Raw genomic sequence first — 60,948 nt, forward strand, 5'->3', positions numbered from 1 at the left:
AATATTACTATACCGCGTACTTATTATACTAGTAGCTTATGGCTCGTGGTTATTATCGCCGATACAAAAACACGATTTTATTTCCTTTCTCCTTTTGAATTATGGACACGGTTGTGAATATGAAATTAACATGCCATACTTTGTTTTGCGATTTATGGAACCCTACACTGTTTGGACTGAAGAATATTTAGTATTTTAACAAAAACATTTAATTAAATTAATGACCCGCACACCGAAGTGGGATGTTTACTTACTTGCTAATTAAGTATTTGTCTTGTTTTCTAACTTTAATTTAGCTATTTTTTTATACCAAAAAATTTCAATTTTGAGCCCAGTTTATGATAGAAAAAACAGATTAATAGTCGATTAGTAGTAGGTACCTATATGAAATCAAAATTTTTGATTTACGATATGTAAGTACAATCATTTTTCATCCATTACTACTAGGTAGGTATTATGTGATCGATCTACTTCCACGTTAAAAATCAACCAACGTACCCAAGTAAAATGTAACACTCTACAATCCATTACTCCGTTGGATTGCATAAGTTATTTTACAAAATGAGCCCACTCTCTATTGTATAATAAATAAGAATAGGGAACACACAGAGAGATTAGCACCTACTTTGAACCTAAAACTCACTTTAGGTATGTAGAAACTTGAGATCTTATTTTACAGAAGATTTAATTTGTTAAAACTATTTAACTAGTTAGGTACCTACACTAATGTGATATTAAAGGCTTATTCCTAAAGGTCAACAGCTCTATTGTTTAAAAAAATAATAGTTCATAGTTACTTTGATTCCCAAGGGGTCCGAGTTCCACGACATTAAAAATAAAAAAGCATTTTCTTAGAGTCGTGGACCTTTGGGAATAAGCCAATTTAAAAATTCTTACCAGTATTAGGTAACTTAAATTGAATACATTTAATTTTATAAAAATATGTATGGTAAATAGATTTTTTTGCGCTAAAACGCTTTTATAGTGGTTAAAATCAGAGGCACAGAAGAATCTGAATTCTGAACACAGTTTTAAATCATAACATGCATAACTGTGAAAGTAGACTTCGAGTTTCCTTGGTAGCCAAAACACTGTTCACAACACAACATAATCATTACACAGCTCGACAGATATTGATTGATGCTGAAAGCCGACATTGCACTAAAAGACAAAAGACAGACAATTCTACGTGAAATATGCGGTTGCCAATATTATGAATGTACCCGCATTTTTTGTTCTATTAATTAATAGATATTTTCTAACGGAATGCATTGCATAACGCAACAGTTTTGCTAGGGTAAAACAATAACAAAGCCTTAAAATCTCGACTAAATAAATACCTAAGTAAATTAACAAACCTATGCAGGTAATATAGTCGCTGAACTTTTTTCATAAATACAATGTAGTTTATAAGCTTTAAATAATAAATTGTAATCGTTTAACTAAAATCAGCGCACTTATTCATAAATTTATTGTTTCTTTATTCATTTTCAAAATAACTGTCTCGTTATAATTTATAACCATGACACATTCGTGGAACAAGCCATAGAAACACCCTTGTTTTTTGGCTAGGGGAAACGGAATTACGTGGGTAACTTCCTTTCACACGTTCCATGCCGCGTGCGCTGGGGGCTCACATCTGGGGGTAGCACCTGCCTTTTGAAAAAAGTATTAGGCCTCAGCCTCGAACTTAGCGGGCAGCGGGGCGGCGGCGGCGGCGGCGCGGGAGCGGCAGGATCTTATGCGTAAAATCAAATAGACCGGTTCTCGAAAACAGCGGCGCGGCAGCGGCGCCGGAGCGGGCAACGAGCGGGCAGCGGCGAGGGAGCGGGCAACGAGCGGGCAGCGCACTCCTTCTTTTGCCCACAAGAAATCGAGCGTTAGGAATAAATTTTAATCGAAATAAAATTGTCGCCGTTGTTCAGACATTTCGTTTGCGAATAAAAACAAATATCTCGACAACACAACCCCGAACACAACACTTCGCCGCTAAAGCGCCGCGCGAGCTGCCCGCTTGTTTCGAGAACGGGTCTGCGTTGCCCGCCCCGCTCCCGCGCCGCCGCCGCCGCCGCCCCGCTGCCCGCTAAGTTCGAGGCTGAGGCCTTAGAATAGCATTTGAACTTGATAGTTTTAGTTTTTCTGAAACTAAGCAAATGTATTGATTGAGTTTGTAACTGACGTTCGGCAAGCAAGCAAATACCAGTTGCAAATGTTTCAATGTTGCTAACAATTTTTTTTTTATGCTAGACAAGGCAGGTATTTGACCGCAATCGCAACTGGTTAGCAAATTGCTTTGTTAGACAATTAGAAACATAGCACACCTTTGTAGTTTTGTAGGTATGTACTAAGATGAGGGATCAACGTAAATGCCTTATTTGTTAAACTTCATATTTTTTATCCCTACTAAGATAGAAGATTCCCACGAGAGGCAAGCAATCAACTGAACATAATTATGTTCTTACATTGAACAACTTACTGGAAAAGATTCTTCGCCAGTCGCATTATTGATAACTGCAATTAGATAATAGGTAGGTAGGTAAGCTTATTAGTTACATATTGCATGTGCCTTGGTGTTGTATGTTTTGAAAACATACAACAGTAAAAAAAAAGGGAAAACATTGTTTTCCCTCTTCAAGCATCTTATCACTTTTTTACTTAACTAATTAATTTCTACTTATTACCAACAGTTAGAAGGAACAAAAAACTACCAAAGGGAAAAGAGGCCGCCATGTGTCACCATAGTCATCCTTTTTTTCGGAAATTTCCGTAATACTTTTTTCAGAGCTGTTTCACGTAAAAGCACTGTTAGCTTTCTTCTTGGGGCTGTCTATCGAGCTACGTTTTAGTCAATTTCCTAATATTTTTTTATTAAAAATCATAAAAAAATTGTTTTAGAATATAATTTCCAGGTATTTATTTAAGTTAGCAAGGTGAACAAAAATCGCTCTACAGAACCGTTCACCCGTTGTAGGTCTCGTCTCTACATGCTGTGTTTTGCACGGTCGTGTCCGATGTTATCGCAGTAAACGCGAGTTTAACCAACACTAGCGGTTATCTGCCATAATTACAAGGCTATAGCTGATATGGATCTCAAGATCACTTCCTCTATCACGGTTTCCATCAGTTTATACGTGGAAAATTTAACGCCTCCTTCGAGACGAACGAAACTGGTTGTGAAGCCTGTGGTAAAGCTTAGAAGCCATCGGCAAATCGTTATCAACCGTTAATCTTTCATCTTTGCGCTTCGTTTGTTAACGGAAGGACTGTCCCTATTTAAAAGATAAGGTGATGCTTTTTGTTCTTCTCGAAACTAGGACATTCTCAAATGTATTTGAAAAGCATTTTTCAAGGATTTATAAAAATCTTTTACGTGCTATATTCAATCACGTTTGCATTAACATAAACGGGCTCTTCGTGGATTGCTCATTCTCGAGACGTTCCAATCACACCCTGTAGAATCCAATTTATAGGTATTATTGTTTGCGTTAACTGCACCACGTGAGGTGACATGTTTGTACCCTTCTCTCTCTCTGCGGGAGACTTCCTTACCGTCCGTCTGCAAAAAGACAAGCTTTCAAAACAGATACCGGTAACTGGTTTATGTATTGCTGTACAAATTCCCAGTATAGCAGCGCCAAATGACGATGTAGCTTTTTGATTAAAAGTATCTGATGCCACATGGAATATAAGTACAATTAAGACTACACCTGCATACAAAACCATTGATTTCAATAAAAAGTATGCAGGTAAACGACCAATTTAGTATTAATTCAGCGCACAGGCGAATGATTACCGCATCTCACGTAGACGAGTCTAAAAATATTGCCACTGTTTTGTCGAACGTGCGTCATTCGCTGCGCCTGCGTCGACCGTCAGCCGACGCGCTGGCTGTCAGATTAGTGTCTAAGTATTGTGTTTATTTACTAAGACTAAAGTCATAATGAAGACCTTTTTCATTCACACATTTCACTAAAAAAGACCTCTTTTTCTCACGAATAATTTAGAAGATACTAAATACTGAATTTCTATCTTATAGAGCGGATTTACATTTCTTTGAAACTTCAACTTGTAACTTCGAATTCATTTTGTTTTAATTAATAATCTAGCTAGAAGTTGTGTTACTAAATGTACCTAGGTATCTTGTTGAAATTAAACAAAATATTACCATTGTAAAATGTTTATTGTAAATGACAGACTAAAACAACACTTCTTAGCGAATAAACTCATTCTTACGTTGCTTTCGGCTAAATATCCTGGCATTATTTATAAAGCTATTAATATAGTTACTATAAACAACAATATCCCTATAACATTGCTAAGCTTTAAAATTATTGTTACTTACATTTCAATAGTTCCCTATGGCGCCACAAAACGAATACTTAAAATCGTAATAGAGAAATCGCATTCCCTTAGAAGACTGTGGCATAAGAATGGTTTTCTAGACTTGTGGTATCTTATATTTATATCATCTGCGACATTTATCATAAAAGACGGAACAGATAGATATTATAAATGAAAACTCCAATAAATATGTTTAAAGTATAGTATTTAATATCTTAATTAGGTAATTTAGAGATCATACAGGACTCAAATAAAAAGAAATACAAGGAAATTATAGTCCACTCGTGTATCACAAACAACATAAAATATGACAGACTAATGCTTTTATTCATACAATATTTGCAACGATATTAATTCGTTAGAGGCAGTACAGTCTTGCCGTTTATAGAATAATGCAGCATGATATGAAGCATGCCGAGCGAGACGCCTCGTCATTTGTGTTGGAAGATGTATTGAAGGTTTAATGACTACAATACCACCATAATACCTCTAAAACTCTACAACAGATAATAATGGCACTAATACTGCACTTATATCTGTTTTACCATCACTTATCTGGCTCCTACTCCGTAAAAGGATAAAAACACACTCTCTTAGCCTGGCATTCTAAAAGCTTTCATAAGATGGAGAGGTCTTTTATCAAATAGTGGTATAAATATTTTACTAAATATTTAGTCATTTTAGCTGGTTATCTCTTAAATCAACACAAACTGTTCGTTACAAAACATCAAAGCTGTATTGAAGATATAATGCGCACAGACACTTCAATAACATGTGGATATGTATTCGATAGCATAAACATTTTTATTGTCAATAAAATCAATTTTAGAATAAGAGAGCCTAAGACTACAATTTAAATTATGATTAATTAAAAGATAGTTTCATAAGAATAGCTACAGGTACAGTGATGATTATAACTTAGAAGATTATAAATGAATGACACAATGACATACGTTCAAAATAATATGGCATCTAGCCAATACAATAAAGCCGAGATTCTACGTTTATTAAAATAAATATCAATAATATCTGATTTATAAGTTCTGAAAATAAACCTGTTTTCAAGGGCTTGAATTTCAATTAAATGTATTTTATTTTTGTGAAATTCAACCACTGTCGAGAAAAAAAGGGTTTATGTTATTAACAGAAATTATAAATCTTATAATAATTAGGTAATACTTTAATATGCATGTATTAAGATGAGTACATTCGAAACAGCATTATAGGTAACTACTACAGTTAAATTTACAAGGAATCTACCTGCTTTTGATATATACAATTTTAGTTTTTTTTTTTTCAGCATTGGAATGTATGTATGTATACAAATATGATTTAATTGAAAATAGTGGACCGCATACATTCGTCGTGACTGTAACTGATGATTTAAATATTTCTATCACGAGTCAACATCAGTAAAAGCATATTTTTCACATGGCAATACTTTACGTGGAGGTTAGATACAACGCCTAGCTCTTGTGAGCTAAAAAGCTAGCAATACTATGTTACACAAATCTAGTTAGGTGCATTTGTAGGTTGATTCCGTGTAGCATCTATCGCTACGTACCTACACATCAAAATAAGCTCTTGTGCCGCTTGTTTTGTGGAGGTAGACATACACTTACAAGCGAAGTGAGTGTGTGTGGACCTAGACAAGACAAGAGTTTAGATACATTCGATTGCGATAGACATTTAATTAAATATGACCGATTTCGGGATATTTTACAATAACTATTATCTCTTTTAGATGATACAAAGAGTATGATTGTACTTTGTATCATGAAAAAGGCGGGGCATCGCTTTCAAAATAAAGAACTGTCAAACGTCCATAGACAATTTGGAACAATTATTTTATCACCCAGCAATAAAACATTGTGAAAAAACTAGTTTATAATTTTTTCGGTTCGACAGTCATTTATTTTCAGCCATGTCCCTTAGCATTTTTTCGAAAACAGTTCGACATTAGCTACATAATTATAGTAAACATCTCAAAACCTGACCCAATGTTCCAATGGATAGCAGAAGTTATTTCCCTACGTTAGGCCTGTTCGAAATATATACAAAAATGTTTCTTGTTCGCTACATGTGAGAGGAAGTAAATAGATATAATGATTGAAGATTACACGTCATGTGACATAATAATGTGACTTAAAGTAATGTAGTATGTATACCCTAAAACTATTACTACATTTAAATATCATTCGAATTGTAATTAAACACAAATAATTTGAATTTAACATAACACAACACAAAAATGCACATATATTTTTTCATAGTACATTGAATAGTTTATAATTTTTTCATAATAGTTATTAATATTCATATGATATTATAAATTTAATATTTTAAGAATTATAAGGTCAATATTCTTGTTATTTTTAATGAGGAATTTTTTATTCATATATTTTTAGTAACTTTTCATTTCAATTATAAATACTGCATTTAAAATTTAAATTAGTAGCAACACCGAAGAACAGTTTTTATGACTGGTAATACAACTGTCCTATTTGTATCAACGCTTGGTTTTTTTATTCTACATTGGAGTTGCTTGTTGAGAATACGTTTGTTTATTAAAAATGTAATGCGTTGCGATTTTAATCATAAACCTCCTTAAGTGAAAATATACAGAATCATATAAACTCTTTAGATTAGGTCCCAGATTTTCACAATCATATTTTTAACGCCTTCACCTTCGAAAACAATTTTAACGTGGTTAAGGATTGCGCAGCCTTAAAATAAGAGAAATCTACTCGATTACTCATAATTGCGTTTGTTTCCGATCCATTAATTTTGAAAATTATATAAAATAATCAATAAAGGCCGTTACTAAATAGATACGAAGGTTGTCCATAAAATAAGGTAATGCTGTAATAATACGACTTCCCATGAACGGTCAACCCACGTACTTCTAGTTACTAAACGGATAAGAGAAAACTATATAAAATAATATTCATAAATGTGTAAATAAAATTTAAAAATACTGTGAAATAAATATATCTAAATTAATCAAGCATCACATCTCAGTCTGTTTCAACACAAAGGCACTCACTCTGTGGTACAGTCGACGACACATAGACATATTTTTGTTGAAAAATCGCACTTATTACAGTGCTACAGTTTACTTCGATGTGGCATCGCCTCTACATTCATACAATTCGCCACATTTCATCACACATCATAGTGAACAAACACACTTTATCATTCGTTTAGTAAGACGATTATCACACTGCACCGCGGTCCGCGTGGCTACATAAAAAAAATCCCGCGCGCAGACGAGTTTTCAGTGTGTTGTGCCGCGCGTGTTTTCTATACAAACTGAGGTACTTGCATGTACAATGATTAATTCTGTCGTCCCGCGTACCGCGGCGGAGCGCGGTGCAATGTGATAATCGTCTAATGTAATACTTCTACAAACTTGATAAATTATAAAATAATTTAATCAACTATTTTGCAACATGATCGTGATGATGAAACGGGTGATCAACATCCAGTGCACTTGCATGTTTGGTGACTTTCCTCACTACACACAGTTATAATAATTATGTAGGAATTATGTTGAAGACGTTTTATAATGATGTCATGTTTATAGAAGAATATCATGGAAATAGAGCAGTCGTTATATTAAAATTCCTCATATAGAATTTTAACAAAATGAAAAAAAGACAATTTAATAATTAAATCCCTAATTCTTTTATGTAGATTTCTTTGATAGAACAGCGTGGTCAATGTTCCAATAAATGTATATTTTTTTCACAATAAATATTAGTCATATGAACATCAGAATATACCTACCAATTGTAATTCAAATTAAAATCAGTTATATGATTGGGACAAGTATAGAAATATTTTTCTGAACAGTCTCTCACTGAGCAGGCTCATTATAGATCCCATGAACTAAAGTGAGATCAAAAGCCATTGCTCATTGAATATAATTTTTATATTTCCAATAATATGTGATAATATTTGAACTTTTTATCCAATAACATCTTTTTGCAAATATTTATCTGTTCGTTATAAAATATGATGACTAGTGTTGTTTTCACTTTTGGACATAAATATCATAAGATGTCAGCGGAAAATACTGTTCGACTATAAATGCAGATTACTTTTTATCATACCGACAAATTACAGACAAAGTAAAAATTCTCACAATACACACCAAAATAATATCAATAAAATTTAAAAATAATTTGCGAACACGAAAATAATTCTTAAGGTTTAGTCTGTCTCGTTCACATTCTACGTTACAGAAAGAGTGGGCATACGACTTGAAAATGGATATAGACTAACCGATTGAGTATCGTGGGGTCAACCCATCGAGAGGTTTTTGACGACGGTGGCGTCATGGCTCCGCCGGTTCAGTTCCTTCGCCTCTTTGGTGACGTTTGAGTCTACGAGCATTGAATGCCGTTTGGCGTTGAGGTCTTTCTTCCTGCGGACGACGTCTGGGCTGTATGGCTCGGACACACGTCTGTCTAGACTGGGCTGGCTGGTACTTTGAGAGCTATGAGAATTGGAGAAGGATCCTTGTCTGTGCAACGAGCTCGTTTCTTGATTCATATTTGGCAGGTACGTTTGGAATGATGGCCGATTTTGTGCCGCTTCCATGATAGAACCTTGAAAGAAAGTTTCATGTAAATATAAGAACTATTTTCTAACACATTTTCACATTCTGTCTCAGAAACCTTACACCAAGTGAAAAAAATGTCGTAATTGGTATTGAGTCCCTAAACCATTCAGTCTATGATTAATAAAAAAGAAATTAGTATTCTTGCAGAACTATCAAACTACAAAGTACTAGAAATATTACATTAATGTTACAATGATACGAAAGGAAAGGGTTAATCTACCAGGCATTAATAAACGAACAATGCGAAGTTAAAAGTAGCGTTTATCTAAATAACAAACAATAACGATGCGTTAACGGTTGACAAGCGGACTGTTAGTTAACATCGACATTAGCATTGCCACAGCAACATTAAAACAGCAAGTTAATTCAATCACCTCGACTGCTCTGGTATAGGACATCGCGTTAATGACCTACAATGGGGTAAAGAAACATTTATGAACTGATTATAATATTTGATTGTCAATTGTAAAATAAATGGCAGGCTTTTGGATGTTCAAAGGTTCAAAATGAAGTGGGAATCATTTTCTCATTGCTCTTTTAAAGGCTAGATTGATTTGGGGACTTAAAATAATTTTAAAAGACAAAATTTATCTCAATGATAATACAAAAAAATACAAAGAACTGATTTCGATTTCATGACCATGCTGTAGTGGTGATTATGTTAGACAAGATGAAAATTAAAACGTGAATGTTACAGGCATTAGAAAAAGTTATCGCTGAATTCTCTATTTAACAACCCTGAAGGTATAAAAACAAATTGACAGGGCAACCTTGAAACTAGTGGGTGTGAAACATCGACTTGCAGGGCAAGCGTTTGATTTTAATTATGTAAGCTTTCATCTGGGGGGATTTATAAGTTTAGTCAGGGGAGCTATATCTATAGTTAAAGAGTGAAACGTTTTAATCAAAATTTGTTTGTTCAACAATTAGGCGATTACCTATCACTTTATCACACTGCACCGCACTCCGCTGCGGTCCGCGTGGCGACATATTATAACGAATCCCGCGCGCAAACGCGTTGTCAGTGTGTTGTGCCGCACGTGTTTTCTATACAAACTGAAGTACTTGCATATAATGATTAAATCTGTCGTCCCGCGTACCGCGGCGGAGCGCGGTGCAGTGTGATAATCGCCTTAGTGTGAGTTTTGTGTTGTTCCAAGTGTTCTTACCTAGAGTGCGCACGAGCCATGGCGCTACGGACTGCTTTTGATTCATCAAAGCTTGCAGCTCGTTAAGGGCTGCGTTCAGCTGGTGGCTCAATTCCTGTGAAAAACAATAATGTAGATGAAATCCATGTATTTCATAACTATGCGAATGTGTAGAGGGCAAGTGATGTGACAAAATTATAAGTTTTATCAGCGAGTCGTTGAAAGACGAAAGTCAAAAAAATTTGGTCGCGAAACGGTGTAACAATCAAAATCGTAAAAAGTTTGAGTCTAAGAAATAGTCAGTGTGTCGAGAAGCGCGATACAATGATTAAGTTTTGTGATTATTCTGCCATTTGAATGACAAATCGATATCAATCTTCTATCGAGTAATGTATCGATTAGAACTAAAGTACGGCCAACGAGAAGCGATACCAAATGTAAACAAACCCAATGTCATGGTCATTTGGAATAGCAGGGGTTTGACTTTGACATATTTTGGCGGGAGAACGAGACATTATAGTTCCAAAATACTGGACTGTCCTGTCGATGACATTGACAGCGGGGCGCCACCGTCAATACCGGATCGCTGGTTCAGATTTTTGCCATGTTGGAAACCATATAGTTGAACGATGGTAGCGCCCCCCTGTCATTGAGTTTGGTGGGACAGTTCAGCGTGGGTCATCTATACGACATTTACGACAAATACAAAAGATGTGAAGAGACAGAATAGATTGTCAGTTCGACAGTCGAATCGACCTTTTGTATGGCAGTTGGCCGTACCGTAGCAATAATGTTACCCACTTGATTGCTACATTGCGCTTGCACATGCGCCAGCTTGACCTGCGCCAACTCCAGCTCGAGATCCCTCACGCGCTGCCTGAGTCTAGCCTCTGCGTCGCTTGAACCTTCCTTATCTTCAGCTTTCTCTTCAGATTCTGTGCAAAAATCAACTCTATTAATATCGTCGTTCGATATAAAATTGGCTGTCATTTTGAGCTGTGTAAGGGAAATTGGATTTTGAATATTATGAATAAGAATTAAAATCGTGTGAAGAGAGCACTCACCGTCTTTATTATCCTTATCCTTCTGTGCAAATTTGACGCTACAATTTACACAATCCTTTACGTAGTCCTGTAACAGTTTACACGGCAAAATATAGTCATAACAATGCTTATTAGAGTGAAGATTATTTCAGTGAAAAGTGACTCAAAAGCAAAGCATTGGTCTTATTACTTTATACACCAACTAGATATTATACTTGTACAAAGTACTAAGGCTTTTGAATAAGCACTGCTTAAGCCACTAATCGTAGCATAAGTATCACTATATTTTCGAAACAATAGTAGAATTGTACATTTTACGAAACATAGTGTAAAGCTTGCGTTATAATTTTGAACCATATGCCGATTGCAATAAGTATGCCAGTAGCTCACCTGGACCTGATGCAGCTGTTTGTCTAAACGGGCACATATCTCGCGGTAGTCGTGAGCAACGGCCGCGTAGTGTGCTGTGTCTTTTTTGGCTTCCACCAACGAGCCACGAGCCTGGGGAACAAATGATTTAATGTATTAGTATATATATTTTTTTATTTTTTTATTTAACAACTTAAAGAAAGTTACATTGAGACAATTACATTTAGATAGCTTTAAAAACCACTAGGGTTTGATGTAAAGCTAACGAGTTTGCAGTGGGTACATTCACAATTTCACATACAATTACATAAATACAGCATAAAAACATTTTAATATTGTTACAATAGCTTTAGGAAATAGTCCTTCAGCTTATATTTAATATTTTTGACAGTGATTTCTTTCACAAATTCGGGTGGCATGCTATTTATAATCCGGGGCAGTAGGTACTTATTCGACTGTGCGTGCGCCGTACGCGTTGTTGGCGCGCGGCTGCCACAGCCGGTTTTTAGATATCGCTCGAGTGCATACAGGGTGGTCGACCCGAGTTTTAAAAGACTCATTAAAAAAGTGCTCTTTTAATAAGGTGCATTGTATTTGTGTATGGATCGGTAATATCTTACAGTATTTAAAGAGGCCAGAGACGTTGTCTTGGAATTTAATTTTAATTTTGTTGGGCACTATGGTTTTAAGTATTTTAAGTTGTAAGTTAAAAATCTGGTCAAGATATGATTTGTAACTTCGCCCGTAACTACTAAGTCCGTATTGAATATATGACTCGGCAAGCGCGTTGTACAGCATTAACTTAACCTTGAATGGAATGCGATTATTCAGAATGGTGATGTTTGCTAAAAATTGCCTAAGCTTAGTACAGACACGTTCAATGTGGGTACTCCAGTAGAATTTATGGTTGATAACTAGACCAAGATATGTTTGGTTATCGACCTTGTCTATTTGTGGGCAGCTGCAAATAGTTGTGTTTGTGCTCATAGTATGTAGGCAATTATGATTATGAGCCACCAATTCTATGGTCGGTGTACTATGTCTTATGTAAGGAGATTTGATTATAAGAAGCTTTGTTTTATTTGCATTAAGGACAAGTCCAGCGTCATGACACCATCGAATTAAAGCATCAAGGTCCATTTGCAAGAGTTTACCGGCTATTTGTGGGTCTTTATTAGCTATTACTAGGCAAGTGTCGTCAGCAAACTGGTAGCACGTGCTGTTTATAATACAGCCGCTCATGTCGTTGACGTAAGACAAGAAATGCAGGGGCCCTAGCACAGAACCCTGGGCCGTGCCCTCCGTCACCGGCAAGGGCGTACTGTAGTTGTTATCCAGCTTCACAGAAAAGGATCGGTTCCTTAAGTATGCTTGACACCATTTTAGCAATGGGCCACGAACTCCGCACCTGTCCAATTTGTCCACTAGCTGGTCGTGCTTGAGCGTGTCAAAAGCACGTGAGAAGTCAATAAATAAGGCCAGTACTTGTCTTTGCTCATTTAGGTGACTATTTACTTCGTCAGTAAATATGATAGGATAGTTTAATGATGTAGCCACATACAAATATTCTACATGTGTTTGGTGTGTTATTTTCCCCGTTAACCCCTCGAGGTTGGTTAAATATGCTTGTGCGAATAATACGAGTGGGTTCACCACAATAGTCGAGCGGCGGCGGGGTTCGAACCCGCGTTCCTCAGATCTCGATTCGGACAGATCGAAACCTTTCACCGTTCGGCTATTGCCGCTTTTAGTATTCTACCACAGACAATATAGACTTAAGATTATTTTTACCTCATTCAACTGGGTTTCCAACCCCTCTTTGTCCTGCTGTAGCTGTGTGTTTATCATTTTGAGCCTCTCTAATTCCACATTAATCTTTTCCTTCTCGGTTGTCTCTGTAATAAATAATTTAACACTTAAATAGATTCCTTAATTGAAATATGTTTAAGAATTTCTAAAAAAGAAAAGTATAAACCGTACCCTTGACAAATTTTTCGTATTCTTGCTGATATTTAGCAAGTCGTTTCACTTTAATGCTGCACGCAAGTTTTATGATCTGTCGCGATGATTCTTCTGCGCGACACTTCTTTGGTAGTGTCACTCTGTGGAAAAGAAAATTATTGAGTAAATTTCTAGGATTATTTATTTATTTAAAACTTATATGCACATAGAACGGAACATAAGGCGGACTTAAAGCCTTTTTGCCTTAATGCGGATTATCATATTTTGCGTCCACCAGTTGACGCCAGTAGCGATTGACAGGACTAAGGCGCCAACTCACTAAGCAAATATGACGCTAAATACATGTATAGGGTCACCTCCAAAAGACAGACGAAATTTTAATAGGGCATCTAATTATATTAGAAAAATTGGACCCTAGCATTAAAAACCTAAAAAATAGGCTAGTTTCTGTTTTTACTTTTCCTAACAAACTAAATGTAATATTTTTATTTTTAAACTCTCTCTGTCATTTTCACATTATTTACATAAGCTGCTGGACGTGACGTCCTTGTACACGGATGCACTGTCTGGCACGATCGATGCCATGCCTCCGGACCGCACTGAGCACTTCGGGTTCACTCGACATAACATCAAAAAATCTCGAAAACTAGCATTCTAAAAATATGGTTGTACTGTCTAAAACGAATTAATTTAAGACGTTTTATTTGTCCCTTAAATATCGTCTGTCTTTTGGAGGTGACCTTATATTTTGTAACAAAAATTCAAAAGCGACGGCAACATAGATGTAAAGAGTATAGTAAGTTACCTAAAATATTTGAGAACACCCTCAAAGTCGTGTGTCAACAAGTCCTTGCGCGAGCGTGACAGAAGAGCCAACGCCACTTGGAACAGCGTGTCTATTCCTTGCAGCAAGAACACATCCAGGATGTGATATACCTGAAAAATAGAAATAAATTGATTTGATTGTCTTGACGAACTTAAGCTTTAGCGTTTGCAGTGCTGTTGAACTAAACGGTCATAATTGCAGTAGTTTATTTATGATCAGTATTAATAAACATTATCCAACGCAATACGTCTATAGCTAGACCACATAGAAAACATTACTAGGCCGTGTGGTTCCGACCACACCACAAAAATGTATATCTATAAAAGTGAATTGACTTACTCACTCATTCATCACGAAATCTCAGAAACTACATGTGCTATGAGTCTTAAATTTTGCATGGGGGTTCCTTTTAGAACGTAGGTGCTCATTAAGACGGGATTTTACGAAACTCCACCCCAAAGGGGGTGAAACGGGATCCACGCTTACGAAGTACCAGGCGGCCACTAGTATCATATAATATTTATCATTAATTCTATTTGTATTATTAATTTATTTGGACATGATGTGTATTTCTTTCTTATTAATACTGCAATTGTTTATGATTAATAAGAAAATATATTGAAAATTTGACATGTAATGAACATTATGAATAAATTTCTTATTCTTATTCTTATGTACAAAATGTCCCTAATCCTAAAGCCTTTTTCAAAAGTGATTATTTTAATTACTTACCAAAGGCAAAGGGAATCTCGCTGTGAACACCGTGAGGAACCATTGCGACGCAAACATGTGCGGTTCAACGCCTAGCTCTTGGAAGTGAGCGCGTAGATCGGGCAGTTGTTCCTGGTAAATAATAAAATAAAAAAGTTAATGGATGTGCCAAGAAAAATTACAAATTGATAGGGATATTCCAGCAAACTTTAGTAGTTCTTTTCTTTAGTAGCTTTAGACCACATTGGGTTATTTATTATATTTAAAAAGTGGTGATAACCATCTAAACTATTTATCAGAGCAGGTCATTTCTTTCTTCGAGTACAAGGAAAGATGTACCAGTAGATGACGTTACCATCTAATGTTACTTAAAAATTATAACTTTTTTGCTCGACTTGGTGGGGGCACTGCCGTGCCCCCAGATAAAAAATGTACCTTTTGGTATGTATTTGAAATTTAAAGAAGAAGTATTTACCTCCATAAGTCTATCAAGCTGGTGTAGCCTCATATAAAGGGCTTCGAAGCCGTCCTTGTACAGTTCACGGAGTCCGTAACCGTACATGAGACGTACTAGTAAGCAGAAAGCTTGCTCTTCAGGCATCTGTAACAGGAATTAATAACGTTGAATAGATTCATATAACATTATCTTCTTGCGAACTTGAAAATACTTTCATGTAACCATTTGCTATTGGGATCGAATCCAAGTAGGACCACTTGCGTCTGTGTGACTAAATGCGAAAGGGAAGAAGTAGGAGCAGTAGTAAGTAACAAGACATGATGTAGTAAAGTCCAGTCGCCGAGCAGATAGAATTTCGTCCAATGATCCCAAGCTACCCATCCTTATCGCTCGCGCGTAATTAATTATATTGATGTGCGGCCGCCCGTTACACAGTCGCGACAGCTATCTATCTGCTCGGCGACCGGTCTTTAGTTAAAGTAGTGTTAAGTTTTATTATTCTTTTTTCTCTCGTTTCCTACTCAGGTACTCACGTGTAGCAGCAGCGTGGCAGCCAAAAAGCTGAGGCCCTGGCAGTAGCCGACCTCGTGGTCGTGCACGGCGTAGGCGCGCGCCATACGAAGCAGCGAGTCCTGGCCCAGCCCGCCGGCCTCGCGGAAGAAGTCGTGCGCAGGGAACGTGCGAGCGATGTCCCGCTGGATCACCGCTTCGAAGGGGCAGTCCTGGAAAAAGATAACGTTCTAAGATCGTTGCGACACGTCACCGTTGTAAAACCTCTAGTTCCCGCCACTGGCGAATGAGAAAACTTATGCGACAATGCTTATGCGACGATGGCGTCAACCTTTTTTTCTTCTTCTGCCTCCATGCGCCACCATTTGATTCTATCTTGAACGTCTTGGTCATGGAGCCCCAATACTTTCATGTCCCTTTGGACATTTGTCAACCAGGTGGTTTGCAGCGATGGAAACTGCATTTTTTATTCACGCTATCATCTGGTATTTTCTTTACGTAACCATAGTCATAGTTACAGCATAGTCTAGACTCGAGCCTCTAGTTAACCTGAGATGAATGCAAATGCAATAATCTTCCTATCTAACACTGTCTAAACCACTAGCATGTGACTAAACCACATTTATAGTGGCGCCAACAGGCGAGAAAATACAGCAGCTACGCCTCTCCGCGCAGCGATTCGGGCACGCCCACGCGGACTAAGAAGTTACTGAGTTGTTTCAATGCACCCCACTCGATTATAGACCTACTGACCTTGCTAATAAGCGTCCTATACGTCTCCATGAGCTTGTCGTTCTGGTCGACGCCGGCCAGGCGCAGCCACACCTCTCCACGCAGTGCTTCGGGCACGCCTACGCGGACTAAGTGGTTTAGGGCGCGCGGCCGGGGACCCGTCCAACTATGGTAAGGAAAAACGTATGTATAATACACTCTTTGATTAATAAAATTAGAATGTGAGATACAATGACAAATGAAAAAAGCCACGCCCACTTCTCTGACATGGGATGTTATTGTGCAGTAATTTTAATCTGGTTCATGGCCTATGTCTAGCATGTGGAAGTTTCATGACAATGTCACAGCATAAGGTGCTAACGACTAGGCTCTTAACTTTGACTTTATCGATCAAAGAAAGGTACTGTGGCACTAATTTAGAGCTTCTGTAACGGCCACGTTTTAGGAAATATTTTTCATTCACCGATGATTCTGAATTCGGTTTAAGTGTCAAGAAAACTTTTCAACTTTATTTTTCTATTCGTTATGCAGCCACTATAGTACTAGCTACTTAGTTTGGAGCCACTCCAGGTTACTTTGACATGAGATAAGGTTCTTACCACAGATCACAGAAACTAAAGGGAGGTGTGAAAAGGGGGCGGGGCCGGTGTCGCAGCAATATGCCCAAAAACAGAACACATTGCTGCAGATGTCATAATGTAAACAGTTTACATTTCTTGCGTAGTACTAAAGATTATTCGAACGTAGAGTACTCATACCGCAGTGGATAATGAGCATATATTTTGATTACTTTGTGTGTGTCACTTGCCATGTTTGTCTCGAAGCACTGGTAGCACCCAAAAGATAAGGAGACATGTAAAGAGCCCCATAAGGGCTACATTTTCTTTTTATTGTTTGCTATTTTTGACGTTCATTAGTGCCACTTGTGGTCTAAACTGAAGAAATATTTTTGATTTGATTTGTGAATTTCTAATGCGACACTGAGTTTCGAGCTCGTCGCATTAGTTGGCATCTCTCTATATCTCTATGGTTGTTACCTTCTTAGAACTTGAGCCCAATTGACCAGAACGTCCTCGCCGCAGTCCTTCGATACCTCGCCCGTGCCGCTGAGGAGAGGTTCGTCACCATCTGTAAGTGAAGTGGAACTGATCATCTAAATATTTACTTTATCAGCACGATTACATAACACTATACATAAGGACAAATACTCGAGCAATGTTTGAAGATATAGGTGTCGTTTTAGTATGATATAGATAATTTGCATTTAAGTAACATGGGTGCGATTTCATGAAAAAGTAAAAGTACTAAAATTGTGGTAAGGAAAATATGCTTATATTGCGAGTGGGTATACCACAACAGTGCAGCGGCGGCGGGGTACGAACCCGCGTAATTCGGATCCCGAGTTGGCTATTCCGACACAGACACCATTGGGCTATTGTCGCTTGTTTTGTCGAACACATTTCAGCTACAGAACGAGAACATAGTCTCTTGAAGATTTCCATATTTGCCAGATGGCAAGCGCCTTTCTGCCACCTTTCTTTTCTATAGTGGGCGTGGCCTACAGTAAGCCACGCCTACTATAGAAAAGAAATATACCTTGTTACCGCTTACCTGAGCCGGGTTCCTGTCATCCTTAACTTCGAACTCGTCCTATGTTCTTCTGTTTAATTTCGTTGCGGGTCCAATGACCGTTTAACTTTCCCCCGGGACAAACTTGACCTTCACTGGTTGGGTTATATTGGCGGTCAAGCTGTAGACCCTGGCTACACAGGAGTTGCAGCGGTGGGAAAGAGAGGTGGATATAGTCCCGTTACCTAAGCCGGTCTTGGATTTCGCGGCCCTCGCGCTGTTATTAAGTCGAGCTTACTTGAGTCGGACTCAGAGGGTGAGAGCGGTGGGCGTGGCTTACCTGAGTCGGGCTCGGAAGGGGAGGGGGGCGCGGGCGCGGCCGACAGCGGCGACGGCAGCAGGCTGGACAGAGACAGCGGCAAGTTCAGGCGAGATCGGTCTAACTCCCCCGAGGTATCCACGTTTATCACTTCGTAATTCAGTTCGCCGGAGGCGGTTACAACCTGAAACAAAAGTGTCAATGTAACATTTATAAGATGCAATTATACTAACAAACTCGCATCTCAAACTAAATTATAAATAACTTGAAAAAATCGTAATAAAGTCTAAGTCATTTGTTTTAAGTAACTGTCCTCTCTATAGGTTGTCTGGAAGAGATCGCTTCATAGCGATAAGACCGCCTAATTGTACCTTATGTGTTCCTTTTCTTTCTGTTTCTTTTTATGCGGTGTGCAATAAAGAGTATTTATTATTATTATTATTAGTCCGCTAGCTTTACAGTGAGTTTACATCAAAAGTAATCGCTAGGGAGTGCTTAAAAATATATATGACGAATTAAGTTCTTGAAAGTAACCTCCAGGGGCGCTGTACAATCTGTCATATACAGTGTTTTCAAAATGTATCATTTTTTATTATTTGTTGCCATTTTCTGAGTATTTTATGTATTTTTTTAGTATCGCCTGTTATTTAGCATTATTACTGTTTTTATTTTATCAGAATATACCTTTTAGTTTAAAAGTTATTACGTTTTCTTTACAATAAGTAATTGGAAGAAAAAAAGTTGTATAAAAAAATAAAAAAAAAACTTTAAAAAAAAATTGACGTCTTTTTTGTCGATAATAATAGGTTTAGTTTTACCTATTTTCATATGTGCACTTTATCGTGACTCACATTGTATTTTCTTACGCAGTAACGAGTACGTTTAAGCACACAAGTCAATATACTGCCCAACTAGCACAAACTAGTTGCTTAAGAGCTTTGGAGCCAATCCGATTATTTCCAAAGGCGCCAAGCTCAAGCGCTAGAGCGTGCACTACAGATCTTATGCAGCCGCTTAGGAGCCAAAGGGGCACAACTTTTTGCAACCCACAGTTTTATTAGAACTTCATAATAGGGGCATAAAAGCGCTACAGGAGCTGCAACTAATAATTAACACCACACTAAAGCTCTTGTGGCATTTATTGAATGAATGACAGGTTAAATTGAACGAATTAAAGATCACTGATCATTCACCTTGCCTGTCATCTATTAAACATTATGTTGTTATTGAGTCAGACATTACTGAATATTAATAAATAATAAGTGAAATGAAGGTAAGTGTTTTTTAGCTAGGTATGTTTTGTTATAATGCAAGTGGTTAAAAACGCAGATCAGTTTATCTTGCATTTAGTTGATATTATTGGAGTATTTTTAATGCGCCTCAATATCTAACCCCAGAATATCGTAAAATATGTTATATCACATACCTACACGATATTTAAATTACATACTTAAATACATTTGTATTTAATAAGTTGCTAGTTCTATATTTGGTTATATTTTACTACAAATTGTGATAAAACCTATAAATTTTTCAAGTAACCTTAAATAATTGTCTTGTAAACATGGCGTCTATGAGAAGCAGCTTTAAGTTGCAACGTCAACTTTAATACTTGCTCTGCGCGTCAAAGCGTTAAGTTTCACTCTTCTGAAGATCCAAGTAATACCTGTACCATTAATGCAGTTCAAGTCTTTACAATCAATTTTCTTTCGTACTTACTGCAGGTATCACACCACACTAATTGTTATTTGTTAAGAGATCCGTAGAACTCGTTGAAAACCCTAAAATACTATGATCGTTTGCAGCCACTTCTATATTTTTCGCTCTTTCAATTGTTTGACACTTACTATGTCTTATCGTGTTTTCAGATTACCTTTGAAAATGTCGGCCGTTTGGTGTAGTGGTTCCAAGCGGACTACTATTCCGGAGGCTGCGGGTTCGATTCCCGCACAGTACAAACATTTGTGTGCATGAACATATTTGTTTGTATTGGACTGGGTGTGTTTCTATGTATAATATGTATGTATTTACAAAAAAAAAAGTATTTAAGTATGTTTATATCCGTTGTCTAGTACCCATAGTAAAAGCTTTGCTTAGTTTGGGACTAGAAGCGCAGTGTAAAATGTCCAAGGATATTTATTTATTTATATATTTATTATTTAATTCCATCTACGTGGGAAAAACATAGAGTGTAACACTGGCCAAACAAAAAAGTACAAAATTATGTGAAATAGAAGATTGAAAACCAAAGTGGACTAAAATAAACTGCATTTAAAACAAACAATATTGTAATTATAATTTTTCCATTTCTTAGTATATCAAGTAGTGAGCGTGGATCTTAAACTTTTCCTCTATAACTGATCCATTATCACTAATTGAAAAAACAAAATCTACGGGACCCTCGCAGTCTGCAATCAAAGTCTTTATGCAGTTCTGAAGCATACAGCGGCGACAATAGAAGCTTTTTAGCAGCTTTAAGCTTTAACATAATATTTTTAACTCTCTTATGCAGTTCTGAAGCGTACAGCAGCGACAATAGAAGCTTTTTAGCAGCTTTAAGCTTTAACATAATATTTTTAACTCTCTTATGCAATTCTGAAGCGTACAGCAGCGACAATAGAAGCGTTTAGCAGCTTTAAGCTTTAACATATATTTTTAACTCTCTTTTAAAGCTATAGACTGCAAATGGGTTGTTAAAATGAACTCTTATAAAGCCTATAGTGGCATTTGGTTCAGTTTCTGCTACCTCTAGTGATATTTACAGCTATGAGCTGTAACGGAAGCAATAGTAGAACTTAAAACCACTTTCTGAACCCCTAAAGCGCTACTGTACAGGTAAAAGTTGCAAAATAGGCTGCTATTTCCACTAATTTGCTAGTTGGGTGGTAATTCTAGCATGTGAATTTTGTTTCTCACCTCTTTCAAGTTTATGTAGAACTCTTGCACGAGTGGTTTCTTAGAGTAGTACCAGAACCTCTCTGTGGGCGGAAACACCTTTACTGGCGTTTCGATGACCAATCTGAAACGAAATAAAGTGTTCAAGACCTAGTAACAAACTCATTGCCTGGTTAACAGTTCACATTGAACGCTGTCGTGTTTGAAACAACAGATCACAGAAACTAAAGGGAGATGTGACAAGGGGGCGGGGCCAGTGTCGCAGCAATATGCCCAAAAACAGGAACACATTGCTCGTGACAGCAATGACGATAGCACCGACGTCATATATGTAAACAGTTTACATTGCTTGCGTAGTACTAAAGATTATTCGAACGTTAAGTACTGATACCGCAGTGGATAATGAGCACATTCAAACTAATAGAATGCATTCAATCGCACGTCACTGCGTATGTAGTGGTGCTGTACTGTACGCACATTACTTGTAACCTAGTACGCTCTGAATGCGATGTGTGCATGACAAATACTCTTCGTGACGTATTGTTTTTATTTTGATTACTTTGTGTGTGTGAGTTTCTAACTCAGCGTATTAGTTGGCATATCTCAATATCTCTATGTTTTAAACGTATTGAAACTTACCGTAGCGGTTCAGGGATGTAGTTAATGACCAGGTCGAGAGCCAGGGACATGTAAGCGGGGGCTCCGTCTCCGCTGGCCACGTTGAAAGCCGCTAGGGCGGACTCGCCCGCGTTCCATAGGGCGCAAACCGAGCAAGTATACCCGCCGGCTGAGCCGCTCACCTACGAAAGGCGAAATATTTAGTACTATGGATATATCAGGAATCATACTTATATAAATACTAAATTAAGAATATCTATATTTATAAAAGGGAAAGGTCACTGACTGATTGACTGACTAACTCACTCACTCATCAAGAATCTCAGAAACTACAAGTGCTAGGAGTCTCAAATTTTGCATGGGGTTCCTTTTAGAACGTAGGTGCTCACTAAGAACAGATTTTACAAAACTCCACCCTAAGGAGGTAAAACGAAGTCGCGGGCGGCCGCTAGTACTTATATAATTACTAAATTAAGAATATTACTTTTACTTAGACTGGGTAACCCAAAATAAGCATGTCATACTGACACCAAAGGTCATCTAGCTCCGGTCATATTAGGCTTGTTCGATGTCTTAGGGCCCTTACCCACGGCGACTTTTTCGTAGCGCTGTTGTAGCGCGTTAGTAGCGCGTTGGCATCTATTCTGTAGTGCGTTGCAAATGCGACTAACGCGCGTAAAAAGTCGCCGTGGGGAGGTGCCCTTAGGCCCATCTATATCCGGTGTCACGTGCTAGTTTAGTTATAATATGTGGAGGGATGGATAGATTGTTGTCTACTACACGCTATACCTACTTGCTTAGAGATTTTTTTTTTATTGTATTATGAATCAACGATACTGGTGTCTTACTACCAATTGATCGTTTTAAATATCATAAAAGACTTACCATCTCGAGCAGCCTCATATCGGCATGTTTCACGCTTCGCCCGGGAGCAAGCAATATCCCAAAGCATCGTTCAATGTACAGACCGCCCGTGCAAGACTGCAATAAAAATGTTTATTATTATCACTGCACGAAATTGATTCCTATCACAATCAAAATAAGATCGATATTGTACCTGCGGATCATCAGATTCTGGCTGCACGTTGTTCGTAACCTGGCGCACGTTGATCGTCACTTGTTTGTCTATGCCCCCGCGCAGTTTGAATCCGAGCTTCTCTTTCGGCACGTGACTAAATGTGCCCTGTGAAATAATTTGCATAAAGATTAATTACATTTAATAAGCAGTGAAAGCCCCACGACCAACTACCTAAATCAATGCAGTATATGCAGCATAAATGCGTCTCATGCTTAAAAATAAACGAATCAGGATCTTTAGGCGGTATTTTGGCACCGTTAAACCTTAGCATTCCATCTCCAAATCAGGTACGGTTGGCCAAATGATTGGTTTACCACCCTATGATAACCTCGCCATATCGACAAATATTTTCGCATGCTTGACAAGTATCATAGACAAACAGAGCAGAAAATGTCAATTACAAGTTATGACGATCAAAATCCAAGCTTCGCCTTAACTTTAATGCATGCACGCACGCATTTTGATGCACGGACCACTTAATAATGGTAATCCTTTACTTGGCCCACCGTACCTGCTTTTTCATGACATAGTCCCTATATGTAAAAGTGGAGACTTTACGGAGCATGGACCGTTTCTGCTTATAATCTGCCCGGAGCGCTTGCTCCTTGTCATTATTTCGCTTCTCTTTCTGTCGCTCGTAGTCGTAACGCCGTTTCGCTCGGGTGACGTCATTGCGAAGCTCTGTCACAACCTTCTCCCAACTGTATACCTGTTGTTCAGATGAGTGTTATACCTAGCTGAGTGACTAGATTATATATTATAGGTTTGGTGTATAACAACCATGTGTAATGGCCTGTTCTGAATAAAGTTCTGTCAAATACATACAGCATCAAAAAATATTACAATTAAAAAGCAACATTTTAATCTGAGTTAATGCTCCAGCAATATCATGTACTTACTTAATTAAAAAATACCAAAAATTCTGGCACAGCTGTACGCAGATCTCAGCTGCCCTTCTCTGTAGTGTCTATCGTATCATCAACTTCGCTCGCCGTCTAGCGAAGAAGACGTCATTAGTATGTCACTGATGATAGTGATGGTATACACACCTTAGCGTCAGTCTCCTTGATGTCCACCGTGCATTCTAGTACATGCATCAGCTGCATCGGCGGCGCTGGAGCCCCCAGGGCTTCGGTAAGCGAGCCAGTCATAGACGGAGCCGCGCTCAGCTCGCCGACCAGGGACGAAGCCATCGAACGAGGGATACGCTCGAACGCTTTGGCGAAGCAACCTGTTGACAAAAAAAAAGATAAACAACTGCAGCTGATGAGGCAGTATTTTAAAGTTTATTGCTTTGTGCAAATGCTATTCATTATTATTATTCATCAATATTGCGTTATGATAATAGCAAAATATCTATCCGTATAAAAGGACATAATGTCACGGCATATAGGTGGGCGTATACTGAGCGATTTAACAATCGCGATTGCAAAAAGTAGTCATTTTCGTCCTTGGCACACTTCGGACCACTAGGAAGTCAGGGGTACACGCCATTCATAGAATTTAGAACTAAACTCTGGGAAATTATACATAACGAATTAAGGTTAAATCCAAGTAGAACGACTCGTACGAAAAGCGATAGTATTATCATCTTTCTAGACTATGAAATTGAGACAGATATTATACTTTTTAAACACCACGGAAAACTGACACCGGTTTAACGGACAAATTTTAGTAACAAAAACGTACCTTATGCACTACTAATTGATAATATAGACCGGTCATAAACACACTTCTATTTAATATCACATACAACAATTACTAGGCACACCAAAAACACAAAATAACCATTAAATGTATTTTACACAATATTTAATGCACTGACTTGAAATAACCAAAACAGACTGTCACGAAGCTACTAAATACAACAGTTAAATCACTATGAAGATAAATAAGCCCAACATTTTAAAGTAAAAACACAAACAAACCAATCAGTCCGATAAGGTTTCAAGCGGCGGGCTTATTCGGAGAAATAATTACTCGCCGCGCGGTGCCGCGTGCCGGTCGAACTATGGCATTTGAGAGTGGACACAAAATTGAAATAAATCGATACATTCGGAACAGTCAGGTCAATGTGACTAATGTCAATGAAGGTTTATAGTAATCAAAACTTGAGTCTGATGAATATTATATGTGACAGGACTACAATATTGTCGAATATAATGATGAAGGTTTTACTTGACAAACAATAACAGCCTACAGTTGATTTTATCGCAAGATAAGAAAATGGTTCGTCATCATTATCTAGATCAAGATAATGTTATGCCTAGATTTATCTCTATAATACCAACATGCAATTACATATTTATAAATGTAAGGAGTTTTCTGAAATTATTTTGAAATTAAAACAATAAAACCATCAGAATACACAACGCCCAAATCAGAATAAGGATGCAGTAATTCAATATGGTATGTCGTTATCATCAAAAACAATACAAAACTATGTTAATGATGATTGAACAGAATTAAATAGATACAAAGTTAGACAATTAGAAGGATCTCAGATAATTAAATACAATGGAATACTAATTTACGCGATATCTCATTTCAGCTGATAATTTTACGAGTAGACATAATATTTTTATCTCAATAAATAAAATAATCTATAATAACCTCTCACTCAAGATCACGTAACTACATGCAGTATAATTTAATTGGTCACTGTGATATAATTTTATTGTTATGAACGCACTAATAACACACTTATACCACAAAACAAACCACCTAAACCTCACAATAGACTTCGACTAAACGTTAATTGCTCACGCGCAATGAATTGTTATAAATGAACGCGCAAACATCTGCATTGACAGTTTGATGAATCAATTTAGGCAAATCATGAGCTCTAACTGCGTGTCTTTACCATCATCATAAATGTACAGTCAAGGGCTTTACGAACCCTGCGCGACTTTGTACCTTATGTCAGAATACATAGAGTTGATTGATATGACATCATTTGTGTGCAAGAAGGTGCACTGTTGACGTAGCGCTAAGTTACCAGGTCACGTCCAACAGACTTGGGGACCCAATTTTATTAATGATGGCTTTGTAGTTTGTTCTATGAATGAAAATCATTATAGTTTACATTGTAGTAAATAAATCATTCAACTTTATAATATTTTAAATTGTTCCATCAACTTTGTAGTTAACTACTTTAGCAAGTATTAATTAAGCTAATTTGAAAAAAAAATACGTTTTTATCACAATTTATGAGTGCCCATTGTATCGAGCGGGTCGTTTGATCTGTATCTTCCTTGACTAGTAGCTGTGTAAAAGTGTAAATAATTAATTAATTAATTACCAATAATAATGAACAATAAATTGATCTATAGTTTATGGGCCCTATAGACAAAATAGCATTGGTGACAGTTTTAATTTCAAAATGGATTCACGGAGCGAATCGATTTAGTATTATAATTTGTCTAGAGCAGGGATAATCGGCATACTCCTTTGTCTAGCCGTGAGACTACGTAAAGACGAAACAAGACGCGACGGGCGAGCTGTTTACTTCTAACCAGCCTTCAGCTGTATATTAGTGTTGTTTATGACTTACTTGACACTTGGTTGACGGCCTCAGCGATGTGGCAACGGAACACATGGCAACGATACACGGCAGACTCCTTGGTCTCGCCGTGAGACCAGGTGAAGGCGAAGCAAGAGGCGACGGGCAAGCTGTTTACTTCTAACCAGCCTTCAGCTGTATATTAGTGTTGTTTATGACTTACTTGACACCTGGTTGACGGCCTCAGCGATGTGGCAACGGAACACGTGGCAGCGATAGACGGCAGACTCCTTGGTCTCGCCGTGAGACCAGGTGAAGGCGAAGCAAGAGGCGACGGGCGAGCTGATCGCTTTTAAAATGCTGTAAAACAGCCTTCAGCTGTATATTAGTGTTGTTAATGACTTACTTGACACTTGGTTGACGGCCTCAGCGATGTGGCAACGGAATACATGGCAGCGATACACGGCTGACTCCTTGGTCTCGCCGTGAGACCAGGTGAAGGCGAAGCAAGAGGCGACGGGCGAGCCGGTCGCGCCGCGAGCGTAGAACGATATGCGGTTCACGGCGTAACGGGTCATCACGCTGTTGGAGTCCGCTTGGTAGAGGCTGTGAAAAATACGACAGTTGTAGATAAAAGAAGTAGAAATGTAACTTAATTGACTAGCTATTTAGTGATTAAAGAAAAGTCAGTAATAAAAATCGAAATTGGCTGCCAATTAAAAACTAATTTTCAGAGTAGGAAGGTAATGATCCTTATAATAAATTGTATATGGGGATTATACGTTGTTGGTGTCATTATCATCAGGTCATTTTGTCTCCACTGCAGGAGCTTGACTCTCTCCAGTTTGCCAGAGGCAAATGAAGGATTTGGAATACACTTCTTCTTCGTCCTAGCCATTTCCTCGCTCGGCTCTCAACGTTTTGCGGCGGGACAGGACAGGACATTCTATCCGGGATCGTCGAAACATTTGTTTGGGCAAGCTCTAAATCCTTGGCCACCGTGGACCACCAGGCAATTTGTGCCAAATATCTAATAAAAAGTACTCACACCACAAGTCCCTGGGAGCAGGCGGGTATCGATATCGACACGGCGATGCCGTCCCGGCTCTCGGGCATAGAGCTGAGCTCCTTCATAATGCGCTGAATGTCACTCTCAGACTTGGGGTCGGCGATGTTCTTAGGTTACTATCGTCTAATTAACTACACATGTAAACTACTCACACCACAAGTCTCTGGGAGCAGACGGGCATCGATATCGACACGGCGATGCCGTCCCGGCTCTCGGGCATAGAGCTGAGCTCCTTCATAATGCGCTGAATGTCACTCTCAGACTTCGGGTCGGAGATGTTCTTAGGCTACTATCGTCCACTGAACTACACATAAACTACTCACACCACAAGTCCCTGCGAGCAGACGGGTATCGATATCGACACGGCGATGCCGTCCCGGCTCTCGGTCATAGAGCTGAGCTCCTTCATGATGCGCTGAATGTCACTCTCAGACTTCGGGTCGGAGATGTTCTTAGGCTACTATCGTCCACTGAACTACACATAAACTACTCACACCACAAGTCCCTGCGAGCAGACGGGTATCGATATCGACACGGCGATGCCGTCCCGGCTCTCGGGCATAGAGCTGAGCTCTTTCATAATACGCTGAATGTCACTCTCAGACTTGGGGTCGGAGATGTTCTGAGCGCCCAGGTAGCTGACACCGCTAAACACCGTGCACTCTTGGTCCACATCTGACACTGGAAGAAGAAAGTTTGTTAGTAGATCCAGAGGTCAATATTATGGCACAAATATACTATGCGGGAAATTGATCGAGACGTAATGTAAACACGCACTTGGGTCAGTTTCGCAGTACGTCGCCCATACTTCGGGTCGGTCAATTTCCCGCATAGTGTACTTGCGCCATTAAGATGGTGAGGAGTGAGGACAAAAATTTGTATCACGACGGACGTTAATTTTTAGGATTATTATATTATGGTTCTAGAAGCATTAGCTGTGTGTACTTATTTAAAAACAAGTGAAAACTCTTTCGAGAAAATGTATAATTATTTGAGTTTCTACCCGCGTATCGCGTTAAAACCTGTTTAAATTAATTCAAATATTTGAGTTTCGGCAACCTGTATATTAGGTCAAGTACAGTTAACAACATAATAAGACTACAGTCTACACATTGCCTAAAAAGCTGTACAAGCTGTTAACTAATTTCAAAACAATATTAATTTCGTCAAACCGAGGTGCGTGAATGTCAATTACCTATTAACGCAATTTCAGACAATCAAAACAATTACCTATATTATGTTTACTACAAACTGAATCTGATGTTATTACTCATTTAATAAACAATAACATCGATTACATCACTGTTAACTCATTTCGGGTAGTAAATTATCATAATACAAACACAACGCTAAGCAAATTCAGGTTACTCGAATTAGATTATAGTGATAAGATTTGTCAAGCATTGATTGAGCACAATTTTATGCATTAATTTTTCAAGTAGGTAACCGACCAACCAAAGTGAGAGAGGCGCAACGTTCGCGCTACGTGACTTTTCAATAAAAATTATTAGTGTATGGAAATTGGAATCGCAAAAATATTCATTTGATTTTCATAGTTAGGTACACTTTATTTTCTTATTTACATAAAGCTACAAGGGAAAATTCGCGATCTAGAAGGGTTATCCTTCTATTCGAGGTAACTTTAGATACAGTTAAATAATGAACCTAAATCTGATCTCACGAACTTATTCTAGATAGCGTTTTTCTAACCTGGAATGTTCGGCGCCAAAATGGCCATTAAATGAGATACGGGACTATTCCCACCTCTCGTGGTGGGAACCACTGCAACTCCTGAGTAGCCAGGGTCTACTGCTAGACCGCCACAAAAACCCAACCAATGAAGGTCAAGTAAATGAGATAATCAAACAAGGCTATTCCCACTTCTCGTTCCCACCGCTGCAAATGCAAATCCTATGTAGCCAGGATCAAGAGCTTTACCGCTAATAAAAGCCCCCAAAGAATCATCGACGTACATATGCGTATACCTTCGTCATCGCTCTCGATCGGCTTCATGTGGTCGTGCTTCTCAGTCGGCGAGGGAGTGGACGCGTCCGCCGACGCAGAGCCGTCCATCACCTCGTAGAACTTGGATCCGCCGACCAGGCGGCAGGAGTCCTGGAATAAGGAAGGTTTTGGTAAACGCGCATTTCGTGGCCCTACCACGGGTATTGTTTCAGATGCAAAGACACAAAAACAAAAAAAGAAGAAAATATTGAAGTGTTGTTAAACAGTACACTTTGATCATGAATATTAGGTGCCAGAGAACAAATCCCCGAGTATTTAATATTACTTTTATAATAATCGACTTTCCTATAAATCAAACGGAAAACCCAATCGGAATTAAAAGAATTGCAGAATAATAAATTATGAGGATAGGCATTTTAGATTCCAGCAACGACAAGGTAAAATGTCTTTGTAATTGTAATACTTTTTCAACGCATAAACTAAAAACATTACGGTGTACGTACAGCTAAAACCAACAACAACATAAACAGAGAAAACGCAACCAGTTATAAACTAGCTGTGTTGCTAGCCGTACAACCATTAACAGAAACTAATAACCATACATGTGGTAAAGTAGGCAAGTATTTATTAGGCATAGCGCAAGTATACACACACAATTACACGCCGCATTACATTCCTAACGAAACCCTTACGTTGTATCAAATTGGTTTTGTTATATCTCGCTGAAGCATCAAACACGAAACATTGACGTATTTTACCTATTTTTAAACACACACTGGCCACAGAAAAGTAAAAAGTTTGTTTAACTTCTGGAATGATTATGATATTGACACGCACTGGCCACAGAGAAGTAAAAAAAAAACTTTGTTTTGGAATGACTGATATTTTCACTTTCCGTTGCCTTCCAAAGGCTTGCACAGCCGACGCCGATGGCTGACCTTAGTTCACTAACCCCAGAATGTCGGCGAATTCGAAGGGTTGATATTCTGTCCTAGCTTTTGAAATGTCAGACCTCAGTCAACGACCTACCAATGCTACAAATGGAATCACAAACACGACGACAAATTGTCTCTTTATCAATAATTTAAATGAATTAGAGCAGTATCGGAACCCAATCGAAAAAATATTATGCGAATAATAATTTGAAAAACAGGTCTTATAATAAATGGTACACGGTAGAAGTTGTAATCAATTTAACTTTCCAGTTTTCGGTTTTCATTACAGCAAGTAACGTATATTATACACTTATCTAATTTTGAAATTGAACGTTTGAACTGAATTCATATAAAACAAGGTCGCTGTCTACACTAAGTTCTGAAATAACTGCGTGCAATGAAAATCGATTTCACGGAATCTAAATATCCTGATAAAATAAATAAGTATTGATTGTATTATTGTGGATTTTATTGAATGCACTTGCGGGGAGTATAAATAATTAAATAGGCTTGCATTCAAATTATATGACATGAGAGCTGTGCAGGCGATAGGTTAATTCCTCAGGGCAAAATTGGTCTTGAATGGATCCGTGTCTACGCTACAACTTAAGTCTGACCATAATAGAGAACACGCTCTAAAACCATACTCTATAAAAATAACTCATAGATGGCAAAGAAGCTCTTAAAGATATGGAAACACATTTTTGTAAAAACAAAAAACGTCCTAGGGAGTTAGGTAACTCCGATTTAAATAAAATACTGTTGCTTAATGGGCAGACTAGTCAATAATGCCTATTTTTATGTCCAGTGGTAGACTGCTACAATAGGTTGATAATGAAAATCATCTTTTAATTGAAAGTGAGTAAGTTTTTATGACTAAAGGAAAATAAAGTTCTGTGATATTTACTTTTCTTCCTACAATAATATTATTATGTATTTATTTCTGATTAATCACCTGGAAAATATTTTCTGGGAATGTCTAAGATAGGAATAAACGCATTTCCTTTTTCAAAGAAAATTACAATTACACTATTATTGTTACCATTTCCAACTATTAAATTATTGTCACCATCTTTGATGTGATATTTTATTTACCTTAAATAATATTCCATGCGTCATTTCGTCCACAATTCACAATCACTCAACGTACAAATACAACACGGAAATTATAACTTTTAAAAAATTACACGTCCAAATCAAAATTTTACAAAAAAATATTCAATCAAATACGACACGTCCTAACCCATCCAGTGTCAATAAAGGACAAGTTAAGTGTCGAACGCTATAAACGGCACAATGTGATATTCCTATGACTCAGACACCCACAGAAGCCGGTTATCCTCTTCATATTATTGATATGTATGTTAAATGTTATGTCATACATTAACTTTATACAAAAACACAGCTGATTTTAAGCTGACAAATTCACAAACAAAAGGAAAGGATTGATATCTACATAATTAAATTGAGATCGTTTTGATAAATTTATCAATCTCAATTTAATTTATATTTATCGAACTGAATGCAATTTGTTTTTAAATGTCGTATCTGACCTTACGTTAACCTGTATATTATCGTTACATTATTAAGAGACATGCGAGTATCTTGTCTAGACCACAAAATGCAGCATAAAATCTTGAGGGCAAAATACCTATAACGGACCGCGTAACCTGCAAAATTAAACTTATGAACCTACATGGGCTGTATTTTGGTCAGTCAACTACATTTATTACTTGTGAATAAAATAATTAAAAAACCGGTGAATCTGGAAATGATTGGGGGAGGCTATGACTGAAATGATGATGATCATAAATAAAAATGACTGAAGCTGTACCAGTCTTATTCGTAAAATGAACATTCTATCCCTATTCTCTCTGCCATCCTAAAGGGATGTGTAAATGCGTTTATTCTCTATGAAATGTTCCAGTTAACCCTTTATAGTCCACAGTATGTTTAAAAAATTAGGTATATTTGCCAGAGCCCTATAAAGGCTTAATCCTTTCAGTGAAGCTAAATATGTAACTTAATATTTCTAATTTTATTTTAAATGTTTTTTAATTACCTTCCCTTTTACGGGGAACGTTGTCATTGTTATCTATTGTGTGTTCTCCAAGCTCAAGCACGGTACGAGCCGATAAGTAAACAGGCCCTTTATCACTTTAACCAATGCACTGATACACTATCTGACCCTTTGGGTCATCTTACTTATATTTAGAACTAATATTAATATTTTTCTAATATCAAACGATACACTGCCAATTGGCGCACTATCGACACTTACACTTTTTACACTCATACCTGCACCAAAATAAAATAAACGTCAACTTATTTTTAGTTCCACCTTCTGTTTTAATATGGTTTTGTTTTGACTGGTCGCTTCGGAACCATCATGACAACACGAACCACGACCGGTGGTGTCCAGACGAATGACCAATACAATAGCTTCAAACCAAAACAACCCAATGACATATCGCTTACAGTTCACGACGTAAGACTTGTAACACACTGGGCGTGTGTAAAATATACACGCCAGTGACGCGTGTAACGAAGTGCAATAAAGAATCGCGGACAAAACATACAAAGGCCCACACATTTGATCACCGGTGCAGTCAAGTGGAGTGGCTGAGCGATCGACACGGTCCGCAACACAGCAGCTGCCGAATGCATCTGTTTTTTTACCCAACAGCAAAAACAAATTCGAACTTTTCTGATGAAAAAGAAAAACGCACATCTAAACTGTTATTAAACGAGGTATTACCTTTTTTGAGTGAAAACAAAAACGCCTACATTCATTACGAACGAGAAAGTTTCTTTTTCTTACGTTTTTTTTTCATGCTTTAATCACTATAATTATTAATTTTGATGAACTTTGGTACCTTTTTAAATGAAGAAAATTAAACACGTGTCACTAAATACAACATTTATTTTTAATTTTAAAAGATTTCCTACGAAATAGGTGGGCGAAATCAGGGGCAAAAGATAGCAATAAAATCATAACGTTATCAACACCATATTCACCGAAAAGATAAAGTTAGCGTGTAAAGATAAGGTATTTTTACGACATTCTTAAAATATGGATTATCAGTATAGCCACAAGTTAGTTATTTATCATACGGAAGGGAAATACCCTAAAGGGTTTCAAGAACATACAGGCTAATGTCCTCAGATCAGAGGGCATGGAGGTATTGACAAGCAAAGCGAAAAATATTTATGTAGGGTACACAATTCAGCGAAGTGGGTATTTAATTTATCTATACTAATAATAATCTTATCGGGGAAGGCTGGCTATATAACATCACCCTAAAGCCGATAGAGACGGAGCAGTAAAGAAAAATGTTGCAAAAATGGGAAATATTTATTATTCAAAATATTTTCACCGGTACGAAGACGCGGGCACAGCTAGTAAACATATTATTTTGACTCGTTATAAAGATAAGCTCACCGAAGAACATTCGTAAAGTGCAGAGGACTAGCGTCACACCCAACAAACTCGGTTTGCACCGAATGCACTAAACCGCCTTAGGGGTCATCCATAAAGTACGTCACACGTAAAGAGGGGGGGAGGGGGTTGACAAAGTGTGACATGGTGTGACAAGGGGTGGGAGGGGTCCTAAGTTTCGTGACATCACATTTCAATTGTTTTAAATATTTGATATAATGTTGATTTCATAAAAAAAATTACTTAATTTAAATGGAAATAAAACTAATTTCGGATTTTAATTTAATAATTTTTCAGTGTGAAAATGCAAAACATGTGACGTCACACTAGGGAGGGGGGGGGTCTCAGAAATGTGACCACCTGTGACAAGGACGGAGGGGGGGTCAAAAAATCATGAAATTCGTGTGACGTACTTTATGGATGGCCTCTTATTACATTATGTTAGATTAAAACTGGGTCAAAAGTTACGTACTAGTTCCAACCTTAATCATACAAAACGAATCTTATTAATAGAACAGTAAAGAAACCGATGTGACCTCTACTTTTTGTAATAGTTTAAAAAGCATTTTCGTCAATATTTCCTTCCCAGACCTATTTTGTTATGAAGCCATTAACATGTCAAACTCTATTTTAATCTCAAGTAGATCGTGAACTCCACTGAATAATTCATGTTCATGAATCCAAGGCAATTGCTCGACTGGCGACTTAAATCACTTTAATACTTGAGTGAGAAGGTATACGAACTGATACAGGGTGCTTAAATATTTTATTTTTCTGTCATCTTGATGGATTAAGTCACTGAGCTACAGAGAATTTGTAGAATTTCGAGGACATGAGCCGTCTACGATTCCAGACAGTACTACAACAGGGAATAACACAATAAACAGTTTTGGTGAAAATACAGGTATATTTCCCCTAAGACATTTAAAAACAAAAGGGCACCTTAACCTTATCCGTAACACTATAGGAACTTATATAATGGACTAAAGTACTAAAGTAACCGAAACAAAAACTTGTAATATTTCTTTGTTATGGAATCCTTTTTTTTCACCAGTCCTTTGCATTGTACCTCCGTAGTCAGGTATAGATGGGCTGCTATTACAACAACACCAATAATTAACGTAGCAACATTTATGGGTAAACTTAATTTAAAACATGAAGTTCGCAGCTGTAAACTTCTTCAAATTGTGGATTTCGTTTTGCTCTTGCGGATAAGCAATATCCTTTGTAATAAACGGTTCTAACTCTCACCTGGAGGTCTGGGATTCAATATGACATTATGTTGTCACGTTTTGTTTGAACAGCATATTGCAGGCTTCGGTAAACCTGGGATAATCCGATAAGGAAGTTTTTTGCGCACTTTGGAGGGAAATCGGGCAATATGCGAGTTGCGGATCATAAAGCAGTGTTTGCACATTTTATCACGTTTTAACGTTCGAATCCCGATTGATGAGGCCCGTGCCGTGTAGGGTAAAATCAATTTACGTAGTAGGTTTTAATCCTAGTTTCGTTGCAACATTGTTAACTTGAATCAACATGGTTCACAATTTCACATAAGCCTAGCCGCAGACTTCAGACTTTTTGTCGGCCGATAGTTGGGTCGGGCTGTTAATCAGTATGAACAAGTATGGAAGTGCGCACATTGGTATCGGCCGATTCTTCATACATTACAATCGAGCCCAACTACCGGCAGACCAAAAGTCTCTAGTCTGCGGGGAGTCTAAAAGATAAGAGAAATAAAAGAGGGAAGGGACGTTGAGCTGTCATGGTGTGAATTAGCTATGGGCAAAGAAACCTGGCGAAACATGAAGTTTGGCATCAAAAAAGCGTAGCCATTAGCATTAACAATAGTAGTCTAGTAGGGCAGAATTATTACCTCAGTCGTTACAACCCGCACATTACAAAAAACAGTTCAGCCATTTATCGCTACCCCTGCACTAAGAGCTCTACTCTATGATAAATGCACGATGAAACAGAAAGTTGTTAACTGCCGTTTGTACCTCACACGCACCCGACATTCTTCCAGCGCAGATTGGAGGCGTTACGCAATGAACAACACTACAATTATTTTTACAGGCAATAAACGCAGTTATCGGCTAGCCCGTAGACGGCAATTAGGGCGACACGACACGACCCATTGGGGCGGTACACGTAAGTTTAGTAGAAAAAGAAAGATTGCGTTTTTTGTGTGATTTTCGAAACTTCTATGCGGGGGTCAGAACCGGTTTTAGATTTGTAACGGTGTCGATACAGTGATGGTGAAGGGAGGGATGATTGATAGATTTGGATGGATATTATGTCATAAACCAGCCGGGCTAGGAGGCGCTGTGATAAAATCTTATCGATGACTTTAGACGACAAAAGTATGGGCTTATCATGTCAAAACGGGACTATTCCCACCACTGCAACTCCTGTGTAGCCAGGATCTACAGCTTGACCGCCATAAAAACCCAACCAATGAAGGTCAAGTTTGTCCCGGGGGAAAGTTAAACTGTCATTGGATCCGCAACCAAATTAATCAGAAGAACATAGGAGGATATCATGTCAAGTCGATAAAATGGCCCGATAAAAGCTCATCGCAGCGCGCTCCTATTAAGGTTTTCTGTAAAGAATGTACAGCGTCAGCTCATCAGAAGCAAATTTTTTTGCAAAAAAGCTGACCGAGTCAAAAATACTGACCGATTCTCAATATACTGAGATTTATTTCCTCAAATTGAGACATCTTGCGCACGTCAAAATCAGTGCACAAAATTAATCAATGCTAATTAACGTTTCAAGAACAAGTCTTTCAACATTGAGTATTAAGTAAACTTTAACGATGAAATGATATAATAAGTAATTAGTCACCGCAATCATAGTCATTAGGAATATTCGAAGTGCAGCAGTTTAAATAAAATTGGACATTGTTGCTACGAGGGCGGCACTGAAAATTTCGGGAATCAAGGAAGTGAAACAACATTACTATTTAAAAATGTATTTATTGCTTTTTAAAGTATTCTCCGCGAAATTTGACACATTTTTCCATACACGAAACCAATCATTGAAGCAACCATTGCATTCGGAAGTTTGGGTCTCCAAAATGGCCGTTTTGTAGGCTTCCACAGCTTCTTCAGGTGATGAAAATCTCTGACCACGCAATTTATTCCTTATTTTAGGGAAAGTATAGAAATCATTAGGGCTTAGGTCGGGGCTGTACGGCGGATGGACTAATAATTCTATGTTTTCTTGCTCTAAAAACTCTTTTGTTCAGTGCGCGGTGTGAGAACTCGCATTGTCGTGATGGAGGATGATGCGGCGGTTGCAGTTCTCTTTACGGAGTTCAGAAACGACCTGTGGCAAACAAATGCTAGCATACTAATCTGCATTAACCGTTCTTTGTCCCCCAAGAGGAATAGTCGCAACATGGCCGGTTTTGGAGACAAACGTGGCCACCATTTTTTTTGCAACACTCCGTGAACGAACAATTTTTGTTGGCTTTAATTCATTTTCGAACACCCAAACTCGTGACTGGTTTTTTGTTTCGGGTTCGTACGCGTATATCCATGATTCGTCACCTGATACGATGTTGTATACAGCATTTGAGGATCCTGCATGTAATCTCCCGAGAGTTCTGACGCACCAAGTAACGCGAGCCGCTTTTTGCTCTTCACAGAGCGAATGCGGTATCCATCGGGAAAACAACTTTTTTACACCTAATTGTTCATGCAAGATTATTTGTATTTGACTCATGCCAATGTCTAAAGTTGCCTGAATTTCGCGGTATATCACATGTCGATCTTCTTCAATCAGCTTACGCACAGCATCAACGTTTTCTTAGGTGACTGCAGTTTTTGGACGACCTTGACGGGGATCATCACTGAGCTTGACACGTCCACGTTGAAATTCAAGAAACCAGCGATAAATTGTGGTTTTGGATGGGGCTTCATTACCAAATGCAGAAATCATCTGGTCAACACACTGTTTTTGTGTTAAACCACTTCAAAAGTCATAATAAATCATCGCTCTTGAATTTTCTCGAGTCAATTCCATTTTCTCAACGACTATAGTTCCAAAATACTGAACTGTCCTATGCATGACATTGACAGTGGGGCGCCACCGTCAATACCGGATCGCTAGTTCCGATTTTTGCGATGTTGGAAACCATATAATTGAACGATGGTAGCGCCCCCCTGTCATTGAGTTTGGCGGGACAGTTCAGCGTGGGTCATCTTTAAACAAGTTTGACAAGACCTTGTGATACGAGCGAGAATCTTTTTTTAAATAAATAAATGGTATACGATTTTTAAAACCCTGGAGTTTGCAATTAAATAGATTTTAATATGACTGGAACAGTGGAAATATTCCATTCCCGATACTTTTAGTGCAGCCCTCGTATTTGACGCAAATTATAGTAACAAACCATGTGTGTAAAACCCACAGGGCAGTTTTACAACTTGTCGCGTTTTTTTTAAATGTAAAAAGAATAAACCACGTTTAAAATGCATTTGAAATTAAATCGAATTATTACTGGCAATCGAATACGCATACCGATATGAGAAACGTTTACAAACCTTATCTAGGTCTTTAGGTTCTATAAAATGTACCTAGGTAAGTAAGACCCACCTACAATCGGTACACGTGCAATCGGCGAATAAATGATTCATTGAGCAAACTTATCATTTTGGGAGTGTTTTTTTCAGGGATTTGATTAGAATCGCACTAGTGTTTACTTAAGGGATATTAACGCAAATATTTATCAAACCGTTGCTATATTACTTTGGGTGAAAAACCCTATTTTTATCGTAGTCCGGGACTTAACCGGATCTCCGAACGAATCAACTCGTTCTAATATTCAATTTTTGAATTTAAATGTTGAATTTAAAGGATCATTTACATTTCCCAGACTTCAATAATCCGTCTGTTAAAGATTGTCGTAGATTCAAAGTCGATCGGATGACGATTTACTTTCGTGCAATAGATTCAGCTGAGCAAAATTTAACAAATTTTAACGACTGGGGATCACAAATAAAACTTTATTTATATGGTGGTTAACGTGCTTTCTGAAGCACAGAATCATTATTACACTTTACAAACAATTAAGTAGAGTGAGGGTTCTTCTAACCAAACGTGCATCAAATACCTATGTCATTAAGTGATTTTACTCTATGTGGGAATAGAATATTACTCTCAAAAAATATTTGTAACAAACACGGAGGTGTTAGTGTTACAACGAATCCCCGACTCGTGACTGTTGACCAATTTGCCGCGGGAATTGGTGTCCCAGTTCTACGGTTTACGGTCAAATAAATTCAAATGACACACGAAAGTACTCATGCTAGTTTGTCTCGTTTTGTATTTGGGAAACCATCCAAACAAACGAAGTTACATCGAATACTGTTTTGATTAATTAAACGGAACATCAAGTTATATGTACTTCGTTTCCCAGGTATTGTGGCTGAGTTGCACCATCATACTTTAACTTTAACAAACGTCATAAATCTGTCAAATTCCGTACAAAAAGTACCGGTTCGGTTATCGTTATGTAGTAGTCAAAGTAAGATGATGCAACTCAACAGCTTAAGTCACTTATTTGTAGCTGTTTTGTTATTAAAGGTTCGGCCAAACCAACGCGTGCAGGCTGCGTATGCGATGGCGATTAGTAAGATCAGTAGGACCGCCCATCGCCATCGAGCACGCATAGGTTTGACCGAATCTGTACGTAAATATTTTGCGTAGCCTAACAATGCGCCCTGGGACAACTGTAGGTACTATCGGTCAGTGTTAACCATATAAATTTCCGTTTTTGCTCTCGCTCTCACCAAGTGGTGATTCTTTGAGATAGAACGAGACGACATGACCGGCGGTAGTTAACACTGTTGCCGCTAGTACGAAATCCATGTCCCAATGAACAGTGTGAGGTCTAAAAAAAGATGTTTTTATCTATGCCCTTATCTCGCTTGCGGCGTGCACCCTCCATTTTGTGGCGTCAGCAATACTGAACCTTTGTTCAACTCGCTTCAAGTCTCATAGTGTAAAGTAGCCATTATCTGATTATTTTCTTTGTTTTGAGACTTGTAATTTTACATACATATTTATACATTGAAAAGATAATAACAGAGGTTAAAGGATGAAAAATAAATTATTATTCTATGTGTCGGTTATGCTTTCACGCCTAAACCACTGAACCGATATTGATGAAATTTGTTATAGAGAATCTCTATCCTTTCCCGGGACTCCCACTCTCTATTAGAGATATAGGAAAAAACTTTCTCATATCTCTAATAGAGAGTGGTCTCGGTTCTTGAAACAGACGCGCGCGATAAAGTTTTTCTGTGACAGATAAAATACCACGCGGGCGAAGCCGCGGGCTAAAGCTAGCTACACAATAAATAACTTTGTATAAAACAATTTATTAGATTGGAATTAATGTACGATCTTTTCTAATTAAAAAAAAAGATAATGAGACTTGTTTGTCTTCATTTGAATGCAAACACTATTTGATTGAAATTAATAATTTGTAATGACGTGTATGCCCACTTATTGACGCATGTTTTGGATGATTATTTTTTTTTGAGTTACAATATTTTTTATACTACTGTATGGGTTCAAAGTATGGCATTGGTTGCCAACAATAAAATAGAAGAATTTAACTGATAAGCAGCTTTCAATGCTATTAGCGCAATTAACTTCACGCAATTAAGAGTAACGAAGCCAATAATGATAAGTAAAAACAAGTTCAATAATTTGGCATTAATGTAACTGTTAGATGTGCTAAAAGCCTAAAATTAAGGTTTTTCAACTTAAAAATTTCTTCATGAACACACATGTATGTTCCAGAAGCACACATAAATGCATGTAAAGTTCTTGAACAAAATGTTACTTCTAGGAGAGATTCATTTTAAGACCTACATTACTAATGAAATAAAAGGAGTGTGCAACTAAATAAACAGAGATTATTGAACCTCAGAACAATGGAGAATGGAGATAAAATTGTTCAAATATTTCACAGCTGCTGAGCTAATTACCTTAGCTGGTTTACCTATTTATTTTTATTTCATCATCATCATCATCATCATCATTTCAGCCTCAGGATGTCTATGAACTACTAAACATAGGCCTCCCCTCAATGACTTCCACATCGCACGGTTGGTAGCAGCCTGCATTAAATTAATCTTATTTATCCCGTCCATATAATTTTATTTATTATTTGATATAGCATTTTACATTCTAATCATGGAATTCAGTAATAAAATGTGGGAATCATTTGCAATAAAAGCATGAAGTCAAACAAAGCATACTGAAAGAGGCACTTCCAGTTTTGAAGTGATATATTTTTTTAATTATTGTGATAAGAAAAAGTTATAACATAATATTTTCTTACCTGTTCCTTAGTTGGGTTGTTTAGGAGAGCAGCATCATCAATATCGCCCATCCTAGCTTCCGAGTCACTCTCAACCTCAAAAATGATGTTGAAAAGATCCAAGCCGTCTGGAACGTTTGACTCAATATTTGCCTCTGGTCTGATTGTAAGCTCCTGGTTAATAAGTTGACTCCGACTTATGCGAAGAGAGCTACTTAAAGATTCTGAGATAGCCTAAAATAAAAAAGAAAGAACCAAAGGGTAATGTTGACCTTATTTACTTTGTTTGTAGGTATTACGTGTTTATTTTTTTTCACAACTAAGCATTGTCTAATTAAAAACTGTACAGTCAACAGCATAGCGGACTTTACATTTAGTTGCAAAATAGCACATATTACAATAACAAAAGATGCTACAGTATTAAGCTTGATGTGCTGTTGTCTGTGTTTCCAATAATGATTAAGCCAGTACTAAATTGGGAAATCAAACATTCAACTATTTTGAAGTTTGGTCATCCATATTCACTTCATGATGATTTTGCAAGTGTGAAATACTGAAAGGCTCCAAAAAATTATGTTAATCATGTTAATTGCTATGCTAATTGCTTTAACGATATGGAATGCCCACTTATTCTGGCAAAAAATGTGAAATGAATTATGTACTTATTATATCATTATGTAGTCATTATCACAGTGGTATGTTAAAATAACAAGTATATAACTCGTTAAACAAGAGAGAAACATGTATAGAATACGTTTCAAACACTTACCTCAGATATTAAGTCTTCCAGATCGCAACATACATTGGAAGTAAGAACGGGCGCTGGGCTTGGAGTGCGGCTCCGATCATCGGCGTACAAATCTATTCTTATGGGTTCCACCTCGTTTGTGCGAATTTCAGTGAACTCCATCACTGTAGGCTGTTAAGAAATCATTTGAAACTATATAATTCACATACACAATTTCAATCTGATACTTGACTAACACCTCAAAATAACCATCTTTACAGATTAACTGCAACCAAAAACTACTTGAATCTTACCCATCGAAAATTAGGTTCTCTTGCGAGAACAAGACATTTTCAATATGAGCAGATTTTCGCTAATTATTACACAAAAACCTCCGACAAGCAAATACTTGGAAGATATTTACCGACCGATTGAGAGAGAAGCAAACAAACGTCAAAATTCACAAAGGTTCCGTTTCACCGTTTCGCGTATGCACGTACCAAAGACACGTTGTTGATCGAGATCATACAAAAGTTAATTAAATAACTTTTGAGTTAAATTCACAGTTACAAACAAAGAACTTGCTATGAACGCGACACACCAAACAACTGATGATGCTTGCGGCACAGCTGTTAGCTTTGTGTACAAACGAGACCCAAGCGAAGCAGCCCCTGCGACGCTCGGGGCAGGTAGCTTTTTTTGTTGACTCCGACCATGGGCCCCAAAATTATCAAAAAAAAACTTCTAATAATATACAATGGCCAGCATGGGTTCGCAGCCGCGCGTGACTGTATTATTATTAAACTAGCTTCTCTATCTAACTTTGTTTTGTTTGGTTGTAAACTGATGGGTCGGCAAAAATCACTTCTTATTAAATATACTTATCCTTGAAATACATAAATAACACTATATCCCTACTTAGCCCTGTCCCTGTAGTATCGTGAGTGAGTAGTATAAAAAGGAACTAGGTTTAAGTAGGTATCATTAAAACAAAATTAGCATTATACAAATTACAGTCATAATGAAATAATTTAGAAATCATCTTTAGTACCTACAAGTTACCAAGCTTTAACATTGTGTTGGTGGCTTGACGTACTGAAATAATCGCCAATACATACAGAAATTCAATGAACTATGCTGATGTTTGTGTCTTCAATAAATAAATAAACATCCATAGACATTTAACACTGCGCCTCTAGTCCCAAAACAGTTAGAAACAAGTTTTACTTATTAGAAAATGCATTACCTTTTTTTGTAAACAAATATCTACATTAATATAAACACAGTATAATAGAAACACCCATACAAAAAAAAAAAAAGTTCATGCACTAAAATGTTTCTATGTACTTACATACTGTGCAGAAATCGAACCCGCGACCTCTGACATAATCCTTATCGAACCACTACACCACACAATACTATTGTAAATGGCAGACTAGTGTGATTGATTATTGATTTGCAATTACCATTAATGCCATTAAAAATTATAATATAAATACAAAAACATAACCCTCTTCTGGCGCAGTCGGATAAAACAATGGTAAGGTTACTACCACATGAAGCTACAGATAAAAATGGAGGGCAGAGTTTGGAACAAAACTTGAGTCAAATACCTACTTATATCTATCTCGCTCTCTGCGGCCCTACCTCTCTTTTTAGTGTGAACTGTAGTATTGCTATCTTCTGATTTAAATCTCCTTGTAAATTCTTCGAAATAGCCAATACACTAACCAAATCAGAAGTTAAACAAATAAATAATTAATATTTGAAACTAAGATTACCTAGTTAAATAAAAAATCACAAAATTGTCGGCCATTTAGGCTTAATGTGTTGGCGAATCAGGGAATTACAATCACAATTCCTGGGTAATCGGTACCATGTGGCAACATCGGCCCAATCCGGCCCATCATGGCGGTTGTTTACTATTTTGTTTAATAAGCAGTTAATTTCGTTTGAGATTGTTTACAGGAAATAATCATTGTTTTATCACAAGAATTGGTGCAAAATTTTGTAGTGCGTGGTTGCGGTAGTACGTGCTGTCCTGGAAGTGACATAAGATTCCACGCGTAAGTGTTTATTTCGTGATTTCCGACATTGGATCATTGTAAACATTTTTCACATTTTTTACAGTAATTTCTTCCTAAAACGTTTTACCAGTAACTACACTTATCATTTTTAATGATACCTATGTCAAGAAATAAAGATTTTACATTGGTTTCATTGAATTTGAGCAATTTTATATTTTTTGTTTATTTAGAAAGAGCAAGTCTGCCCACAGAGAGCGAGATACTGATACTTAGTTTGTGCTTCAAGTAGGTATTGGGAGTCTGGCCTCCATTTTTATCTGTAGCTTCATGACTACCACAAACAAAACCAAAATGGTAGAACTAATTTGTGTGAGTTATTTGAAATAATTTAATATGAAATTAACTTAATGCATCACGTAATGTCCTAGACTATGGATTTCTTTCGATTCTTCACTAGGCTGTTTTTCCACGGATTCGGAACGAATGCACAATGCAATGCGTAAAAAGTTATGGTGAAACTGCACCTTATTTTGATTCTATTCTATTTTAGATTTTAGAGTTAAATTATACCTAAATAATATGTGCTCGCGCTTTAACATTGAAAGCCGTTCAAAGCATTAGCATTATAGTTCCAAAATACTGGACTGTCCTGTCGATGACATTGACAGTGGGGCGCCACCGTCAATACCGGATCGCTGGTTCAGATTTTTGCCATGTTGGAAATAGAGATGGGTAGTGGGTAAAAACTCATTTCACCCGATTGGGTTAAAACTGGGTGATTTGGGTAAAAACCCGGTTTTTACCCATTATCACCCATTCTGGTGGGTGAAAACAAAAATAGCGTTTTTTTAAAGTGAGAAGTGGTATTTGTTGCTAAGGGGGCGTTCTAGTGTTACGTAATGCAATCTGGGGGGAGAGGAGGTCTTGAAAAACGTTACAATGCGTTACAGTGGCGGAAGGGCGGTTCGATTTCAAGTTTTTAAGCAGAAGTACTTTGTAGTTGGTGTTGTTATTTGTAACTTTATATCGTAATGTCATCAAAGAGAGAGTTTGGCATCCCCCCCCTCCATGTCCTTGCCATGATCACAAATTATTGTGTTCCTACTAAATTTCTTCTAAATCGGTTCAACGATTCTTGAAATAACACCATTTTATAAAATAATTGGTCACATCATCATAACGTGATCAATTTTACGATTTGGCCACGATATAAATGCATATTAGTGTTAAATTTGACTTATTACTTATTAATCAATAAACTTAAATGAGAAAAATTCGATAAAAATAAAGAAAAGATACCAATTGAAATAATTATAAAATTATTTGTTTTCACCCGGTGTAAACACCCACGGGTGGAATGAAACGGGTTTTTATTGGGTTTTTACCCTCATGTGGGTTTTTACCCGGGTGGAAACCCATCTCTAGTTGGAAACCATATAGTTGAACGATGGTAGCGCCCCCCTGTCATTGAGTTTGATGGGACAGTTCAGCGTGGGTCATCTATACCACAGGCATTACACCAAAAAGAGTGGATGCTGCTGCAAGAAAATATTATTAATATAGATGACCCACGCTGAACTGTCCCACCAAACTCAATGACAGGGGGGCGCTACCATCGTTCAACTATATGGTTTCCAACATGGCAAAAATCTGAACCAGCGATCCGGTATTGACAGTGGCGCCCCACTGTCAATGTCATCGACAGGACAGTCCAGTATTTTGGAACTATACTCCTAAGAAATGTGTCAAGAAAAATTCTGCACCCTAATGGACAACTTGCTTTACTTACAGTTTTTATGGTTTAAGATATTTATTTTCTCAAAATTTATAGCCAACCCATGAAGCTACAGATAAAAATGGAGGCCAGACTCCCAATACCTACTTGAAGCACAAACTAAGTATCAGTATCTCGCTCTCTGTGGGCAGACTTGCTCTTTCTAAATAAACAAAAAATATAAAATTGCTCAAATTCAATGAAACCAATGTAAAATCTTTATTTCTTGACATAGGTATCATTAAAAATGATAAGTGTAGTTACTGGTAAAACGTTTTAGGAAGAAATTACTGTAAAAAATGTGAAAAATGTTTACAATGATCCAATGTCGGAAATCACGAAATAAACACTTACGCGTGGAATCTTATGTCACTTCCAGGACAGCACGTACTACCGCAACCACGCACTACAAAATTTTGCACCAATTCTTGTGATAAAACAATGATTATTTCCTGTAAACAATCTCAAACGAAATTAACTGCTTAATAAACAAAATAGTAAACAACCGCCATGATGGGCCGGATTGGGCCGATGTTGCCACATGGTACCGATTACCCAGGAATTGTGATTGTAATTCCCTGATTCGCCAACACATTAAGCCTAAATGGCCGACAATTTTGTGATTTTTTATTTAACTAGGTAATCTTAGTTTCAAATATTAATTATTTATTTGTTTAACTTCTGATTTGGTTAGTGTATTGGCTATTTCGAAGAATTTACAAGGAGATTTAAATCAGAAGATAGCAATACTACAGTTCACACTAAAAAGAGAGGTAGGGCCGCAGAGAGCGAGATAGATATAAGTAGGTATTTGACTCAAGTTTTGTTCCAAACTCTGCCCTCCATTTTTATCTGTAGCTTCATGAGCCAACCTAACGGAATGAATTCTGATGATGGCAACAAAATGAACCATGCATGCACACCATAGACAAATAAAAAAAGTAATGTCAAATGCTGGCGTCCGTTTGAGTTTGGATAGATTTTGCGTTGTTTTTGAAATTGAAGAATATAATTTTAATTTTTAGGGTTATTTACACAACTAAAGTATCAGAATGATGGAAAATTCGGTAAACGAAGGTGAGGTGCATGAGTCATTTCGATCGCCACCTCGGCGAAGGCGGTCTACATTCTTTGAAAGACGAGATTCAGTAGGTGAGTAAAGTGATAGTTCGCGGAGACTTTAAACTGTTTCATATATTAGTTTTGTTGAAACGTTTCTATTTTCCAGTACCACAACCACTATCAGAAAACATTGATCCAAGTCAATGTGCAAAAAGCTCGACGGAAAATGATAAACACAATCAGGAATTGCAAACGTAAGTATGGCCCTGTGACTAAACCTTACATCGTCGGAAATGTGTATTTTATGGCCTAAATAAAAATGATCTCTTCGTAGGTACTACGAGAAACTGCTGGTAGAAAAAGAACAGTGGAAGAAGGAAGTAAACAATCGACGAAACAAGTACCATGACCTACGACAGTAAGTAGTGAGAGTGATGAAAGAAATATTGTGAAACCTGAAGATTTAACAATGATACACTATCTTAATGTATTTTTTTACTTCTAGGCAATATCAGATGGCAGTAAAAGCTTCAAGCAGATCAAGAATTTCTTATTCAGCACTTTCTAACGAAGACATTGAGTTTCTAAAAATGAAACCGAACATTTCAAAACTTGTTGAGAGCCAATTGAAGTTGCACAAATCAGTGAAAGAAACAAGGGCTTTGTACAGGAGGGCCAATGAGCTGGATGATGTCATATTGAGTTTCAGTGAAGATAAAATTAATAAAGTAACAGAGTATATCCTTGAAAACAGTACTGTTGAACCAGTTGAATAAAACTTTGTATTATAGATTGGTACTTGTAAATATAATATTAGGAGTAAAACTTCAAATTCATCATACAGGCTCATATTTATGACTTGTTTTTAAAATAGTGTTGTTTCAGTGCCATGGTACGCCTTTCAAGATTGTGTATTTAATAAATCAAAATATTAACAAGTTTCATATAAATGCCTATACTGTAAATAATAATTTAATGTAGTTTTTAAAATAATTATTGTACTTTGTACATAACATTAAGTAGTGTAAATATTTTTACAATAAAATACTAACTGAACTATTTACTTTTTTAATTGATAAAGAAGTGATAATGAAATTGACTTAGTTCAATGAATAACAATTTTATTTCAATATTTCATTATAAATTATTACAATTCATTCATACATTAATAAAATTCATACAATGGAATTAGACAATTTAATTTTCAACAATATTAATTAAAATATCAGAGTGGATAATCAGTAGCCAGTTTATCGTAAAATACTTGTTTTTGGTAATTATTTAAGCAGTCAATTATTATCCTTAATAATACAATTACATGTTTTAAAATTATTCTCTTATTCATTCTGAATCCAATTTCATTTTATCAAATTACTAGCTGACCCGGCGAACTTTGTTCCGCCTTAATGGCAATAAATAAGCAGACTTTTTTTTTAATTTCGAACGGGATAAAAAGTATCCTATGTCCTTCTCCTGGCTCTAAACTACCTCCCTGACAATTTTCAGCTAAATCGGTTCAGCCGTTCTTGAGTTATAAGTGGAGTAACTAACACGACTTTCTTTTATATATATACTAGCTGACCCGGCGAACTTTGTTCCGCCTTAATGGCAATAAATAAGCAGACTTTTTTTTTTAATTTCGAACGGGATAAAAAGTATCCTATGTCCTTCTCCTGGCTCTAAACTACCTCCCTGACAATTTTCAGCTAAATCGGTTCAGCCGTTCTTGAGTTATAAGTGGAGTAACTAACACGACTTTCTTTTATATATATAGATAGATTAAAATACCTCGAAGGAAAGAGTAAAAGCTATTTTATTTCAAAAATATTAATTTTAGTAGTACCAATAATAACCAAATGATTTCAAGTCTTCACTCTGTATCTAAGAAAATGAATTTCCTAATTATTCAATACTTTGAGATTTTTAACACAAAAATATTTAAAATTAATTACATAAACAGCAATAATGTCAGCACTTATACTCTCAGAAAGACATGATTGCATTTGGCAAAATTAAATAATCCCACTACATTCATACAATTCAATAATAATTCAACACACTATTACACACATGCAACATGAGTTCATAAATTTGAGATACATCAAAGCGTAATAATACATCAGTAAATTATAAATAACGAACGCTTTGGTGTGATCCCATTTTTATGTGGTTTAGTACAAAATTAATAAAAAATACAACAATATTGTTTTGAGAATATCAACCGTGTTACGAATTACAGCTGGAAGCCTTTGTCAGTTACCAACGTAATGGACTTGGACTAAACTAGGTATTTACATGATTCATAATATTTCTGTACGTAAAAAAATGCAATTTCATTTAAGTTGACAATTCATTAAAGTTCATTTGGACTAAAACAATAAATTAATAATTAAACTTACGATAAGTAAGGCCCAGCGCTCACCAAGCTATGTGGCAGTGATGTGTCGATCATGATTACTTAACTATAGTTACGACTAACGGCTAGTTTCCCAAACACAAATAACTGCTAATTTTAGTATTAGCATTGGGTTTACATATTTTTCTGCAACATATGCAGTGTCCTTAGTAGGGATGTTATGGATATGTAGTTTCGGTTATGGTTACGGTTACGGATATAGGAATAATATACCGGTTTCGGTTACGGTTACGGATATTTTTTTAATTCGGATATCCGAAAGTTTCAGTTACGGTTACGGATATCTATGTTTAGAATGCAATTTGCAATAGTTGTCCAACACGGTTCATTCATGGCCGCACACTTTACATCGAATAAAAAGTAATAAAAAAATAAAAATTGATACTAGATGGCATTATGAAGGTAAATCAGGCTGTTATGCTATACAAAAAACAATTCAAACTGCCAAAATCCGAAACTATCCGAATCTTTTGAATCGATTACGGTTTCGGATATTTTTTTTATCACGGATATCCGAAAGTTTCGGTTACGGTTACGGATATCCATAACATCCCTAGTCCTTAGATTTGTAAAGCTGGCAAAAACGATAATTAGTAGTATGATGATTTTTTGTCACTAATCATGAACACTGGGATAGTAATGGATCAAGTAGGCCCCCACGATTTTGGTAACAATCAATATTTACAGTATTGACTTAGTAGTAGAGAATTTATTTGAATAAAATTAAAAAATGACCAATTTATTTTCAAAGAGCTTATGGACGTACTGAACATATTATTATCCCAATGCTTTTCAATGGGATAATAGATAAATTAGAATGCATTTGAACAGGAACTTTCAATGGGGAACTTCATATTACACTAGTCATGCAGTCTTTATGAAACTCAACTCAAATGCCTTGTGTGTAAGCTTCTTCTCGTTTGCAGTTTCTTGTCTTTAGAAGTCTTGTATTCACGGCGGCACGGGCTATTCCTTAGGTCGAGAATTGTGTTCACTTTGTCAACGATTTCTCTAGCGACATCGTGTTCACATTCGAAATCGTATATTTTGTAGGCTGTATTTGGATGGAAGAAACTTGCGTTACCTGAAAAAATTACAATTACCGCATAAATTACTTTGAAAATTTAATCATCTGATGAAGGCATGCGGGTCGACTCCTTAGAAACAGCGACAGGCGAAAGTCGCGCGTAGCTGTCTGAAGAACTGACGATTAATAGTGGAACAACGAATAACACTCTCGTCCAAGAGCGCTCGCGTATGATCCACTGAATGTCTCGGGTAAGGGGCTCTAGTACAAAGAGAGAGCAAATGGACAACGGACTTGGACGAATAAACCACGTCCAAGACAACGGACGATGTTGAACATGCTGCTGCTTAAAATCGACGATTCTTTATTTATCTGTATCTCTAACAAGGGAGCGGTCTAGTGTACGTGCACTCCCCACTTGGCCTGCCTCGGGTGTCTAACCGAAAATAATGCAACCATTACATTAAAGAGTAGGTAGTGAAAAAATGACATCATATTTACCTGAATTGCTTCGATCTAACAATCCCAAGTTGTGTGTCGGCGAGTGGACTATTCGAAATGTAGTTTTGTTTGCTTTCGCTTCCAGTATTTGACACCACGCTATCGAGTCTATGTTCAGTCGAAAGTATTTTGATCTTGACTGTAATTCAAATAAGTAAATATTAAAAATTTATTTATAGAAAATTCAACAATTCAAGCACACACTCAAAAGAGCTGACTGTACATGACATTTGCTTTTTACACACATTCTTTATCTATCCTCAAATAGATAATATCTTACCCAAAATGCGTGTTTGTGTGCTACCAGTGGTTCCACCTCTATCCTCTCTAGTGACACTCCCAACTGCACCAAAGTGTTCGTTCGCACTTTACGCAATAAATACACTCTATACGTTTTGTACTGAGGTGCATCTGTTGCTATCAAATGTGATTGTATTTTGTCTAGTTCAGATTCCTGGCCTCTTTTCTCTGGAATAATAGTTACTAAACTTACTACTAGAAACTAACTCATACAAAACTTAATTTTGTGATAGGTTTTCTATCAAATACATCAGCAATAATACACAAACTCATATTATAGACATAAGCCATATTTTTATTTAGTACCATACCTTCAGCAACAGCATTAATAGCTTTCCTAACTGCTTCAGAAGTGGCACTGCCTCCAGTGTTGTGCCTTGATGGGTTGTGTTGACTATGACCTGATTCCGTTGCTTTAGGAAACACTTCAAGCATGCCATCCTCCGGTATGGATATAGGCGCATGTGTGAAGTAGTGTTTGCTTTTCAAGTCTACAAGGCCGAGGCAGGTGAAGCCAAACTTCGAACAAGGCTCGTTGGCATCAAGGCAAGGGAATGCCCAGTCCACTTCCCCATCGTCTTCAGCGATACATAACCCATAGTCGTGCACAGATCCAAGAGTGATATCAGGGTGTTCAATGCTAAAAAAGAGAGTTCAAGTTCACCAGTGAATGTAACGCCCTAAGCGATTGCCCATAAGCAAATTAAGGCTTATAGGCCAATCCAGCATCGAGTGAGGATAAAACTCAATTTTGCAAGTAGCCTTTTAGAAAGCGCTTTTACATGTACCATTATGTATGAAGTTTTCCTTTATTGCAGTTATTATTATCCTTATTAACTTAATAATTACAGTATGATCAATCATTTATTTGAATATAGATATAAATATTTGAGAAAGCTTTTAGGACCTAAGTTTGTGACATGTAACTTTTAAAAAATGAACGTAATTTTTACCTGTATTTATAGCATGTAAAGCCAATCAAATCCTTGATCTTAGCATGGGCTATGATGCACACCACCAAAGGGTAGTTCTGATGTTTTTCAGGTAGCATTGTCATGAAGATTTTGAATGATTTGGTGGGCAAGCCGAGCTGTGCTGTCCCGTCAAATTTAGCATATTCGAGATACTGACGATGAGGCAGGTCAGGGCACTGCTCCATTTGCTCAGCAAGCAAAGACTTTAACTTCTCAGGTTTCTTCACTTCCATTCTAGAGAATATCTCGGCCATCTGCTCTGATGTTAGTTGTGTTGATGTGTCGTCCCATTTTATGACTTTGATTTTAGCTGCCTTTTTTAAAGCTTGTTCTTTTTTGTCTAACCACTGAGCAGTATTGGATCTTTGCCTGGAATTTATAAACAGTGATGTAATAAAAACATAGTGGTAATACAAAATCAAGTATATTAATGAGATTTTAGATTGAATGAGATTTATTTATTAATTTTTTTGTACTTTTATTTATACATACCTGTGTCCACCAAATTCTTCATATCTGATGTAGCTGCCACACATCAAATCGTCGTCCTCACTGTCCTCCATATCTGGATATGGGTCGAATTGGGTCACGATTTCCTTCTCATCTTCTTCAGAAACGTCTCCTTTACCTTCTTTGCCTGAAAAAGTATCACATTAAGTGGTGACTGCTCAATTATGTTTTGTTTTATTTTCAGTTTTATAACACAAAATTGGTTTTATTTTACCTTTACTAGTACTCGGTTGGTTCAGTCGGCTTTCTCTAATTCTTTTCCTGTCTTCGAAAGCTTTGTTTTGAAATATTTTAGAGAAATCTTCACCAGCCATCACTATCTCACACAAACCAGTGTCGTCTGTTGCAATGAAAGCATCTCTAATATTTTTGAGGAGCCAGATTTTGTTGTCATATGTAGCCATGTCTAAGTAAATATTTTTTGTTGCAAAAGACAATTTTAATAACTTCGTTTTCGTATTTTCCGTAACCAAAAATCTTCCAATTTTCAACCAAACAAATACACTTGACAGCTACTGTCATTGTCACGCCACAGATTATATCAATTTGGATTTTGGAGTGGCGGTCTATCTAAGCGATTTACAAAATGGAAATGATTATCAAATTGAATTTTCAATTGAAATGTCTCAAATATCACTAGTTCAAGCTAAAATAAAAAAAAAACAAATAATTTATAAGACAAAAAAGTCATACGTTGCCATGGTAACGACACGTCTGTGTATGTTTTGTAAGTATTCATTTAATTTTTGTAATTTCCATTAAAAATTAAACGATGTTCTCTGGTTTAAGTCTTTAAATTAAAGTCAAATCATTGTACATTTTATGGAGGGTATTTATTTGTTGACAGCTACTAAAAATAGTCTCAATTATTTTTAGGTTAGGTTTGTGTTTTCAAATATCCGAATTGGATAATAGATTAGCTTCGTACGTATTGCTTGAGATAAAAATTAAGTGTAGATCCACATTTCATGTAGCGATCTTAGATAAACATAAATATTATAGTGAAACTCCCTGGTAAGTTGTATCTTGTATCTATTTGCGTTCAGTCGGACGACAAGGAGTTGATTTTCCTACCTCTGTTTTCCAGCACTCATATAAGGTATCTCATCAACCAGACGCATCTCGGCAAGATCATTAGACCATAGATTTTATACTACGCCACTTGAATGTTTTTGCCAGTTGGTAGGTAACAGTAGTTCTTCAATTTAGTCAATACTATTAGAACATTTTTATCAATTTGAGAGAAATAGAAATATAAAAGAGTATTATTATCATTTTTTAAACTAGTATTGAGCATTACATTTTATATTTGCATTGTCTAATTCAAAAATTATAAACTTTTAATGACCAACATTTATTTAAGATTAGTATTAAAACAAACAAAACAGAAGAAAAATAAATAACAAAATACAGTTTTTAAACAATGCTGTAGTTTCCAACAGCCAGCATACAGCTTCTTAGGTCCTGTACGCAGTCATAGTATGATCGGTATGGCGGTGCCAGTGTAGCGTCATACAGTTTTATAACTTCAATGAACTTCTTAACAGCTTCTCCGTATTTGCCCTCTTCCATTGCTGCACGACCCAGGCGGTACATCATTTCAGTGTCCTGTGAAATGAAACACTTATTTTAATATTATTTGTACTTTAGTAGACCTTTTTTAGACAAGCTCCATCATAGATGAGATGGATTATAATGAGTAATATAATAGTAAATATATATGGAACTACAAATATTTATTTGAAACTGTTGTTTCAGGTGACTGTCTACTGTAAAATATAGGAAAAATAAGTCATGGCAGATGAAGAAGATGGTAAATTAATAAGATTATTATAAATATTTTTTTCAAAAAAATAACATAATTTTTTTTTATTCCTCATTTATTTCTGACCATAAATTCTCTTTTCTGCCAGTTCTAGATGAGGAGGCTGAGGTAGGACCAGAAGGGAGTGAAACAGCCCTCACTCCAGTAGAAGCAGACAAACCCCTTGCACCACCCAAATATGAAGTGAGACCAGGGCTGGGAGAGAAGTATGTTATTTTCTAAATTAAGTAAGACCTTTATAGTAAAAAAAATAGTCTTGGTACGTCTGAAAGACTACATTTTGCCCGCGTATATTTATAATTTCGTTATGAATTAAAACCTATATGTTCTGAATTTCTGATGTATAAACAACATGCGCGAATGGTCTAGTGCCCATAATGAGGGTTCCGGCGCCGGTATGGCGCAGGCGCGATATTCATCCGTATACACAAAAATGTGATCCGGCATCATGTACACTCAGGGTCAAATAGTTCGTTCGTGACACCCAAGTAGCCAAAAAGTTCGCAACACATCTTTGTTACAAATTGGAATAAGGTTGTGTAGTTTTTTTTGTCAACTTTTTGACCACTTTGACTTTCGCGAACTATTTAACGCTGACTGTACTTGAAGCCTAATTGTGTATTTGTCAGATTCCAGGCCCAGAATGTCAGAGACATAATTCTTTCGACGATGCAGGAACAACTAATGGGCAGGCAGTACCGAGCCGACCAGGCGCCGCGCTGGGCCCGGGCCATCGCCAATGGCGTCAGGCAGAGAGTACAAGAACTAGAGATGAAAAGGTCAGTGTGAACATGACATTTAATTTTATTATGCGGATATGGTTTGTGATATCAACAGATGGCGCTGTAAGCACTGCGAAACAATCCTGGATCGCGGTGACGTAGTTTTCAATACGACCTTAATTCGGATTTTGCTACCAAGCCCAATTAGGAAACATAGCCTGGGTCGTCGCCCGCATGAATTTCGCTGCATTTTGGCTCTATACCGAGCGGCTCGTGCTAAAAAATCAAAGCTTTAAAATCTCAACTATGTACCATCGGCAACAGTGTTAACGGTTTAAGAACTTTATTTCTTATAAGAATTAACAATAATTCACTTCCTGAGAAACATTTCAATTTAAATTATTTAAACATAATGAGTGTGAGTGTGTTTATCCATTGCCTGTCATGTCGTCTCGTTCTATCGCAAAGAATCACCATTTGATGAGAGCGAGAGCAAAAACGGAATTGGATAGTTAACAGTGTGGACGTGTGTACATACATCCGAATTGCTATTTTTAAATCCTACATAAAAATTGCTTATTTTGGTTACAATATAAGGCATGGAAGCATAAAAATCAGGTATAATTTCCCTCGCATATGCGTCGAATCAGTGATTTTATATGAGTAAGTAGAGATTTCTATTTCAGATACAAAATAATAGTACAATGCACGATATTGGAAATGAAAGGAGCCGGTATAAAGTGCGGCCAGCGTTGCATCTGGGACCCAGAGACCGACGACTATATCGACGATATGTTCAAAAACGACACCATCTTCTGTTATACCATTGCGTATGGTGTTTATATGTATTAATAAGTTAGGTTTTATGTGTGCCTATGAGATTATGGGTTCGATTGAAACCTAGAAAGTGTTTTATCAAAAGAGAAGAGTTTTGTCGTCTGTGCTGATAAAATAGTGGCGATATGCACTTTTTATGTGTTGGTGATCAGTGATGCACATACACTCAGGCTGTGGTAAAGATGATGGAATGAAGATCGTTTTCTTAATCGCTCGACGGTTTTACACGTTAAAATAGTGAAATAATTATGCTAGTATTTATATTTCAAGAATGAAGTAAGGTGTAAAGGCTGATATTAGGCAATAAAATAGTTTTTATCTAACATAACAGTCTTTTATTTTATACAAAAGTATTAAATAAGTATCTATCTATTCCTCTGGTAACTTGATTCGAGTTATGTAGTCAAGTAGGTAAGTTAAAAACCTATAGTTTTCTCTCTTAGAAATCATTGTTATTGTTTCAATAATTTCAACAATGTTAGGCGGAAAATTTTAGTCCGCAATATTATCTTTCAGTTTGCTTATAAAATTTGAAGCAGAGCCCTAATATGGATAAACCAATAAATGGTATTTTCACACGAATTCATATTACTAAATAAATTTGCAAGCGCGTATTAATTTAATTGTCATATTATACGGATGCGTCGCTGGAGTGCTAATAATAAAATAGTTTCTTAGATGTTTTCATAAAAGGTAAATAGTTATTTTAGGATGCCATTCTTATATCGAGTCATCATCTCAAAATACCTATAATTACTTTTCCCAAAACAAGTTACAAATCTCGTGCCCTGCCTACCATTCGAATCTATTTGACTCGAGTACCTTGACTTCGTTTGCGTGGACCCCGTTTTACCCCTTAAGGGTTGAATTTTGCGAATCTCGCCGTTAAAACCATCCTTAGACTCCAACGAACATTTAAAAAAAAGAAATGCTAAAATTGGTCCAGGCGTTGGTTGAGTTATGCGCTTACCAAAACTTTTATTTTTTAAGATTTTGCGATTCATTTTTAAATAGATTACAAACCTGCAAAGACTTGAGTCCCTTTAGAATGTTGGTATACTGCTGGCAGAGGCCGCACTGCACCATGAACTCCTTGCAGTCATGGGGAACCGCCACCACGTTGGGACACGGACGGTCCGAGTCGCACCTGGAAAATGAGAGTCAATTTGCACGTTATGAAAAATATTCAAACGCGCTCATTCCGTCGGTTACAAAGGGTTTCACTGCGTTTTAAGTACATTTTTATTTTGAACCCGAATTTGACCTAATCTAGGCACTCAATTCCGTGGCGACCACGAGCCGGAAGACGTAGCGTAGGCAGATCTTTCACTAGGTGGACCGACGATCTGGTGAAGGTCGCGGGAGGCGCCTGGATTTGAGCGGCGCAAGACCGGTCTTTGTGGAAATCCTTGGGGGAGGCCTTTGTCCAGCAGTGGACGTCTTTCGGCTGAAACGAACGAACGAACGAAGGCACTCAATCTCAACAACTTTTGGATCGTCTTTTTTGTAACGAATATCGTTTACTTAATCAAAGTAGGTTTTAAAGAAATTATCTGTGATAAGATTAAAGGGTTCTATTTTCTCAAAACAATGCTGTCCTGAGTAAATTATCATAGCAAAATGCACGTTAAGTATCTTCGTTACTCACTTGAACCGCATGTAGTTCTCATTCATCTCAGTATACAGAGGCCAGTTGTCCTTACAAGGCGCGCAGTTGCAGTCAAACCAGTATTGCTCTTTCAGGTCTGCCTGCCTCTTTTCTTTGGGCACCATCGTGAATATGGGGCCATAGTTCTCGGACACTTCCTCGCCTTTCTTGATGTTTTTGACAGCACGAACTACGATCTGGGGGCCGCAGAAATACCTGGGAAAAAGAAAAAGTAATTTTATTACTGCGTCATACAGACTAATTTCAAGTGTTCTCGTCTCTATAAAGGTCATACCTGACTACACTGGGGTCACAACTGTGGTTGAAAAGAGCAAGGGTCGGGAATACCGCTCCAGCCAGGAAGACAGACTTTCCACCGTGCTTAATAACGCACTGCCCAACTTTCGGCCTCGGACACTGCAGTTCAAAGACTTCGTGGGCATTGAATTGAAGAACTTGCAGGTTTTTCAGTATCAGACCACCGATTACAGCGACGTCGTCTTTGTATTTCTCGTCAATCGCCATTGACTTCAACTCTTCAAGATTCACTGGCGTATCTCTCGGTTTTCCTTCAAAGTATCCGCTGATCTCTAGTAATTTTACCAAGAACGCTGTCATCTGTGTTCTATGCAAGAAGTCCTGTTTGGTTCTCTTGTCTTCATGGGCTACCAAGTGGTAGATGTTCCTGTAATCGTCAGTTTTGTAAGGCCCAGTAGACTTGGTATCAAGGTCTTTGTAAATATTTGTGAAGAAATCTTTCTTGTTTTGTGTGATCATTCTTAACGCTATATGGCATGTCACTGAACACCCAGACTTCCAAAGAAGGGGAAGTATATGGCACTCGTAGGCGTGGTACGATTTCTGCGCAATCTCTAAACATTTTTCACTGCAGAATATTACGTTAGGGCATTTCGGGCATGGCAGTGGAATCGGGCACCTGAAAATATTAACAGACTGTCAAATAACATGACCAATAGATGAAATCTATTGAACTTAAGTGGAAACTTACTTCATGAAGCAATTCTGGCAATGTGTCTTAGAATATTCCCCAAGCAAGACTCCACTATGAGGCTTTTCTACGAGCAAAATTTCTCCAACTTGTATATCTCTAGTTGCTGTAGCAAATCTACCTCTCACATCATCCTGGTCGATTTGTATAGCTTCAGAAGCGGCGGGGTATTGGGGGTTGTTTTTACCCGGCAATTTAGGTTTTGGGGGAGTTTTCTTCAATGGTTCTGGGTCTTTTGGGTTGCCTGCTAGAACTAGACCTTTGTTTAGAATTTCTAACATGAGTTTAGCGTCAGTTCTCATTTTCTGTCTCTTTTCCTTATCAAGCTTATCTGCTTCATCGAGTGCGGTAATTGTATCTCTGTAACATAAAAATTAGATAGTGATTATTTGAGTTGACTTAAAAACGATCGTTACGTGAAATTCTTGATCTTAAATGTTGATGAGTATGAATTCATATTCGACAAGTATTATGATACTCACTGAAAAGCTGATATTGCCTCCTTATTTCTTTTGAGGACCAGGAGAGTCCGGGCCCTCCTCTCGTAGACCTTGTACCTCAAGTGCCGAGGGTACCCGAGCGACAGGCACCGCTTGATGTCTGCGAGGGTTTCCTCGTATTGCTCCAAGTGGTTGAGAGCTGCCGATCGATTCGCCATCAAGATTGATAGCTCGTCAGCTGTAAAAATAATAGGTACAAATAGAATCATATTTTTTTGCTTTTCTTTACGTACCGGCTGATATTTTCAATGTAATAACACGGCTGTCTCCTAATTATAATCATTAAACAGTTATATTGAATAACTTTGTTTTAAAAGATGAGATGGAAAAATATCAAAACACCGTGGCACCGTTTTTGTTTTATTTTGAATAACTTAGCTTAATCTAAGATGCTACTGTCACGCGATAAAGCAATTAGGGTCTCGAGATGCACGTATTCAGTGCATCAGACCAGCCACTTACTTTCCTTCGCCGGCACATAGAGCATGCTCTGGCTGTACATCTGCAGCGCCTTGCCCCAGTTCCCTTTCAGCACCGCCTTGTTCCCTTCATCCTTCAACTGCCGCGCTTTTTCCATATCTTTTTTCACCGGGAAATCGCCGCTGGTCTGACATTTCTCTACGTCCCCACGAATATCGTAACTTTTTATAACAGGCAAACTGCACAAGTACGAAACACGTTTAGCGTTGCATTCTAAATTGGCGAAATTGTTCCTTGTAACGTCGTCTATATTCTGGTTTATGGTTTCATGGAACTTTTTGAAGAAGCCGCCGTCTTGGGACATTTTGCGATGTAACTTTACAACCACTGACAGACTGTTTTACTATACTTTAAGGTTAAAAGCGTGTGAAAGCCGGCACACTGCGGCGGTGTCGACGGTACTGTATTTCTATTTTTGTAATTGGAGCACTGATCTGTAGATCACTTCAGTCGGTCGGGAACTTTCGTGAAAACAGTTCCATAATAGCTGCATTACGTTGGCCTATGAAATTATCTACCAAAATAGGAGTTCTAAAATTAGATCGCGGTGTCTATCAACATGAGTCACGATCAAGGAGCAGCAATATTATTCGATAATTTTTTGTCGCCGCCCGAGTCATTGGACTGTAAGGCCGAAAGCTCTAGAACGGTGGCGCAGTGGCTGAATGATTTTAGGTATATTAAAGTCCAGTCATCTCGTTGTTTGGGGAAATACGATTGCGTACTAAGTTTTTTGTCTTTCAAAAGAGGCTTAATTATAGTTTAGGGTTAAGTAATTTATGCTTTTGATTGATAATAATACTTAATGGTAGTGTGTTGTTTTGTATCTGATTGTGTTAGCGAGTCCGTTGGTTTATAATGCAGCAAAAGTCATTAATAACCGAGATTTTTGTCGGAAGGTATTTTAATTTGCACTTTAAGATAAAATAATAGAAAATGATTTGTTATTTAGGTGCTTGTGGAATTGATGTATGATTCAGCATCATTTATCTACTTGCCTCCTACCTATGATCTAGAAGTCACTAGATATAGAGATATCGTGTATCAAAATTCTAGTTAAGACTGTCAGTGACGGACAGTCACGACGATTCCCAGTAACAGTAACCACCTGTACGATCTACAAAAGCTCTTCTGTGAACTTGCATCAATTAGTGG

At 37.3% G+C, this 60,948-nt stretch overlaps 5 protein-coding genes across 8 annotated transcripts; 2 read left to right on the forward strand and 3 right to left on the reverse strand.

The window, feature by feature from the left end:
* Positions 1-4,161: 4,161 nt before the first annotated feature.
* On the reverse strand, positions 4,162-42,627 carry LOC135080192 (rab GTPase-activating protein 1-like). The gene is made up of 25 exons (XM_063974877.1): positions 42,496-42,627; positions 42,224-42,373; positions 41,476-41,688; positions 29,762-29,891; positions 28,271-28,457; positions 27,114-27,313; positions 24,255-24,436; positions 23,185-23,310; positions 23,013-23,108; positions 22,149-22,309; positions 21,531-21,633; positions 18,636-18,798; positions 17,764-17,854; positions 16,748-16,892; positions 16,018-16,206; positions 15,503-15,628; positions 15,049-15,159; positions 14,296-14,426; positions 13,509-13,630; positions 13,320-13,423; positions 11,550-11,660; positions 11,181-11,247; positions 10,918-11,051; positions 10,138-10,231; positions 4,162-8,954 (listed from the first exon to the last, which is right to left on the reverse strand). Exons 2-25 carry the CDS (start codon positions 42,362-42,364, stop codon positions 8,647-8,649), a joined length of 3,435 nt encoding a protein of 1,144 aa, XP_063830947.1. The 5' UTR covers positions 42,365-42,373; positions 42,496-42,627; the 3' UTR covers positions 4,162-8,646.
* A 4,284-nt stretch (positions 42,628-46,911) lies between these two features.
* On the forward strand, positions 46,912-48,092 carry LOC135086127 (uncharacterized). The gene is made up of 4 exons (XM_063980932.1): positions 46,912-47,134; positions 47,211-47,298; positions 47,379-47,462; positions 47,550-48,092. The coding sequence occupies exons 1-4, from the start codon at positions 47,035-47,037 to the stop codon at positions 47,818-47,820; spliced, it is 543 nt and encodes a 180-aa protein (XP_063837002.1). The 5' UTR covers positions 46,912-47,034; the 3' UTR covers positions 47,821-48,092.
* A 113-nt stretch (positions 48,093-48,205) lies between these two features.
* Positions 48,206-53,293, reverse strand: LOC135080199 (stress-activated map kinase-interacting protein 1). The gene is made up of 7 exons (XM_063974885.1): positions 52,987-53,293; positions 52,755-52,899; positions 52,242-52,631; positions 51,600-51,928; positions 51,269-51,456; positions 50,989-51,127; positions 48,206-50,544 (listed from the first exon to the last, which is right to left on the reverse strand). Exons 1-7 carry the CDS (start codon positions 53,174-53,176, stop codon positions 50,345-50,347), a joined length of 1,581 nt encoding a protein of 526 aa, XP_063830955.1. The 5' UTR covers positions 53,177-53,293; the 3' UTR covers positions 48,206-50,344.
* Positions 53,294-53,439: 146 nt separating this feature from the next.
* On the forward strand, positions 53,440-56,479 carry LOC135080219 (dynein light chain Tctex-type protein 2B-like). 4 transcript variants are annotated; one of them, XM_063974904.1, is made up of 5 exons: positions 53,440-53,499; positions 54,531-54,585; positions 54,686-54,803; positions 55,227-55,376; positions 56,006-56,479. In XM_063974904.1, the coding sequence occupies exons 2-5, from the start codon at positions 54,567-54,569 to the stop codon at positions 56,169-56,171; spliced, it is 453 nt and encodes a 150-aa protein (XP_063830974.1). In that variant the 5' UTR covers positions 53,440-53,499; positions 54,531-54,566; the 3' UTR covers positions 56,172-56,479. The 4 variants fall into 4 exon arrangements, with proteins under 4 accessions (XP_063830974.1, XP_063830994.1, XP_063830981.1 ...); XM_063974924.1 differs by lacking the exon at positions 53,440-53,499 and adding an exon at positions 53,630-53,648; XM_063974911.1 differs by lacking the exon at positions 53,440-53,499 and adding an exon at positions 53,673-53,786.
* LOC135080209 (SET and MYND domain-containing protein 4-like) lies at positions 54,111-60,218 on the reverse strand. Its single transcript, XM_063974895.1, has 7 exons — positions 59,776-60,218; positions 59,296-59,491; positions 58,814-59,173; positions 58,100-58,741; positions 57,805-58,020; positions 57,180-57,303; positions 54,111-54,380 (listed from the first exon to the last, which is right to left on the reverse strand). Exons 1-7 carry the CDS (start codon positions 60,095-60,097, stop codon positions 54,189-54,191), a joined length of 2,052 nt encoding a protein of 683 aa, XP_063830965.1. The 5' UTR covers positions 60,098-60,218; the 3' UTR covers positions 54,111-54,188.
* Positions 60,219-60,948: the final 730 nt, after the last annotated feature.

The sequence above is a fragment of the Ostrinia nubilalis genome, chromosome 2 (assembly GCF_963855985.1).
Source record: "Ostrinia nubilalis chromosome 2, ilOstNubi1.1, whole genome shotgun sequence".
NCBI classification, from domain to species: domain Eukaryota; kingdom Metazoa; phylum Arthropoda; class Insecta; order Lepidoptera; family Crambidae; genus Ostrinia; species Ostrinia nubilalis.

Excerpts from the sequence above, each read along its gene's own strand:
- LOC135080192 (XM_063974877.1), bottom strand. The coding sequence starts at position 42,364 with ATGGAGTTCACTGAAATTCGCACAAACGAGGTGGAACCCATAAGAATA. Across the intron at positions 29,892-41,475 it reads ACAACCCAACTAAGGAACAG|GACTCCTGCCGCCTGGTCGG; the intron begins GTAAGAAAATAT and ends TCCTTATTCCAG. Across the intron at positions 18,799-21,530 it reads TCTACATAAACTTGAAAGAG|GTTGTAACCGCCTCCGGCGA; the intron begins GTGAGAAACAAA and ends CTTTTGTTTCAG.
- LOC135086127 (XM_063980932.1), top strand. The coding sequence starts at position 47,035 with ATGATGGAAAATTCGGTAAACGAAGGTGAGGTGCATGAGTCATTTCGA. Across the intron at positions 47,299-47,378 it reads CACAATCAGGAATTGCAAAC|GTACTACGAGAAACTGCTGG; the intron begins GTAAGTATGGCC and ends ATCTCTTCGTAG. Across the intron at positions 47,463-47,549 it reads AAGTACCATGACCTACGACA|GCAATATCAGATGGCAGTAA; the intron begins GTAAGTAGTGAG and ends TTTTACTTCTAG.
- LOC135080199 (XM_063974885.1), bottom strand. The coding sequence starts at position 53,176 with ATGGCTACATATGACAACAAAATCTGGCTCCTCAAAAATATTAGAGAT. Across the intron at positions 52,632-52,754 it reads GAAGAATTTGGTGGACACAG|GCAAAGATCCAATACTGCTC; the intron begins GTATGTATAAAT and ends TATAAATTCCAG. Across the intron at positions 51,929-52,241 it reads TTTACATGCTATAAATACAG|CATTGAACACCCTGATATCA; the intron begins GTAAAAATTACG and ends TCTCTTTTTTAG.
- LOC135080219 (XM_063974904.1), top strand. Across the intron at positions 54,804-55,226 it reads AGACCAGGGCTGGGAGAGAA|ATTCCAGGCCCAGAATGTCA; the intron begins GTATGTTATTTT and ends TGTATTTGTCAG. Across the intron at positions 55,377-56,005 it reads CAAGAACTAGAGATGAAAAG|ATACAAAATAATAGTACAAT; the intron begins GTCAGTGTGAAC and ends TTTCTATTTCAG.
- LOC135080209 (XM_063974895.1), bottom strand. The coding sequence starts at position 60,097 with ATGTCCCAAGACGGCGGCTTCTTCAAAAAGTTCCATGAAACCATAAAC. Across the intron at positions 58,742-58,813 it reads TGCCAGAATTGCTTCATGAA|GTGCCCGATTCCACTGCCAT; the intron begins GTAAGTTTCCAC and ends TAATATTTTCAG. Across the intron at positions 54,381-57,179 it reads AGGGACTCAAGTCTTTGCAG|GACACTGAAATGATGTACCG; the intron begins GTTTGTAATCTA and ends TTCATTTCACAG.